Source organism: Syngnathus leptorhynchus, chromosome 2 (genome assembly GCF_054491065.1).
Source record: "Syngnathus leptorhynchus isolate UIUO chromosome 2, UIUO_Slep, whole genome shotgun sequence".
NCBI lineage: Eukaryota > Metazoa > Chordata > Actinopteri > Syngnathiformes > Syngnathidae > Syngnathus > Syngnathus leptorhynchus.
The window spans coordinates 16,260,494-16,332,582 of NC_141196.1; the positions used below are offsets into that span (position 1 = coordinate 16,260,494).

Consider the following 72,089-nt stretch of genomic DNA (forward strand, 5'->3'; position numbering starts at 1 on the left):
GTCTCTTACAAGCTAAGAGAAAGTTCAAACACTGGTAGTAGGCATGTTTCAATGGGAGGGACAGGAGGTAGCAAAGAATTTACAACAGATCATGACAACGAAGGGTCAATTTTTGTGTCTGTACCGGGAAAAGGAAAGCAGAGTTTTGTGACATCCGTAGATAAAACACAAGAGGGTGAAGGAACAAAGGTAAAGTTACCTGAAATTACCATTAGTGACAAACATACAAAGGAATCCAGAAACATTCATGTTCCAAACATCTCCCTGAGTGGAGGTTTTACAGATGCTGAAAGTGAATTGAAAGGTCCTTCTGCAAATACTAACATCAGCATTCAAACAAAAAAGTATCATGTTCACAGCCCAGACGTAACCCTTAGGCAGAACGAAGGGGATTTCAAAATGCCTCAAATAAATATAACATCACATCTACCAGAAGGTTCAAATTTTGATGTGAAAACTCAGGAAATTGAAATTAATCAGACAAGTCCACAAATAAAAGGAAATGTGAATGTGTCAACCCCAAAGATGGATGGGAATGTAAAAATACAAGATGTGGTAATCCAGAGTCCTGAGATAAACACTCAAGAAATAAAGGGCACAAAGATTAGAAAATATGTTCCCAAATCTGACATATCAGGCCCGAGTACTACAATGCCAAATGTGCAATTAAATCTTAAAGGCCCACAAATCAAAGGAGACAAAGATCTGTCATTACAGAGTCTTGAACAAAATATGAAATCCAAAGAGCAGGACCCTGACATTAACATAAACTTGAGAAAGACTGGTATAGATGTCAAGGTTCCCGAGATGGACGTTCAAGGCCCAGATTTCACAGCCCCAAAAATTTCAGGTTCACATATCTCCATTCCAGGTTTGACTCTTAAAGGCTCTAAAGTTAGAGGTACAGATGGAGAAATGAAAGCACCTAAAATTGATATCAAAGACCCAAAAGTTGATATTAAGCTTTCTCCGGGTGGCAAAGGTCCAAAGCTGGAGGCTCCTAATGTTGACATAAACCTCCCCAATGCCAATATTGATGTCAATGTCCCTAAAGTAGATGTCAATCTCTCAAAAACTGATGTACACATCAAGGGTCCAGATCTCGATGTTGAAGTACCAGATGTTGAAATTAGCAGTCCAGGTTGGAACATCAAGGGACCTAAAGTGAAGATGCCAAAAATCTCAGGCACGAATATCAACATGTCAAAATTGGATTTAAATGTAAAAGGTCCTCAGGTCAAAGGTGATGTGAATATTTCAGGACCAAATATTGAAGGAGGGATTGAATTACCGGAAGGAGACATTAAAGGCCCCAAAATTGACATTAAGGGCCCCACGACTGGATTTGACATGCCAAAAATTGGTATGCCGAAATTTGACATTAAAGGTCCCAAACTGGAAGGTTCTGATGTTGACGTAGACCTACCGAAGACCAATATTGACATTAGCGTCCCGAAATGTGATGTCAGTCTACCAAAAACTAATGTAGACATCAAGGGTCAAGATCTCAGTGTTGAAGTACCAGATGTTGATATTGGCAGTCGAGGTTGGAACATCAAGGGACCTAAAGTGAAGACCCCAAAAATCACAGGCCCGAATATAAACGTGCCGAATCTGGATTTACATGTAAAAGGTCCTCAAATGAAGGGTGACATTGATGTTTCACTACCAAATATTGAGGGAAATTTTGAATTGCCAGAAGGCAACATTAAAGGCCCCAAAATTGACATTAAGGGCCCCAAAACTGGATTTGCAATGCCAAAAATCAGTATGCCAGAATTTAGCTTTAAAGGTCCAAAACTGGAGGGTCCTGATGTTGACATCAACCTTCCCAAGGCAAATATTGATGTTAACGTCCCTAACGTTGATGTCAGTCTCCCCAAAGCTGACATTGACATCAAGGGGCCAGATGTAGATGTTGAAGTACCTGACGTGGACATTGGCAGTCCCGGTTGGACGATCAAGGGACCAAAAATGAAGATGCCCAAAATCTCAGGCCCAAATATCAGTATGCCAAATTTGGATTTCAAAATGAAAGGAACAAAAGTCAAAGGTGATGTTGATGTTTCAGTACCAAATATTGAGGGAGATATTAAATTGCCGAAAGGAGACATTAAAGGTCCCAACATTGACATTGAGGGCCCAAAGAATGGATTTGAAATGCCGAAAATCAGCATGCCGGAAATTGACGTAAAAGGCAGAAAATTAGACATTAAGGGCCCTAAAACTGGATTGGAAATGCCAAAAATAAGTATGCCGGAAATTGGTTTTAAAGGTGGGTTGGAGGGTCCTGACGTTGACATCGGCCTTCCCAAGACTAATATTGACATAAAGGTCCCTGATGTCGATGTCAGTCTCCCCAAAACAGACCTAGACATCTCGGGTCCAGATATCGATGTTAAAGTACCAGACGTTGACATTGGCAGTCCAGGTTGGAACATCAAGGGACCTAAAGTAAAGATGCCAAAAATCTCAGGCCCAAATATCAACAAGCCTGAAGTGGATTTAAATCTCAAAGGCCCTAAAGTCAAAGGTGATAGTGATGTTTCAGTACCATATATTGAGGGAGGTATTGAATTGCCTGAAGGAGACATTAAAGGCCCCAAAATTGACATTAAGGGCCACAAAACTGGATTTACAATGCCCAAAGTACAAATGCCAGAATTTGGCTTTAAAGGTCCAAAATTGGAGGGTCCTGATGTTGACATCAACTTTGCGAAGGCCAATATTGATGTCAAAGTTCCTGATGTTGATGTCAGTCTCCCCAAAGCTGATGTCGGAATCAAGGGGCCAGATGTAGGTGTTGAAGTGCCAGATGTGGACATCGACAGTCCTGGTTGGAAGATCAAGGGACCAAAAATGAAGATGCCCAAAATCTCAGGCCCAAACATCAACATGCCAAATTTGGATTTTAAAATGAAAGGACCTAAAGTCAAAGGTGATGTTGATGTTTCAATACCAAATATTGAGGGAGGTATTGAAATGCCGGAAGGAAACATTAAAGGCCCTAAAATTGACATTAAGGGCCCCAAAACTGGATTTACAATGCCCAAAATACAAATGCCAGAATTTGGCTTTAAAGGTCCAAAATTGGAGGGTCCTGACGTTGACATCAACCTTCCCAAGGCCGATATTGATGTTAACGTCCCTAACGTTGATGTCAGTCTCCCCAAAACTGACATAGACATCAAGGGGCCAGATGTAGATATTGAAATACCAGATGTGGACATTGGCAGTCCTGGTTGGAAGATCAAGGGACCAAAAATGAAGATGCCCAAAATCTCAGGCCCAAATATCAACATGCCAAATTTGGATTTTAAAATGAAAGGACCTAAAGTCAAAGGTGATGTTGATGTTTCAGTACCAAATATTGAGGGAGGGATTGATATGCCGGAAGGAGACATTAAAGGCCCTAAAGTTGACATTAAGGGCCCCAAAACTGGATTTACAATGCCCAAAATACAAATGCCAGAATTTGGCATCAAAGGTCCAAAACTGGAGGGTCCTGACATTGACATCAACCTTCCCAAGGCCAATATTGATGTCAGCGTCCCTGATGTTGATATCAGTCTCCCCAAAGCTGACCTAGACATCAAGGGGCCAGATGTAGATGTTGAAGTACCAGATGTGGACATTGGCAGTGCCAGTTGGAAGATCAAGGGACCAAAAATGAAGATGCCCAAAATCTCAGGCCCAAATATCAACATGCCTGAAGTGGATTTCCATCTCAAAGGCCCTAAAGTCAAAGGTGATGTTGATGTTTCAGTACCAAATATTGAGGGAGGTATTGGATTGCCAGAAGGAGACATTAAAGGCCCCAGAATTGACATTAAGGGCCCCAAAACTGGATTTGCAATGCCAAAAATCAGTATGCCAGAATTTGGCTTTAAAGGTCCAAAACTGGACGGTCCTGATGTTGACATCAACCTTCCCAAGGCAAATATTGATGTTAACATCCCTAACGTTGATGTCAGTCTCCCCAAAGCTGACATTGACATCAAGGGGCCAGATGTAGATGTTGAAATACCAGATGTGGACATTGGCAGTCCTGGTTGGAAGATCAAGGGACCAAAAATGAAAATGCCAAAAATCTCAGGCCCAAATATCAATATGCCAAATTTGGATTTCAAAATGAAAGGACCTAAAGTCAAAGGTGATATTGATGTTTCAGTACCAAACATTGAGGCAGGTATTAAATTGCCAGAAGGAGACATTAAAGGCCCCAAAATTGACATTAAGGGCCCCAAAACTGGATTTGCAATGCCAAAAATCAGTATGCCAGAATTTGGCTTTAAAGGTTCAAAATTCGAGGGTCCTGATGTTGACATCAACCTTCCCAAAGCTAATATTGATGTAAAGGTCCCTGATGTTGATGTCAGTCTCCCCAAAACTGACATAGACATCAAGGGGCCAGATGTAGATGTTGAAGTACCAGATGTGGACATTGGCAGTCCCGGTTGGAAGATCAAGGGACCAAAAATGAAGATGCCCAAAATTTCAGGCCCAAATATCAACATGCCAAATTTGGATTTTAAAATGAAAGGACCTAAAGTCAAAGGTGATGTAGATGTTTCAGTACCAAATATCGAGGGAGGTATTGAAATGCCAGAAGGAGACATTAAAGGCCCTAAAGTTGACATTAAGGGCCCCAAAACTGGATTTACAATGCCCAAAATACAAATGCCAGAATTTGGTTTTAAAGGTCCGAAACTGGAGGGTCCTGACATTGACATCAACCTTCCCAAGGCAAATATTGATGTTAACGTCCCTAACGTTGATGTCAGTCTCCCCAAAACTGACATTGACATCAAGGGGCCAGATGTAGATGTTGAAGTACCGGATTTGGACATTGGCAGTCCCGGTTGGAAGATCAAGGGACCAAAAATGAAGATGCCCAAAATCTCAGGTCCAAGTATCAACATGCCTGAAGTGGATTTCCATCTCAAAGGCCCTAAAGTCAAAGGTGATGTTGATGTTTCAGTACCAAACATTGAGGGAGGTATTGAATTGCCAGAAGGAGACATTAAAGGCCCCAGAATTGACATTAAGGGCCCCAAAACTGGATTTGCAATGCCAAAAATCTGTATGCCAGAATTTGGCTTTAAAGGTCCAAAACTGGAGGGTCCTGATGTTGACATCAACCTTCCCAAGGCAAATATTGATGTTAACGTCCCTAACGTTGATGTCAGTCTCCCCAAAGCTGACATTGACATCAAGGGGCCAGATGTAGATGTCGAAGTACCGGATGTGGACATTGGCAGTCCCGGTTGGAAGATCAAGGGACCAAAAATGAAGATTCCAAAAATCTCAGGTCCAAGTATCAACATGCCTGAAGTGGATTTCCATCTCAAAGGCCCTAAAGTCAAAGGTGATGTTGGTTTTTCAGTACCAAACATTGAGGCAGGTATTAAATTGCCAGAAGGAGACATTAAAGGCCCCAAAATTGACATTAAGGGCCCCAAAACTGGATTTGCAATGCCAAAAATCAGTATGCCAGAATTTGGCTTTAAAGGTCCAAAATTCGAGGGTCCTGATGTTGACATCAACCTTCCCAAAGCTAATATTGATGTAAAGGTCCCTGATGTTGATGTCAGTCTCCCCAAAACTGACATAAACATCAAGGGGCCAGATGTAGATGTTGAAGTACCAGATGTGGACATTGGCAGTCCCGCTTGGAAGATCAAGGGACCAAAAATGAAGATGCCCAAAATCTCAGGCCCAAATATCAACATGCCAAATTTGGATTTTAAAATGAAAGGACCTAAAGTCAAAGGTGATGTTGATGTTTCAGTACCAAATATTGAGGGAGGTATTGAATTGCCGGAAGGAGACATTAAAGGCCCTAAAGTTGACATTAAGGGCCCCAAAACTGGATTTACAATGCCCAAAATACAAATGCCAGAATTTGGCTTCAAAGGTGCAAAACTGGAGGGTCCTGACGTTGACATTAACCTTCCCAAGGCCAATATTGATGTCAAGGTCCCTGACGTTGATGTCAGTCTCCCCAAAGCTGACATTGACATCAAGGGGCCAGATGTAGATGTCGAAGTACCGGATGTGGACATTGGGAGTCCCGGTTGGAAGATCAAGGGACCAAAAATGAAGATGCCCAAAATCTCAGGCCCAAATATTCACATGCCTGAAGTGGATTTCCATCTGAAAGGTCCTAAAGTCAAAGGTGATGTTGATATTTCAGTACCAAATATTGAGGGAGGTATTGAATTGCCGGAAGGAGACATTAAAGGCACCAAAATTGACATTAAGAGCCCCAAGACTGGATTTGAAATGCCAAAAATCAGTATGCCCAAATTTGGATTCAAAGGTAACAAGTTTGAGGGTCCTGATGTTGACATCAACCTTCCGAAGGCTAATCTTGAAGTTGAAATACCTGAGGTGGAACTCAAGAGCACAGAAGTTGATGTAAATCTCCCCAAAGCTGATTTGGATATCAAAGATTTAAATGTGGACATCAAAGGACCCGATTTTGAAATGAACAGCCCGAGTGGAAAGATAAAGGGACCAAAATTCAAAATGCCAAACATCACCATGCCTGATGTGGATTTCCATTTGAAAGGCTCCAAACTCAAAGGCGATATCGCAAATGTTGGAGATATTAAGGGTCCAGTAGTGGATATAAAACCCCCGAAAGTAGATGTTAAAGGCCCCAAAACTGGATTTGAAATGCCCAAAATAAAAATGCCAGAATTTGGCTTCAGACGTCCAAAGGTGGAAGGTCCTGACGTTGACATCAACCTTCCGAAGGCCAATATTGATGTCAAGGTCCCTGATGTTGATGTGAAGCTCCCCAAAGCGGACATAGACATCAAGGGTCCAGATTTAGACGTTGAAGTACCAGAAGTTGACATTGGAAGTCCAGGTTGGAAGATCAAGGGACCAAAAATGAAGATGCCAAGGATCTCCATGCCAGATGTGGATTTCCATCTGAAAGGCCCTAAAGTCAAAGGTGATGTTGATGTTTCAGTACCATCTATAAAGGGAGGTATTGAATTGCCAGAAGGAGACATTAAAGGACCCAAAGTTGATATTAAGGGCCCCAAAACTGGATTTGAAATGCCAAAAATTAGTATGCCAGATTTTCGTTTTAAAGGTCCAAATCTGGAGGGTTCTGACGTTGACATCAACCTTCCCAAGGCAAATATTGATGTCAAAGTCCCTGATGTTGATGTCAGTCTCCCCAAAGCTGACGTAGACGTCAAGGGGCTAAACGTAGATGTTGAAGTCCCAGACGTGGACATTGGCAGTCCTGGTTGGAAGATCAAGGGACCAAAAATGAAGATGCCCAATATCTCAGGCCCAAATATCAATTTGCCAAATTTGGATTTCAAAATGAAAGGACCTAAAGTCAAAGGTGATGTTGATGTTTCAGGACCAAATATTGAGGGAGGTATTGAATTGCCGGAAGGAGACATTAAAGGCCCCAAGATTGACGTTAAGGGCGCCAAAACTGGATTTACAATGCCCAAAATACAAATGCCAGAATTTGGCTTTAAAGGTCCGAAATTAGAGGGTCCTGACATAGACATCAACCTTCCCAAGGCCAATGTTGACGTTAACATCCCTAACGTTGATATCAGTCTCCCCAAAACTGACATAGACATCAAGGGGCCCGATGTAGATGTTGAAATACCAGATGTGGACATTGGCAGTCCTGGTTGGAAGATCAAGGGACCAAAAATGAAGATGCCCAAAATCTCAGGCCCAAATATCAACATGCCAAATTTGGATTTTAAAATAAAAGGACCTAAAGTCAAAGGTGATGTTGATGTGTCAGTACCAAATATTGAGGGAGCTATTGAATTGCCAGAAGGAGACATTACTGGCCCCAAAGTTGATATTAAGGGCCCCAAAACTGGATTTGAAATGCCAAAAATAAAAATGCCAGAGTTTGGTTTTAAAGGTCCAAAATTGGAGGGTCCTGACATTGACATCAACATTCCCAAGGGCAATATTGACGTTAATGTCCCTAACGTTGATGTCAGCTTCCCCAAAACTGACATAGACATCAAGGGTCCAGATGTAAATGTTGATGTGCCAGACGTGGACATTGGCAGTCCTGGTTGGAAGATCAAGGGACCAAAAATGAAGATGCCCAAAATCTCAGGCCCAAATATCAACATGCCTGAAGTGGATTTCCATCTCAAAGGCCCGAAAGTCAAAGGTGATATTGATGTTTCAGTCCCAAATATTGAAGGAGATCTTGAATTGCCAGAAGGAGACATTAAAGGCCCCAAAATTGATATTAAGGGGCCGAAAACTGGATTTGAAATGCCAAAAATAAAAATGCCAGAGTTTGGATTTAAAGGTCCAAAATTGGAGGGTCCGGACATTGACATCGACCTTCCCAAGAGCAATATTGACGTTAACGTCCCTAACGTTGATGTCAGTCTCCCAAAAACTGACATAGAAATCAAAGGGCCAGATGTAAATGTTGAAATGCCCGATGTGGACATTGGCAGTCCCAGTTGGAAGATCAAGGGACCAAAAATGAAGATGCCCAAAATCTCAGGCCCGAATATCAACATGCCAAATTTGGATTTTAAAATGAAAGGACCTAAAGTCAAAGGTGATGTTGATGTTTCAGTACCAAATATTGAGGGAGGTATTGAATTGCCAGAAGGAGACATTAAAGGCCCTAAAGTTGACATTAAGGGCCCCAAAACTGGATTTGAAATGCCAAAAATACGAATGCCAGATTTTGGCTTCAAAGGTCCGAAACTGGAGGGTCCTGAAGTTGACATCAACCTTCCCAAGGCAAATATTGATGTTAACGTCCCTAACGTTGATGTCAGTCTCCCCAAAACTGACATAGACATCAAGGGGCCAGATGTAGATGTTGAAGTACCGGATTTGGACATTGGCAGTCCCGGTTGGAAGATCAAGGGACCAAAAATGAAGATGCCCAAAATCTCAGGCCCAAATATCAACATGCCTGAAGTGGATTTCCATCTCAAAGGCCCTAAAGTCAAAGGTGATGTTGATGTTTCAGTACCAAATATTGAGGGAGGTATTGATTTGCCAGAAGGAGACATTAAAGGCCCTAAAGTTGACATTAAGGGCCCCAAAACTGGATTTACAATGCCCAAAATACAAATGCCAGAATTTGGCTTCAAAGGTCCAAAACTGGAGGGTCCTGACGTTGACATTAACCTTCCCAAGGCTAATATTGATGTCAAGGTCCCTGACGTTGATGTCAGTCTCCCCAAAGCTGACGTAGATATCAAGGGGCCAGATGTAAATGTTGAAGTACCAGATGTGGATATTGGCAGTCCCGGTTGGAAGATCAAGGGACCAAAAATGAAGATGCCCAAAATCTCAGGACCAAATATTTCTATGCCTGATGTGGATTTCCACCTTAAAGGTCATAAACTTAAAGGTGACGATGTAACATTACCAAATATTGAGGGAGAAATAAAAACTCCTGGCATTGAAATTAAAGGTCCCAAAGTTGACATAAAGAGTCCTAAGAGTGGTTTTGGATTACCAAGGTTTAAAATGCCAGACTTCGGCTTTAAAACAAAAAAAATGGAAAGCCCTGACATCGACATAAAACCCCCGAAGGCTAATATTGACATCAAGGGGATGGGTATGGAAACTCAAGGGCCTGAAGTGAATGTCAGTCTTCCCAAAACTGATTTGAAAATTAAGGATGTTGGATTGGACATCAAAGGACCACATGTTGATATTGATAGTCCCACTGGCAATATAAAAGGACCGAAGTTCCAGATGCCAAAAATCTCAGGACCAAGCATCTCCATGCCTGATGTAGATTTCCAAATTAAAGGCTCTAAACCTAAAGGTGATATTGAGGTGTCAGTCCCAAATATGAAAGGTGTTAACGTTCCGGAAGCGGGTGTCAAAGGCCCCAAAATTGACATTAAAGGACCCAAGACTGGATTTGAAATGCCAAAAATTACTATGCCAGATTTTCGTTTTAAAGGTCCAAATCTGGAGGGTCCTGACGTTGACATCAACCTTCCCAAGGCCAATATTGATGTCAAAGTCCCTGATGTTGATGTCAGTCTCCCCAAAGCTGACGTAGACGTCAAGGGGCTAAACGTAGATGTTGAAGTCCCAGATGTGGACATTGGCAGTCCTGGTTGGAAGATCAAGGGACCAAAAATGAAGATGCCCAATATCTCAGGCCCAAATATCAATCTGCCAAATTTGGATTTCAAAATGAAAGGACCTAAAGTCAAAGGTGATGTTGATGTTTCAGTACCAAATATTGAGGGAGGTATTGATTTGCCGGAAGGAGACATTAAAGGCCCCAAAATTGACGTTAAGGGCGCCAAAACTGGATTTACAATGCCCAAAATACAAATGCCAGAATTTGGCTTTAAAGGTCCAAAATTGGAGGGTCCTGACGTTGACATTAACCTTCCCAAGGCCAATATTGATGTCAAGGTCCCTGATGTTGATGTCAGTCTCCCCAAAGCTGATGTAGACGTCAAGGCGCTAAACGTAGATGTTGACGTGCCAGATGTGGACATTGGCAGTCCTGGTTGGAAGATCAAGGGACCAAAAATGAAGATGCCCAAAATCTCAGGCCCAAATATCAACATGCCTGAAGTGGATTTCCATCTCAAAGGCCCTAAAGTGAAAGGTGATGTTGATGTTTCAGTACCAAATATTGAGGGAGGTCTTGAATTGCCTGAAGGAAACATTAAAGGCCCCAAAGTTGACATTAAAGGCCCCAAAACTGGATTTGAAATGCCCAAAATACGAATGCCGGACTTTGGCTTTAAAGGTCCCAAACTGGAAGGTCCTGACGTTGACATCAACCTTCCCAAGGGCAATATTGATGTCAGCGTCCCTGATGTTGATGTCAGTCTCCCCAAAGTTGACGTAGACATTAAGGGGCCAGATGTAGATGTTGACGTGCCTGATGTGGACATTGGCAGCCCCGGTTGGAAGATCAAGGGACCAAAAATGAAGATGCCCAAAATCTCAGGCCCAAATATCAACATGCCAAATTTGGATTTTAAAATGAAAGGACCTAAAGTCAAAGGTGATGTTGATGTTTCAGTACCAAATATTGAGGGAAGTCTTGAATTGCCAGAAGGAGACATTAAAGGCCCCAAAGTTGATATTAAAGGCCCCAAAACTGGATTTGAAATGCCCAAAATACGAATGCCAGATTTTGGCTTCAAAGGTCCCAAAGTGGAGGGTCCTGACATTGACATCAACCTTCCCAAGGCCGATATTGATGTCAGCGTCCCTGATGTTGATGTCAGTCTCCCCAAAGTTGACGTAGACATTAAGGGGCCAGATGTAGATCTTGAAGTGCCAGATGTGGACATTGGCAGCCCCGGTTGGAAGATCAAGGGACCAAAAATGAAGATGCCCAAAATCTCAGGCCCAAATATCAACATGCCAAATTTGGATTTTAAAATGAAAGGACCTAAAGTCAAAGGTGATGTTGATGTTTCAGTACCAAATATCGAGGGGGGTCTTGAATTGCCAGAAGGAGACATTAAAGGCCCCAAAGTTGACATTAAGGGCCCCAAAACTGGATTTGAAATGCCCAAAATACGAATGCCAGACTTTGGCTTTAAAGGTCCAAAACTGGAGGGTCCTGACATTGACATCAACCTTCCAAAGGCCGATATTGATGTCAGCGTCCCTGATGTTGATGTCAGTCTCCCCAAAGTTGACGTAGACATTAAGGGGCCAGATGTAGATGTTGACGTGCCTGATATGGACATTGGCAGCCCCGGTTGGAAGATCAAGGGACCAAAAATGAAGATGCCCACAATCTCAGGCCCAAATATCAACATGCCAAATTTGGATTTTAAAATGAAAGGACCTAAAGTCAAAGGTGATGTTGATGTTTCAGTACCAAATATTGAGGGAAGTCTTGAATTGCCAGAAGGAGACATTAAAGGCCCCAAAGTTGATATTAAAGGCCCCAAAACTGGATTTGAAATGCCGAAAATACGAATGCCAGATTTTGGCTTTAAAGGTCCCAAACTGGAAGGTCCTGACGTTGACATCAACCTTCCCAAAGGCAATATTGATGTCAGCGTCCCTGATGTTGATGTCAGTCTCCCCAAAGTTGACGTAGACATTAAGGGGCCAGATGTAGATGTTGAAGTGCCAGATGTGGACATTGGCAGCCCCGGTTGGAAGATCAAGGGACCAAAAATGAAGATGCCCAAAATCTCAGGCCCAAATATCAACATGCCAAATTTGGATTTTAAAATGAAAGGACCTAAAGTCAAAGGTGATGTTGATGTTTCAGTACCAAATATTGAGGGAGGTCTTGAATTGCCGGAAGGAGACATTAAAGGCCCCAAAATTGACATTAAGGGCCCCAAAACTGGATTTGAAATGCCCAAAATACGAATGCCAGACTTTGGCTTTAAAGGTCCAAAACTGGAGGGTCCTGACATTGACATCAACCTTCCCAAGGCCGATATTGATGTCAAGGTCCCTGATGTTGATGTCAGTCTGCCCAAAGCTGATGTCGGAATCAAGGGGCCAGATGTAGATGTTGAATTACCAGATGTCGATATTGGCAGTCCTGGTTGGAAGATCAAGGGACCAAAAATGAAAATGCCCAAAATCTCAGGCCCAAATATCAATATGCCAAATTTGGATTTCAAAATGAAAGGACCTAAAGTCAAAGGTGATATTGATGTTTCGGTACCAAATATTGAGGGAGGTATTGAATTGCCGGAAGGAGAAATTAAAGGCCCCAAAATTGACATTAAGGGCCCCAAAACTGGATTTGGAATGCCCAAAATAAGAATGCCAGAATTTGGCTTTAAAAGTTCCAAACTGGAGGGTCCTGACATTGACATCAACCTTCCCAAGGCCAATATTGATGTCAGCGTCCCTAACGTTGATGCCAGTCTCCCCAAAGTTGACGTAGACATTAAGGGGCCAGATGTAGATGTTGAAGTGCCAGATGTGGATATTGGCAGTCCAGGTTGGAAGATCAAGGGACCAAAAATGAAGATGCCCAAAATCTCAGGCCCAAATATCAACATGCCTGAAGTGGATTTCCATCTCAAAGGCCCTAAAGTCAAAGGCGACGTTGATGTTTCAGTACCAAACATTGAGGGAGGTATTGAATTGCCAGATGGAGACATTAAAGGCCCCAAAATTGACATTAAGGGCCCCAAAACTGGATTTGCAATGCCAAAAATCAGTATGCCAGAATTTGGCTTTAAAGGTCCAAAACTGGAGGGTCCTGACGTTGACATCAACCTTCCCAAGGCCAATATTGATGTCAGTCTCCCTAAAGCCAACGTAGGCATCAAGGGTCCAGATCTCGATGTTGAAGTACCAGATGTTGACATTGGGAGTCCGGGTTGGAAGATTAAGGGACCAAAATTTCAGATGCCAAAAATCTCAGCCCCTAACATTACTATGCCAAATCTAGCTCTCAATGTGAAAGACCCGAAGCTTCAAGGTGATGTTGATGTTTCAATGCCAAATATCGAGGGAGATATTAAAGTACCAGACATTAAAGGAGGCTTGAACGTTGATGTTAAAGGGCCTGGATTTGAGTTACCAAAAATGAAAATACCGCAATTTGGTTTCAAAGGACCAAAGGTTGAAGGTGATGTCCAGGTTCCTGGGATTTATAGTCAAGCTCCACACATTGATGTTGGGCTTCCCAAAGTTGACTTGGATATTAAAGGCATGAAAGTCGATATTGAGGGCCCAGATGTTAACATTGATAGCCCCAGTGCAAAGATCAAGGGGCAGAAATTCAAGATGCCAAAAGTATCAGGACCTAACATCACCATGCCAAGTCTGGATTTATCTTTGAAAGGCCCTGATCTTAAAAGTGATGTAGCGGATCCTCAAGTTGACATAAGCCTCCCCAAATTCCAGGGTGACCTCGAAGGAAACATCCATTTGCCAAAAGCTGAGCTTGATGTGGATGATGTTACTGTTGATGTTCCCGGCTTCAGCACTAAAAAATCTAAATTCAAAATGCCCAAATTTGGTTTCAGGGGCCCAAAGGTAAAGAACCCAGAAATAGATTTGAAACAGACACACGGAAATATCAACATCAAAGGAGGGACTGGTAGTATTGAGGGACTGGATGCAGACATGGATGTAACAGGCCCCAAAATTAAAGGATCCAAATTTAAAATGCCAAAATTTGGTTTTAAGGTCCCTAAGGTGGAAATTCCAGGAGCTGATCTTAATATGAGTAAGGCCAGTGGAGAAATACAATTTCCAGATGTTGACATTGAAGGACCCGAAATAAAAAGTGGAGATGCTGATGTAAAAATCAAAGGAGGAAAGTTCAAAATGCCATCTCTTTCAGGAACAAAATTTTCTCTTCCTGATGTTGATTTTGGTCTTGAAAGTCCAAAGGTCAACGTTAATACAGACATGTCACTTCCGAAGGCTGACATAGATTTAAAAGTACCAAGCGTTGATGTAAAAGGTCCAAACCTTCCCAAGGCTGCTATTGATATCAATGTCCCTAAAGTTGATATTGAGGGGGCGGATATTGATTTGAGTCTACCCAAAGCTGATGTGACAATTAGGGGACCTAGTGTGGATTTTGAAGGACCAGAAGTTGATGTTGACAGTTCCAGAGGGAAGATCAAGGCACCGAAATTCAAGATGCCAAAAATCTCTGGACCAAATGTTACTATTCCCAATTTTGATATGGGTCTGAAAGGCCCTAAACTCAAAGGTGATGTAGATTTGTCAGGACCCAATTTTGAGGCAGATATTGACATCCAAGATGCAAATGTTGAGGGTGGATTTGAAATGCCTAGATTAAAAATGCCACAATTTGGCTTCAAAGGTCCGAATCTGGAGGGCCCTTATGTTGACTTAAACATTCCCAAGGCCAATATTGATGTCAAAGCCCCTGAAGTTGAACTCCAAAACCCAGAAGTAGATGTCAATCTCCCCAAAGCTAATTTCGACATTAAGGGTCCAAAATTCGGTTTGCCAAAAATCACAGGTCCGAATATCAACATGCCAAAGTTCAACCTAAAAGGTCCTAAATTTGAAGGTGATGTAAATGTATCAGTGCCAAATATTGAGGGAGACATCGAAGCACCAAAAATTGGTGTCAAAAGCTCAAATCTTGACATTAAAGGCCCCAAGACTGGATTTGAATTACCAAAAATCAGTATGCCAGAGTTTGGCTTTAAAGATCCATACCTGGAGGGCCCTGACATTGACATCAAACTTCCCAAGGCTAATATTGACATCAAAGTCCCTGAGGTTGATCTCCAAGGGCCAGAGGTTGGAATAAATCTCCCCAAAGCTGGTTTGAACATTAAGGGCCCAACATTGGAAAGTGACGTACCGGATGTAAACATTGAGAGTCCAAGTGGAAAGATCAAGGGACCTAAATTCAAGATACCAAAAATTCCTGGATCAAATATCTCCATGACTGATTTCAATTTGAAAGGTCCAAAGGTCAAAGGCGATTTGTCAGTGGCCAATTTTGAGGCAGAGACTCCAGGAATGGATATCAAAGATCCAAATGTTGACATTAAAGGTTCTATGGGTGGATTTGAAATTCCTAGATTAAAAATGCCACAGTTTGGCTTCACAGGTCCAAAACTGGAGGGCCCAGACATTGATGTCAACCTTCCCAAAGCTAATATTGATATGCAAGCCCCCGAGTTTGGCTTGAAAGGTCATGTTGAAGGACCAGATGTTGACATTAATACCTCCAGTGGTAAGATCAAGGGGCCAAAATTAAAGATGCCCAAAATCTCAGGCCCAAACATCTCCATGCCAAAAGGTAATTTAACTTCTGACCTAAAAGGTGACATTGATATGTCAGCATCAAATTTTGATGGCAAAATCAAGGCACCCCAATTGAATATCAATGATCCAAAAGTCAAGGGTTCAACAGGTGCATTTGAGAGTTCAAACATGAAAGGTGATTTGTCATATCCTGATATAGATGTCAGCATCAAGGGGAAGAGGGGTAAATTTAAACTTCCTAAAGTGACAGGAAAGGCCAAAAAGCCAGATTTTGACACAGAGACACCATCCATTGATGTAACAGCAGGAACATCTGATATTAATGTCCAAAGATCAAAAGTGAAAAAGCCCATTTTTGGTAAACTTCAATTTCCTGACGTAGAACTTGACATCAAATCCCCAAAACACAAAGGTGACGGATCTTTATCTGAGGAATTGAAATCCCCCACTGTAGGGTTTGAGGGTTCTGCTACCAGTCGTTCAAATATCAGTTGCGAAGGCTTGGATGTGAAATTAAAGACTCCCCAGATCAAAATACCAGAAATCGAAATTTCTCCTGCTGGCGGCACATTTAGAGGCCTTCAGTTTCCTGAAGGTACAGTGACATTTCCCAAGCTCAAAGTACCACAATTTGGTTTTAGCCTGCCCCAAATTGAGTGCCAGGAGGGTGACGGAAAGGTTGCGGCAAATGTTGCAGCCAGTGGAGAGCTTCAGTGCTCACAGGATATTGCAGTTTCCAATCCAGAAATAAGGCAAAGTGAAGGAAAGATAAAGGTGAAGGTGCCAAATTTTTTTGGCAAATCGAAAGCAAAGGGCAGGAGTGCAGGGGACCTTCGAGGAACAGATGTAAACCTGAGTACCAGTGGAAAAGGAATGGTCTCTAAAGATTTCAGTGTACACAGTGGAGAAGGAAAATTACAATTTGAGGGTGATGCTGGACTCAGTGTTTCACCCAAAAGCAAGTCAGCGTCACTGGATCTTTTCAAGAAGTCAAGGCATCCATCTTCCTCTTTGAGCGATGAGGGGGGGCTTGCAGTTGTTTCCCCTTCAGGGCACCTAGAAGCAGAGGGCAGTGATATTTCGTTAGATCTAAGCGGACCCAAAGTCAAAGGAAAGAAAGGCAAGTTGAAGTTCGGTACCTTTGGAGGTTTTGGTTCCAAGTCAAAGGGCTCGTATGAAGTGACGTATGGTGAAAGCAGTGAAGCAGGAGTGGAAGGTAGTGCAGGTGTGTCATTGGACACCCCAAAATCAAGATTGTCCTCGTCATCCAGCAATGATAGTGCGTCAAAGGCTGCTCTCAAGTTCCCGAAAATTGAACTGTCTGTATCACCCAAAAATTATTAAATTGACAATGACCTTAACTCGAGCTCCAAAAGACATTCTCTCCATACAGATATATGAGATACAAGACGTATACTATTTTTAAACATCAATTTATTCATTAAGAGAATAAATGCAGCCATCTCATTTTTAAACATACCAGTGATAGGCAGAAACGAGAGGGATACTTAAAGGCCCTATCAAACTGTAAATACAATGTTTTGTGATAAATATTGTTTTCCTGTACATAGTCAAAATTTATTGCGAATATACCATCTCAACAAATTTTCCACTTACCGGTATTATTTTGTCCTGCTTCATTCAATTAAATGTTCTTCATGAATGGTTGTGGTATAATTTTATGCAGGGTCTGTTTTGCTGAACAGCCACAGTTGTTATTTTGAAGGAACGTAGTTTATACAGTTAAACACAAATATAAACAGTTAGCAGTTTTAGTCTGAAGCTTTGATTTTTGTATTATCAGTCATTTGTGCATCTTAAAGCTCAGCCTGCATAACATACTCTACGTTTGGTGATGTTTTATAGATCTTAATTGCACAGATATGTCACTATGTTTAGAAGCTCATATCTTTTCAGCGCACCTTGTCATCCTTGAAAGACTGTCCACATTTGCTCTTCATCTGTTTTTTTTTAAACCTGTTTATTGTACAGTTTGCCTTTACACCCTACATACAACATTAAATGTCATCAATAATAAATATCATTGATGGTGTGTTAAGAAAAACTTTATTCAGAGAAATTTGATCCGATATGTGCAGACAGTGTGAATTTTGTTTTTCCTTTTGTGTGAATTCTGTCTGATAAACTAATTAAAATGTATAGAATGTATGTTGTTGTCTTTCCTGAATTTCTTCCTTTGTTTCTTATGGCTCCATAAGGTTCCCAACTGCTGCAGTGAGTCACTAACAAGGCGTAATTGATGTGTTAACCGCCATGTTGGTGTATAAGTCCAATCTTATGTGATCATGATAAAATGTGTTTCTTACAAAAATTCAAAAAGGATATATCGTTTTTAAAAAATGTGTATACAAAATCCTACCATGCAGTATAAAGTTGTTAATTGTTGCAGCAACTAAAACATTCCAGTGTAAGCAGTCGCAAATAAAACACGATCCTCATATCAACCCTAAAATCGTTTTTAGAGTTGTAAATGGAAGTACTATATTATTATTATTATTGTTATTATTATTATTATTATTATTATTATTATTATTATTATTATTATTATTAATAACCTTACCTCTTCAGTTGATGCCAGTGGACTGACAAACTGTACCTGTTTGTAAAATTTGAACTACATTGTTTGAATTAATTTAATCAAAATGTAAATTATTCGTTTTGGATTAGAAATCGCCAGGACACCTTTCCAAACTGTTTTCATTGGGTCTAAATAACAACGCTCATCCCAGACATTTGAGTGCTATAATTTGGAAATGTGCCCTCCGGTGGCAAAAATGTGGTATCTCTCTATGGTACACAACATTAGGCGCACTTGCGATAACTAATTAGAGCCAATACAAATAATGTATTTGTAATTAATCCAGTGGCATTTAAGTGCAAAACACAACAGCAATTAACAAAAAATCATCATCAAACTAAAAACACAACAGCAATTAAATAATCACAACAGCAAATAAGAAGCAATAAGGGAAAAAAAACCACAATAACTAATCATACACAGAAATATCATCAAACTAAATAAGCAAAAACAATGAAGTAAACACAACAGCACATTAATAAAAGCTACAGCAAATAATCACACGCAAAGATATCTTCCTGCCCTCGGGAGGAATGTGGTGAGATCGCACTCATGACTGATATGAAGAGAGGGACATCTGTAATAATCTGAAGCCCCTGTTGATGATGTACTGCTATCCTTGTCCTATTTTCTGTCTGGAGGTCTGTTTGTATTCTCATTGGGATGACACCAAGACTCAGTCAGACCTGAGCTTCAAGAAGGGCACATAAAATGCACGGGGACCCTAATTAGTAATACCCTACAGTTGTCACTGTCGTTCCCAGTCAAATATTTTTGCACAATGCACTTTGCTACCACTGCTGGCAAGTACGTATTTCCATAGACATTTACAGCACATATACCAGTGGTTTTTAGGGTTTGGTGAGTCGGTCTCAGGTTTCGACAGCGCCTCCACTGAGGAGGTCAAAACAAACCTGATTTATCGTATAAATTCTGATTTGACAGGATGTAATTTGTGAGTTCATGCATTGTGTTGGTTTTGTTCATGCATGGCTCATTTTGTGTGCCAGTAAGAAACATCTATGTCTTGAATTAAAAAAGATGAATGCGCATGTGAAACTGGTGGGGTTCGGTACCTCCAACAAGGTTAAGAACCACTGACATATACAGTAAATAAATGACCCCACCTTGAGTATGTTGTTTCCACAGCTGTAGCTATTGGATGCAGGCAATGTGAAGCGATTTGTGAAGATGCCTCATTCACTTGCTCCTTAGAGATGTAGTCTGTATCATCAAGCCAGAAGTCATTGGATTAATGCCTCAGGTCAGTGTACCAAACACTACTGGAGATATAAACAGAGGCTCAGAGGGGTTGAACCTTTTCCATTGCTGGTCCCTCCCTTAATGACCTCCTGCTAAAGGTTAGGAAAGCAAGCCCCTTCGCTGTCTGTTTCTTGTCTCAAAACACAATTATATTCATTTGCTATCAACTCAGCATGATACTTTGTATTGTTTTATTGTCTTTACATGATTAATTTATTGTTTTAACTATCTTTGTTTTCACGTTAGATCTTTCTGTACAGTACTTTCTATGCTGCGATGGTTGTTTTAGTGTTCAGTGAATAAAGTTAAATTGCGTTTAGCTGCGTGTACAGTGAAAGAAGCATTAGACCTCAAATACAAGACAATCCTTGCATGATTCTTGTGATTCTATGGCCATGCAGAGAAAGGAAGGAACTGCTTCCTTTGAAAGAGGAAAGTGCCCCCCTTTCCTTTGTGGAGAGGCAAGCATTTGTGTGCTGTAAGAGAAGACAGAGAGTGCCGCGCAGTTGTGATGGTATTGCATCTAAAAGTTTGTTTCGAACTTTGAATCCATTTTCAGGTAAGATAATATATTACTCAATAATGATTTCAAAGTTGACAGAACATATGGAGAGCATTTTTGTCATCACTGCTGGGCCAAACATTGTTACTGTGTCTGATTATGTACCTCTACCTTTTCACTGTTTGAAAAAGTGAATTCTAATTATTGGTACTACTATAATGACTAGCCTGTCAACTGTACTATGACCGATACCATCTTCGGTCATAAAAAAAAAAAATCTTAGACCACCTTTGTTTCATTACTTTTCTGTTCACTTTAAATGGTGCAAAGTAGGTGACAATGACAACAAAACTAGCTCATAAGACTTTACTCATCGTTTTCCATAATTTTCTAAATAGCGTTCTTAAATCAATAGCAATGGAGTTTTGGTGCCAATAACATTGACTTTTATGCATTCCATGTTTTATTTTCTGCTTGCTAGTCACATGATACACATTTTGTGGTACCAGGCATTAAAAGAAACAAGACATTGCAGAAAACAAAGTGGTCTAACAATTATTTCCATGACTGTATATGTATTTGTGGGCAATCATTTTGATGTCTTATCTAGAAATATTACATTTACCCCACATACTGGACTGTAAAACATGAACAAATGGTAATGTAGTAATATAATACAGTAATCCCCCTTAATTTTTAAACACTTTCTTGTATCTTTAAACACTCTTTAAACAGCTTTAAAAAGCTTGCTATTCCCTTCTGCTTCGATGACACATGACGCGAGCTGACCGGCTCGTCAGGTTGCCTTGTCGTCCTGCTCTGCCGTCACTCCAGCCCTCCTTGTCCCCTTGCCCATGTTGCATTTGGTTGTCCTACCTCGTTCGTGACAAAAGCAAGTGTAAATCAGAGATGCTGACGATTCTGCTGATGCGAACGAAGTAGAAGAGTGGATACGTACCGCGACTGCAGGAGGCTGAGATAAAGCGTGGCTAGAACCGGTCTTACGACACTAGACTAAATTTATCAGCTGCAAGGATACAGATCAACATGTTCCCATTGGTCTCGTCTCCTCTACCGGCCAATAGTGTGCTGTAAAGTCATATGTTCAGACAAAGCGCCTCTCCAAGTGACGCCACAAAAAGCGCAATGCACCGAATATATCCGCATTATTTGTTTTCATAAAAACCCGCGATGCACCAAGGCCGCAATAGGTGAAGCGCAAAGTAGTAATATGTAAGTAGTAAGTAGTAATTAGATCTCAGATCACTTAAGTAACTATCCGACAAAGCGTATTAGTACTATGTTTTCCCGTGGGAGGATGATAGTGTATGCCAATGGGTTTTAGCACATAAGTGTTACATGTGACATCATGTGTCTTGTGGAGTGCAGCCAGATGGTGTCCTTGACTCCTGTGTGCATTGAAGATGTGACCCAGTGTAATGACTCGCTTCTATATATGAGGTAGTATTTCATTCAAATAGACTTGTGTTGTCAGAATATAATGAGACAAAATAGTTTATTTGTTATGAGTATGACAATGTGAATGCATTTATTGGACACATTGACATTGTACTAAAGGAATAGGGTCATTTCGTTGCATATACAGTTGTGCACATGCATTGTCTCTAGCAATGAGATTACAGTTTGTTGGTTCTGTCCGTCTCATGTAACTTTTCTGCTTATCACAAATAGATTGACAATATACCCTACCCTTTTATTCAAACATGTTTTCTTATCAGAAAGCCTTTTCCTCTGGTTGCAGAAAATACTGCTTACCACAATGTGGTCGAACAAGCTCTTTGTCATCGACTCAACCTTAGCGGAGGTCTGTGCTCTATTCTAGTTATATACTTCAAAACAAGTAATAAAACACATCGGTGATCTGACTGAAATTGCCAAAGTTGCTGACACAATGTGCCTTGACTTTAGTGCAAGCACAATAAAATGTAGTCAAGATGGACAAAGTCATTACTTTGGATACTAAAACCAAGTTAATTACCTTTTTATGGCTGTGATTTAGTTGTTTTTGAAAGATTCCTTAATCCTGATTGTTTATTCTTCTGCCATTAATTACACTTAATGAGCATGGCACCGCATTGCATCACATAATTCATAACTGTAGGAATAATAATAATCAAAAGTACTTATTTTAGCCTGTGTTGTTTTCATGTCATTGGCGTATTTTATTGTAAAACAGTCAAGATCAAAAGGTAAAGAAGGTAAGGTGAGTTCCACTTGCACAGTGAAAAAAAAATAATCTTGTGTCTGGTAAAAGGAAAGAGTAAAAACCCTGCAGGGATTTAACCATACCTGGGATACACACACCCTGCCATGCATTTCAACACTTTCAATTACCAGGACTCACTTGGGAACAGATTGTGTATGTGGTCCCCTTTGGGCTCCAAAATAACATAACACTACACGCCATAAAATCTGTTTTCATGGGTAGATATTGCACTAATTAATAATTTATTGTTTTGACCTTTGACTGCAAAAAATGTGTTTTTACCCCTGGCACAAACACTTTACTGGCTACTATGAAGACTGTATTACACACACTTGTTTAAATTATTCTACTCTGTGAATAATTTACTTAGCATTTCGTTTTTGTTTATACATATTGTATATTTGCAAGGTATTTTTCAGGGGAAAAAAAAACGTTTTATTTTGTGCTGTGACTTTCAACCATGCACAATTTTCATCTTACTGTAGGGTTTTGTGATAGCATTTCTATTTGAAAACATATTAGAACAAAAAAGTATAGCTTTACAGGGACCTTTTTCTTGGTCAAAGTAGTATTAGATCTCCCAAAGATTAATAAATGACAGATTTGGCCTGAAGATTGTAACAATTGGAAGCATCACATTAAATCACCCTCTTTACAGCACAAAACCATTAGGGAGTATAGTTGTGTGGTATCTATAGACTGTAAGCTATGATGCAGAGCTGGGCATTCCGTCCCAGTGACGGAATAGTACATCTGTCTGTCACGGACAGCCAATTTTTAAGTAAACGACGAGAGAAGAAAACATAAAACAAATGGCCGGACTAAGGATGAATGGAAGTGTTTTTTTCGTCTGTCTGGGGTGGCACATTTATCTGTAATTGATCCGTCGATCAACGTGCAATTAGTACATTTACGTTGACCGGAGGAAAGGGGGAGGGGATGTGGCGGAGAGCACGGGCATTGGGTATGCACCAACGTTTCCGTTCATCTTCTTATTTTTGTCATATGAATGGTGTTTTTTTAAGGTTATTTGTAATCAGGAAATAGATGCAATCCACAGACTGTGAACAGAATATGATTTATAGATATTGACAATGTTTGTATAATTACCCCATTAAATTACCTTGGCATGGAGGCTTAATCCGACACCAGTGGACACAGGAGTTGGTTACAAATAACCTTCTCATTGCTAATGCCCACACACTCTTCCCAACATAAGGTGGGAGGCGGCGAAGCGGAGGCGGACGAGAGCGTTCGAGGTGCCAAATTGAAGCCGTTTGAGTACAAGTTTGCCCTTTCATCTCTGCAACTGGAGCCTGTTTTTGTAGTTCACAACAAAAAAGACTGTTTTCATTTTCATGATTTACATTAAGTAACCTGCACATGTACTGAACCTCACCATAAAACAAACATAATGATGTTGATAGGGATGTCAGGGCAGAAAATGTAGAAATAGGCTCTTACACAAGTGAAATGTAGTCAGAGAGCGTTCTCGCTACCTTAATTCTGCATTCAGCGGCGCTCAAGTGTGCAGTTTATTCTCAACACTATTGCCAGTTTAAATTTGACATACTTGAGGCTGTTTTGAGGGCTACATATAAGGCATGGAGCAAACTTTCAACCCAACAACATACATATCTACATATATGTATTTAGCTGGTTAGCATGTCCGCCTCACAGTTCAGAGGGTGCGGGTTCGATTCCATCGCTGGCCCTCCCTGTGTAGAGTTTGCATGTTCGCCCCGTGCCTGCGTGGGTTTTCCCCGGGTACTACGATTTCCTCCCACATCCCAAAAACATGCTTAATAGGCTGATTGAGCACTCCAAATTGTCCCTAGTTGTATTTGTGAGTGTTACTGGTCGTCTCTGTGTGCCCTGCGATTGGCTGGTAACCAGTTCAGGGTGTTCCCCGCCTACTGCCCAATGACAGATGGGATAGGCTCCAGCACGCCCGCGACCCCCGTGGGGATAAGTGGTACAGACAATGGATAGGGATAGATGAATATATTGCCGCACCTAGTAATTATAAGCCGCACCAGCTAAAATTAAGGGAGAATTTTGTTTTGTTCATACAAATATATAAGCCGCACCGAACTATAAACCGGAGGTGTTTTAATGTTTAATTACCATTTGTAAGAGAATGTATACAAAGAAGATTGTCAGGAAAGAGATGGTTCTTTGGAAACGCATACCTTTTATTAACATAACGTTTATTGAAAGAGATGAAGGAGCTCTGCAAACAAACAAACAAACAAACAAACAAACAAACAAACAAACAAACAAACAAACAAACAAACAAACAAACAATGACCATAATATACTTAATGTGCAGGGAACACTAGCAACATACAACTAATAATAAATAAAATCGGAGTTGGCAATGCAATACAAGCTACACGTATAGCTCCAGAGAAGGCATGACCGGGAAATAAATACTGAAAAGAGTGATGCAACAAGATGTTATCAACAATAGCCCAGTGCCCTTTAGTGGCCAGAGGAAATCGCTACAGTACATGAGCAGCTCTATTTTCTTCATTAGGAGCCAAATCAACTGCTATTAACTTAAAAGTGGCATCATATGCATTTCTTTTGTCCCCCATAATATGGGTTTGAGTATAAAAGCTAGCTTTCTCCAGTAATGTCTGTCTTGCTCTTGTTCTGTCTCTTGTTCATGTCAATTGTGCGACACTCTGTCTGACGGACGGACATGCGATCAACGCACAAATCATCTCCCCAGTGACCGTGTGTCAGGTCACATCCCTCCACCTGGCAAAGCGGTGCCGCACAACAGTGGTCCACAACATTTTTGCTAATGAGTGTATAAGTGTATTGGACATCACAAAATTCACAAAAAATCCATAGATACGTCACACTGGACAACGAGCCGCAGGGTTCAAAACTTGTGCAAAAAGTAGCCGTTTGTTTTCATGAATATCTTGGTCCTCCATCTTACCTTTATATGCCCCCATTGAAGTGGTTCATTCACAAGAATGGTTGATTCTTGAAATGTAAATGAGTGCTCTGAAGCTTTGACAGGCAGCTCACTGACCTTGAGTGTTCATCAATATATTTATTTATTTATTTATTTTTGCTGTTCTCAAAGGGGGCTTCCAAGACAGTGGAGGTGAATATTTATCTGCATGGTTACATTCATGGAGAAAACCCACAACCTTGCTTTCTCCACAGCGACGCCACTGACACTCCCTCATGAGACTCTGGTTGATGTGAGGGTCACAGCAGATGTGCACAGATGTATGATGCATTTAGTTTTTTTGTGCCGTGTATACACTACACACATGAACAAAACGGGTGCACTTCTGTTACAGAAAAGCCTTTCAATGGTCACTGAAATAAGAAAACTGGCTAAGGTATATATATATATATAAAAAACTGTATATAACACTTATGTGTATATATATATATATGTAATTGCGAGGGTGTGTGTGCGTGCGTGTGTGTCGAACAGACATGCAGAGAGAGAGAAGGGGAGAGAAAGGGGGTAGAGAGAGAAATATGGGTGGTAAAGGGGAGGGCGTATGGATCATGCATGTGCATTAACTCCGCTCCAGCGGCACAGCAGCAACAGCAGCAGCAGCAGCAGCAGCAGCAGCAGCACAGGAGGCAACGAGAGAGAGGAAGGCATAGGCGGAGAGTTGGAGGGAGGCTGCTTAGAATAAAAGCTGCAGAGGACCGCTCCACATCACTAAAAGAACAATAGAGGTGTAAGAGAGGAGGGAGGTGGGGGGTGGCCATCAGTGGAGTGAGACAATAACGGAGTAGAAGAGGCATCCTGTAGTCAGTGAGGACTGGAACCGAGGCTCCTGTCTTGTCTGCTCTCCATGTTTTTGGGCACTCACCGTACCATTGCCCTCATCTCCAAAGCCAGGGGAGAATGTCGGGGAAGAAGGAATTTGATGTGAAGCAGATCCTCAGGCTCCGCTGGCGCTGGTTCAGCCACTCGTCCCAAGGTTCGGCAGGAAGCGGTGGTGTCGGCGGGATAGGTTACATTCAGCAGGATGGCACCGACCACAGGGGGACCCCAGTCCAGGGCCGGCTCAAGAGCCATTCCCGGGAAAGGGGTGGAGGACTTAAGAAGTCTAGCAGCCCGGCCCACAGTATCCTGGCGCCGACGCCGGGACCCACTCCCATCAGTGTCAGAGCAGGTCAGCATTCATGGCAGCAACAACAGCAACCCACCGTGCCGGGGCTTCAGGTCAACGAGGACACGTCCAAGAGCGCTTCCTCACCCAGCACCACCAGGAAGGAGGACCCTAACATGGGCAAAGAAGATGTAAAGAGCAGCAAGGAAGAACCTGCGGAGATGGAGGCCAGAGAGAGGTACCACTGTTGACCTCACAGCCCATGTGTTCATGTGGTGCAACTTGAGTCACTTGCATACGCTCACTCCACCTGCACTATCTAATGCATTTTGGTTAAAAAGCGCAGTTGAAAAAAATTGACATTGCTGAGATTCAGAAACATGTTTCTTATTGTGGTTGTTGCGTGGAGCGGTGTAGATAGAAGTGCACTGTCTTACAATGACAGCTCATTCTAATATTTTCTCTCTCTACAACCACGGTCAAACACAAATGTAAGCACTATAGTAATTCTAGAATCCTGTTTGTTTGGAGTCACAGGTTCAAGATCTGGTGTGGAAAGAAAAATATGGAAATTAGACTGGTTGCTGGAGGGCGGCCAGTTTACTTTGTGAGACCCCCCTTGAGTAATGCAGCCTCTTCATTTGACATCCCTCCACAAGCTACCTTACGTATGGTAAAATATTGTACTGTAAACGAAAATGCTTTTCAGAACTATGTTGATCAAGTCGAAGCATTAATGTATCTAAAAAGGGCCTTTGGGTAACTTTGATCAACTGAAAAGTGTATGCTGTGCATGTTAGCTTAGCTTTGAAGTGTCTGGCAAAGTACGTCTAATGAATAAGGCAAGGAGACGCCACTGACCTCGGGACTCACTTTCATGCTCCACAGCTTGTTGGACAGGGTAAATCATTGACATATTATTTTAATTATTCAGTAGACATAAAACCTCAAGTTCATTCCCTTTTGAGCCCAGATTTGCTATCTTCCAATTTGTCATGTCTTTACACCGATGGTGTCCGACTTTCGTGGGGTTAATGTGTTAGGCGAGAAAAAGGCGTGACATCACTTAACAGTCAGTGGGCCTTTTAAACAGAAAGCACCGCTATCACATGAATTACCCGGATGCCCATTAAAGTTACCTGACAAGGCAAATGCCATCACAGCAAGTAGCTGCAGCTCATGGTTTGATTTATCATAATGGAAAGTGTTTTCCAAACCATGGTTCCAAATGTCCACATGTTCATATTAGTCTTTTATTTTTTTAAATAATTTTATGTTGTATGAGAGTTTGGCTGTTAAACTATCAAATCTCTTTGTCTGCTTGCGTGCTTTCTGGCTGCATGCTAAAAGGCAAGCAGCTTCATTTCAAAGATGAAATAATTAATTTTGGCTGTAACTTTCTGAGGGCCTGGCACTATGTTTGCTTCATGTACCTGGTGAGGATTAAAAATTTGACGGCAGTTGCTTTATTTTATAAAAGGGTCAAACTGTATCCATACTACGTATCAAGCGGGGGTTCACTGAAAGTCAGGGATAACAGGATGGACTGGGAATTATTCCAAATTAGCATGCAGTTTTGGAATCAGTTCAACATTCTGCTCTTCATAATTGGCAGATATCCATATTTGGTGTGTGTGTGTGTGTGTGTGGGGGGGGGCTATGTGTGAAGAGTGCATGCATAAGAGATGTGTCCACAGTGGGGGGAAAATGTGTGCTACTCACTTGCTCTCAGGGGGACCGTGAGTTCATGTTGGTCATGTAAAATACAGCAGCACCATCATATTTGACAACGATGGTGAAATATTAAAAGGGCTGCACTCCATGGGATCATAAAACATGCCCTTGGCCTTCTTGCACGGTTTTAGTGACATGCATTTATGGACTTCATAACGGAGCAAAGTAATCTGATATATACAGTCAATTTAATGAGAACACTTTCCTCTGCACACATTAAATTGCTAAACGTCAACACTGATTTTTCACTATTATGAGTTCGACGTAAACTAGAACGACCCTCAGCAGTGTGCAGACCTTTTCCAATGCCCCAAATGTCCACATCTGGATGAAAATTTAAGTTCTTGTAGATATACTTTCTTGTAGAAATGAATGATTGACTGAATGAACAATGAAAACCTTTATCTTGATCTGTTCTGTATTAAATGCCATATGTTCTATGAAAAGTGTTTTAGCTGTAATCTTACATCCACGGATGACGAATTTGATGAACATATATCAGGCTCTTTCAGTCTGTTATTTTACATAACACTGCAAACAAATAAAAGCCCTAACAAACGAATTGGGCTCTGACAGAAAACAGCATTGGTAGTTTATTGTTAACCTACAATGCTGATGAATGAATAAAAATATATAAACAAACAAACAAAAATCAGGAACGAGAGAAAGAGACTAAAGCTTGTTCTCGGGCCAGACACTAATGTAGGAGGAGCTGGTTGTGTGCAATAGACAGGTAGTTTCCAGACAAGCTAACAGTTAGTCTGACTCCCTCACTTTTTTCTTCTAATGCATTGTATTATTTTTTACTTCATCTTCTACCATCCCTACAACTACCACTCTGGCTTTCTGAATGCTCTGTGGCACCTTGCTACCTCTTCCAGGTGAGTCATTCATGATACTATGGTATACATTTGGTTTAGGGAAGGTGACGGAAGTTGATGGAGTCCATTGTGTGTGCATGTGGTTTGCTGTGTTTTTCCCCCCTGTCAAGTGTTGTGTGTAATCATGTTTTAAACATTGGTAGAGATGTTAAAATTGGTACATGCACTTAACAGTGCCATGAAAAAAATGCCCTTTTATAAATGTAATCTTTTGCATACTTTCCCCACGTTAATGTTTAAGATGATCAAAAATAAATCTAACAATCATCCCAATATAGCCTAAATAAATATAAAATGGTTCTTAAAATGTGATTTGATTTATTAGGAAAAAAAAATATTCAAAGCTATCTGACACTATGTGGGAAAAAAAGTACCTGCCTCCTTGCTGAATCAATAATTTACTGTGGTTAATCACATTTTTAGTTCCTATCACTGACAGCGAGCCTAATATTAGTATGCCTAAACAGCCAAACATGATGGTGGTAGTGTGATGGTCTCGGAGTGCTTTGCTACTTCAAGCTGTAAATAATGTATTGTGATTGATGGCACCATAAATTCTGCTTTTTACCAAGAATTCATACTTTTTTCACACATCTGTAACTGGATGTCAATTGCTCAGTCCATAGAGATTAAGCATCACCCACTTAGATGGAGCACCAAATCAGAACACTGACAAGCATTTCTCAAAAAAGTCTCGTGTTAATAAAATAAGAACAAATGCAACCCCTCAACAATTTAAAGTTACACAGGAATAGCGGGAACTGACATCTGAATGGAGCGTCCGTGAGGAGAGTTACGAGGCTAAGTAGGCCAGTGACTGTGTGACACAAGGAGAGCAAGGCAGATGTCACTGAGATGTGCACATTCATTTACTACACCAGCCTGATGCCCCTATTACGTCTCGCATCATAAATCCCTGACACATAATTTGTCACAATTCCTCAGGTTAAATCGACAAATGACTTACATCAGATGTGGAAAAAGTAAAATAGCATTCACCGCCTCTCTCTTCTTGGAAAGTATCACATTAGTGTTAAGATTTTATTCTTCACATATTGTCCAGCCATAGTTTAATGCACTGTTCTTCAAACCGAGGGGCACACAAGTTGTGATTGTGAATCACCTATTTCATTCTATTCATGCTCTATTAGGTACATAATGACTTTGAATAATCATAAGCCTGTTGTCCTGCGGTATATGTATGCTCAATCAAACTTGGGGAGAACAGTAAGTCACAACCAATCTCCCTTTCTCCCACCCTTGTGTCAAATGCAGCTACATATATACATTATTTTTTCCGTCCTCATCCAAACAGGCTCCATAGATGGCACAGACTATATAGCCCATATTAACCTAAAATGAATAAATATATATACAGTATATATAGTATATACATATAATACATCGAAAAAAATATATATATGTGTGTATACACACACACAAATAAAACCCTTACCTCTTGCACATAAACACTAAGAGAGGTTGGAGTCAGCAGTTGTTCGTTTGAATGATATCTCAATTCCCTCTCCGGCGCTTTGGAGAAGAAATACCACCACCATGTCAAAAGCAGTAAGTCAGATATTTGGAGGCCTAATAATACCGCACGCATCACCATGTGTGGCACATGCTACAGAGGTGTCCTCTCAGACATGACATGTTTGTGGATGCATTCAGTATCACATTCTGCAAAATAACCCCCCCCCCCCACCCCTCCCACACACACACATACGTACATATACGAGAGATGATATGCTGGTCACATTCCCTTTTTTCCGTACAAATCAACATCTGCTCTTTTTCCAACCTTGCACATTGAGCTAATTCATAGAAAATAATCCCTTACACAGCCTTTCTTTTACTTTTTGCTGCCATTAGGAAACACCATGACTGTTCTGTAGTATCCCGAGGCACTCATTTCCAGCCATTTGCATTAAAAATCACTGTCATAGATAACTGTAATAAACTGTAAAAATAAATAAATACATATATTGAAGACTTGTAATTTATGGATGCCATCTAATTTATTGCACATATTTAAGCAAGACGCTTATAATAATTTTTTAGATGCTGGTTTGTAACTAAAATATCCCCAATGATTAACATCTACCTAAAGACATACATTTCTCATGATGGCAAAGCACATTAGGAACAGGCAGCATAGTATGCAATTATAGTTATTCCCCACTAAAAGTAATACAACAGCAATGTCAATTCCTTTGTTTTTGTTGTCTACTGAAGACATTTGGGTTTCAGATCAAACGATAAAAATGGGACAAAAGTTCAGAATTTCAGCTTTTAGTTCATGGACTTTACTCTTTAGCAACATGTTGATATGTTAAACGACTCAGGACAGGGAATCTTTTGTTTTAAACCACCACAAGTGAGCAAAATAATTGGAATGGATATTATTAAATTAATAACATTTAATATTTGGTGGGATAATCCTCTCTTGCAATAACTGCATTAAGCCTGCAACCCATCGACTTGACCAGATCGTCACTGTTTATTTGGAATTCATTTCCAGGCCTTTACTGCAGCCTCTTTGAGTTTGTGTTTGTTTCTGTGCGTTTCTCCCGTCAGTGTCCTCTTCAGGAGTTAAAATGCATGCTCTTGGGTTAAGGTTCACTTAGTCACTTGGCCAGTTTAAGACATTCCACTTTCCCCCTGATAAAGGATTTTGTTGTATAGGCAGTGTGTTGTGGGTCATTGTTTTGTGGCATGATAAGGACTGTGCGGACAAGCGTTACAGAATGAATAGATATTTTTCATGTGAGAATGGTTTAAAACTTCCAGTGCAATTATAACCACTGAAAAATCAAGAAATTACAGACAGAAAAGACCACTTTTGTCGTTGCAGCCTCCCAGTTTGGATCTGTATGTATGTATGTATGTATGTATGTATGTATGTATGTATGTATGTATGTATGTATGTATGTATGTATTGTTTTTTTCTCACTCACCCAACTCCACATGCACCCAACTCCAACATGCATGACTGCTAGTGCACCGAGTTGGAAGGAGCTCATGAAATATATACAGTATAAAACTACATGAGGCTTTTGTAAGCTCAAACCAATCTGCCTAGCCCTCGGTGGCAAATAATCATGGCTTGACTTTGCTGCCTGGAAAGCAGCTGATGCTTCACTGAGATCCCCAGTAACATGACTGACTCAAATTTCTTTACCCAGCAGGTCTTATCTGGAGAACAGTCAGACTGATGCAGCATAGGAAGGACATATGATGTGGTTATTTAAATCTGCTCTCGACAGATTAGATATTACTGTGCGTTATCTGCTGAAAAAGCTTTAAACAGACATCATGCCAAATGCATAAAGGCTAAGAAGAGGTTTGATATAAAGTCAAGAGATAAGATCAAAAGGTCGTTAAAAGCCATATAAACCAGTTCCAGGATAACTTTTTTTTTTGCCTTAGCGTAGACTAAACTCCATTACTGAGGGGGGTTTCTAATAATGCCCCCCCGAGCGAAACAAGGTAACCACATCAATGTAAAAACGTATATATTACATAAATGTTCATATTTTATCCCGCATTCTAAAAGTGGAAAATGGTGGTGATTGTTCATGAAAAATATTTTCTCTTAGATTATTTGCTTGTATCAGCTTTTTTGGCTGTAAAATAAAGCAGTGCTGTCAAATGTTTTGGACTTTTGAAACATTTTGCCTAATTAGACAACTTTACAGTGCTGCAAACAAATCATGGCTTTTCTTGGAGACCACAAAAGACCTCTCCGGGCCCCGATAGCATTTGTGACTGAGTGAATTGGTTTGTTATATGCGATGCATTGCAGTGAGCCACAGTCATTTCCCTGAGTCGGGTGTAGTGATGCTTTAGTGCCTTAATAAAATTGGGCTGTATACCTTTGATGATTCCACCCACTCCTGCAAGGGAAATATACACCTCTGAGAAATTTACCGTCCTCTGGAATGCGATGCCAAAGCAATTAGTGTCGGAGAGATGAGCATGCATGAAAAATCCTTTTTAGCAGGCCTTAGAGCCGATACAAAGGGAATGCTTTTATGGCTCTATTGTTGTTCCGACTTGTTTGGTGTTTCTATCCAAGATGAAGCAGTCGTTAGGGTATTATCATGACAGCCCTATGTATTGTGCTTTGCACTTCACCATAACATATCGACAATAAAGACTGACCTGGAGAGACATTTGAGCAATGTTAAAAAGCTCAGCAAAGAAATTTGCACGACTTTAAAAAACAATTCAGAGACAAAAGTCAAACACTAGGCTTAACTTTACAATTGGGTGTTGATCACAATGTTTAATTGACCACCCTCTCCATTCTCCTTGCATAATCAATTTTTGTATGTCAATACTTTGTGCTGCCAACCAAAATGGGAGTCATTGGTCATTCATTGGAACAAATCTGTAACTTGTCTAAATTATGTTGGTCTTATGGCAGCATAATAAGGTTCAATCAGACAAATCAAGTGAACAAGCTGTATAGAAATAAGGTTCAATATGGTATTAACTATTTAAAGTGCTACTGACCAGCTTTTAGTGGACAAAGGACTTGGCCTGTGACTGGTGTTGGTTGGGTTGTGCATTTCAAACCAACTAATTGTATATATTGTTTTTAATTAAAAAAATTACATTTTTAAATGCGTGGCCAGTTAGCATGCCGCCTCACAGTTCTGAAGTGCAGGGTTTGATCTGGCCTTGCTGTGTGGGGTGTGCATGTTCTTTGTCTGGATATTATTAGACTGATTATGTTACAATACCTCAGGGTTAAAATGTTACTACAGTTAGTAATGTTTTCTGATGGCAATGGTTACCCTCTGTAAGTTAAATAGCCACCATTTTGGCTTTCTCCAGCATTATCAGTCTTCACACAGCAGAAGCGTGTTCCTGATGACAGTAAAAATCCTTATGTGACATGATGCGGTTCTTTTTGTGCAAGGAAATAAACAAGCCCAAATGTCAGAATGGACCAGTTCTGTGAAGGGCACCAAGGGATCGGGTTGCATTGTTCGGCACGCATCAGAAGGATTACTGGTGAAACAGCGTGTAATCTCGCAGCCCGCGGAGACGCCGATGTGCTTTCTCACAATGCAGCGATGAACAGGCGTCTACGTTTGTTGAGTTCTCACTGTGATTGGCACACATTTGTGTGAACACAGATAAACACGGGCTGTTCTAAAAGGAAGGCTGTGGATTGTGGTGCTGTTTGTCCCACTGGACTGGGCTACTTAGTTACCCACTTATTCACAGAGTTTAGCCAACAACAGTTTTGATTTCAGCTTGGAAAGATGCAAAAGCACCACAAAGGACAGCTGATTTATGAGTGCCACATGTCCAAATAAGCCCTATTGTTCCCCTCCGCCATCATTCCTATGCTTGCCTATTTGTGTCTTGGATAGCAGAGGAGAACTCAATATTTGAAACTGACATTCAGCTCAGTGGATAGCACAGAAGACTCACGGATAACATGTCTGCTGAGGTTTTGATTTGGGTTTGAATCTCATCTTGGGCCTTCCAGTGTGAAGTTTACATTTACTATAGAGTCCAGGAACTTGAGCATGTTGGGTTGATTGATGATTCCAAATGATCATGAGTGTGAATAAGAAAGGAATCGGTTGTTTCGTCTATATAGTAAAAGCTCTGCGATTAGACGGCGATCAGATCAAGGTGGCCTGAAGTCATCTGGGACAAGCTCAAGATCATCGTTGAGACAAGCACTATAGAAAATCACATCCATGTGATTTAAAGTGGAATTCTTTTTCTAACAATAGAGAGCTATTGTAACTTTAATAAGGGAACAAAAGGACTGAAAGAACACTAATGAGGATCAAACTCAGATCATTCTCATCTTGTCTTCTCCAGGTTGGCTCTGAGTACCTTCACCAGAATGAATACCAACTCCACTGACGAATTCTTCCAGGCCACAAATCACGCTGAGCAGACCTTCCGCAAGATGGAGAACTACCTGCAGCATAAGCAACTCTGTGATGTGCTCCTAATAGCAGGCAATCACAAGATACCAGCTCACAGGTCGGCGCTCCTCCCGGCTTTGATGTACTATTCTGTTACATTTGATGTGAAATGCACAAACTTCATTAAGATTTCCAGTGTGACTGCACGGCTTTGCTCTGGTCTTACCGGCCTGCCTTGTTGAGGACTAATCAAATAATCCTTAGGAGACAGTTGAGCCAATAGATGAGCAAACACATTGTTCACCAGTGCGCAAATAAAACCCACTGCTGTGATCTAATTACACCTCTGCCCTTTCACATTGACGTGTTATATTTGAGACGCAGACGTACACTGGGATCGAAAGCACAGGCGTGTCAGTGTCAATATGTGGACATCATGCCCTTAGGTGACTGGCTGAATGCACCACAATTTGAAACTTATGATGAATTATTGTGCTACTTTATGTATTTTGAATGCCGTATAGTATTGGCTGTCCATTTGTGCATACCGCTTCCACAAGTCTCCTCTGCACATCTAAAACCAACTAGTTGCCGTCTTATTCACTTTTGCATATTGTTCAGGTTTTTAGTTTTTAATTTATCATAGTAAACTAACATCATTTCAAAACCACATAGTACATGGTATAATAGTACTCCAACGTGTGCTTCAATGCATAAGCAATATTCACCCTTACAATACATGCCTGCTGAGCTGCTGCTTTTGAGCCTTACTTGAATTTTCTTTGCACCAGGCTGGTTCTGAGCGCCGTCTCCGACTACTTTGCTGCAATGTTCACAAGCGATGTGAGGGAGGCCAAACAAGAGGAGATCAAGATGGAGGGGGTGGATCCGGATGCCCTCACCTCCCTAGTTCAATTTGCCTACACTGGTGAGTGCTCATGAAGACATTCACAAGCTCTTGCACATCACTATGAGATCCCTGGAACGTGACAGTGATTAAAATGGATCTCTCACTGAGTTGAATGACTGGCCATCCCCATTACTTCATGTTACTTTACGAGCACAATTCTTCTTGCGTATGTAACTAAGCATACTTTTTGACTGTATTTTAAGTATTTAAAATTAAAAACAGAATATTATTATGATAATTTGTTCAACTTATAGGATGGGGTTTAAAAAACAGTTTGGCGTTTATTACGTCAATGAATATTATCACCCAGGAAAAGGAATTACGCTCATTTTTATCTATTCCGTGGTTGCATGGCAGAAATTACGAGTGAACTATATCGCCATTACAGTTTTTTGCCGGCGCAGCTACATTTAGTTGTCACATAAAAAATATAGCTTGCACACTCTGACATTGCAGGTGTCCTTGAGTTGAAAGAGGAGACCATTGAGAGTTTATTGGCGGCAGCTTGCCTCTTGCAGCTCTCACAAGTCATCCAGGTTTGCTGCAACTTCCTGATGAAGCAGCTCCATCCCTCCAACTGCCTGGGTATACGCTCCTTTGCCGACGCGCAGGGCTGCATGGACCTTCTTAACGTGGCTCACAACTACACTATGGTAGGGAAACACGGAAAAATACAAAAATGAAATGCATAGGCCCTCAACTCAAAATGCTTTATATATATTGCAAAATACGCATTGCCTTTGCCGTACCAATGCTAAAAATAATGCTCAGTTTTGATTGACAGGTTGTGATAAGTAGAATGTTTACTATTGTGATGAGAGTTTGCAGAGGTGTGTCTAATAATGCACACCCCCATAGCGTGTTAGAAGCAGCTCTCAGTATGAAATAGTGCAGTACTAAACCATTTTAAATTACAACTACAACAAGAAACATTGTAAAATGAATACCTTTCGAGACCGTGGCCAATTTCAATAAACATAATTTATATACAGCTGAAATGCAAATGTTGTCTTCCTCTCCATTTCTTTCTGGTCTGTGGTTCAAAATGAAGAGACATACATGCACAATTGTCTACAATAATTCAGTGTATTTATTCATGCTATTTATTTATACTATTTATTATTCAGTACATTATTTCATTGTATTCTGAAGCTTGACCAAGGACTAAGACTACAAATTAGCCAATGCTAGAGATATTTATGCATCACATTTCTCCATTTTTAAAATAGCATTTTGATTTTAATTTATTATTCATTTTAATACCATGAAATTTAAGAGTCAATCACATACATTTAGCAAGCACATTTCTTTTTCAAATCTCTCAAAGCTGATGGTATATTGATTGTACACTCTGCTTATGTCTCACTCTCAGCCTTCTCACTCAGGATCTTCATCTGTCTGTCTGTCCTGCTCTGTGTCCAACTAGTGTCGCCCAAGTCCTCTGGCTCTCTGTGTGGTGCTCTCAACTTGCTTCTTCCAGCTCTCGCAACATCATCATCTCATCTGGCTCTGTCTGATTGTTATTCATCTTTATGGTGCAGAAATGTAGTCCTATACCTATTTTCTCTTCATTTTTACCTTTAGACAAAAATCAATGGAGAGATATTCACAACATTTGAGTCTATAAATCAATGTTCTTTAGGCTACTATTGCTGGTTTGCTTTTTGTGACACCAAATATTGACGAGTGTACGGTATGAAAGAATTGGGTATTCCATTCTTAATCACAAATACTGGAATTGATCTAAAAAAGCAGGTGTGGTAAATAAAAATCTAAATGGAGCATTTTAAACACCACAAGTTTTACTTTACATTATTTCAGTCACAGTAATAATAAAATGTCAATTTGTTGTTGCATATGAGGCGATGACGAGTGAGCGTTTCATGAGACCCTCTGCATTGCTTGAGTGAATCGTACATCCTGTGCTTCAATACAATTGTCGAAAATTGTGCATGCATGCATAAGGTCAACATAGCAAAATAAAATGTATAATTATAATGACATTTCGAAATGCTTATGAAAACATGCAATTTATACTCTTAAAATTATGGTGAACTCAAGTAATGGCTCTTTTTATAAATGGAATGTAATCCAATCAATTTTCCATTTTTACGGCATATTTATTAGGTACATGATACATAGTAACATAGACATGGAACCACACCTCTTTTCCACCTAACAGTCCTTCCCAGTGAGAGTTAGTAGTTGACACTCTATTTTCTTCCCCACTGTAATTCTGCCACAGTCTCCATTTGACAGCTCAGTGTCAAGCAGCTCCTTTGGCATCCTTGCAGGTTGGCCATGGAGACTGAGAGGCTAAGGACAAATATCAAGGTGAGGAAACATCAGAGGCAAAGACAGGCCAAATTGGTTGAATGCATTGGGGCAAAAATAGTTGCAGCTGACAGGTGATTTAGCTAGACTCTCATAAATCATAAATAGGGGTGAAATCAGATTTAAATAAAACTGCATGTACAACGGATATTATCCAAACGAGGTATGATAAGAATATATTAATGTATAAAAAACACAAAGAAGTTTGTCTAGTACACTAAACAGCATTCCTGTACTATATACGTACATCCAATCTTAAAAACATAGAAAATAATGTGCCAACATTCCCCAATGACTAATTAGATGAATAAAATTAATAAATTTACTTCATAGTAGATTAAGTAGAATATGTCTTATATTATAAGATACATGTCTTATATTATATAACAGCGGTTTCATACAGTACGTGGACTCTGCAACAAGGAGGCAATAAAAGTGTACCTCTGGTATGCTAAATTGCAACATAACCTGAGGTCTTGTATGTTTTCATTAAAATAAGTGCATTTTATTCATGCGTTATTGAATTTTATTTTAATAATTGAGATTTATGTTTTATATACAGCACTTTATTACAACTGGGAATGTTGCTAAAGTGCACTAGACGTTGAGTTGGGATATTTGATAAATTACCGTATATTGTTTTCAGTCTTCTCCCCAAAATACTACTATCAATTCCATAGTCTTTTCATAACAATTATTTTTTTAAATAAATGTCATGGAATGCGCCCGCGACCCCCGTGGGGACAAGCGTTACAGAAGATGGATGGATGGATGGATGGATGGATGGATGGATGGATGGATGGATGGATGGATGGATGGATGGATGAATCTTCCATTGCATCCATTCCATGGCATTGCATGTCATGCAATGCTGCAAATTCCTTTGGAGTTGAGCACACATCCGCTTTATCTCCATCCCCTATTTTGAGACTAGTTGCATTCAAATAACCTTTCATAACCTGTAAAGAAATGAAGATGTCTCATTTATGTTTATTATCTATTTTATGTGAAGAGAAATGGTTGACATTCACATATGAATAGAAATGAAAGGTTTGATGCCTTCAGTTGATCTAATTTATTTCAGCAGCTGCCAGTAAGAGATACCGTGTAGCTGCACATTGATTAGTGCAACCAGCTCAACCTGGAAATGGAATTCCTGTTACATTTTAGAAAGAAATATTTGCATTGGATTAAGATTCATACACATGCTTGTCAGATAAGGTCTTGGCTGGCCATGCAGGAGTGACACAGCTGGGTATTCGTTATCTCCTAAAGGACATCTGCTCAGCCTGTTTACAAAGCTGGCTTCCGGGATCAGGAGGTTAATCTAATCATCAAACTGCACAGGATGGCTGAACTTCCTGTTCAATTGCTTCGGTAATGAGCAGAAAAAAAGTAGGAAGTCTGTATGCTACTTTAGCAGTGAGGATAGTTTTGTTTTAATAAGCTTGTTTTTTCCTGACCGATAAAGTTTGTATCTCATTTTAGAAATGTTCTTTTAATTGTGTCTTAATTCATGCACCTTAACTTTATTATAATCTAAAAGGCGATTTACTCAAGAGCAGACATTTATCGGCATGTCGAAGATATAAAATACATGACAATAATTAAACAGTTTGTGAGTGGTCTGACCAATTGGAGTGATGACCACTTTTAAACTCCGCCGATAAAAATGCTATTAAAACAGTAAATAAAACAGTGGAATAGCACTATGGTGTAACAAGTCACACTTATAAGCCTTATTTACATGAATACAAAGAATAGTAAGTGATACAAATTGGGTTATCAAAACTAAAAATTACTTTGCAGGCTGTGCCAGATGAGATAAAGGCAATGCAGTGTTGCTCTCACTTCATTTAGGCATCCTAAATCAGTGTCCAAGTAGAAAAGAAACACCAAAATACATGTCATTCATGAAATCTAAACTCATCAATTAATTTCTCACCTTAGAATTTGCTGTTGTTACCACTTTTAATGTCTTCATAAACAGCGTGATTGGAGGCGGTAATTTGATTCCTACAAATCATGGCTTGCTAGCCTCATGACTGACTACAGCTTGGCCCGGTGAGGTTGCTCTGATTCTCACCTCTCAATTGTGCTCTGAGGAGCTCTCTGTTTGTAAAAAAAATGGGTTTCTATTGTAATGGTGTGGATGCTATTTGCAAAACAAAGTGAATATATATTCTTCTTAGCAACAATTATTTGTTTTATTTCTGAATTAGTCTGGAACAATATGATTTTTAAAGAAGCACTCCAAATATTTCCAAATGTTTGAAGGCAGAAATTCATATATTGGAAAACGTATCTAATACAGGGGAAAAAAAGAAAGCCTAGCTCTGTGTCAATGGTGAATGGTGATGTTATTACATTAGTTGGTCGTTTAAATACTTTAATTGTTCTCTTGAGTGTAACTAGACAATTTCCTAAGCACTCTGATATCAGTTAAGGTATGCAAAATTGGCATGAAACTTATTATATTTACATGTAACTTATGCCTCTTGATTGAGAAGCAAGTCACCCACTCTTTCTTCTTTTCATCTAAGGATATATTACAAGTAATGATTAGTGCACTGGCTATGTTTTATCTTTTGTCCAAAGCAGAAGATATTAAACAGTTAAAGCAAACAAATATTTTTGTATTATTTCATTCCTTCACCCAATGAAAATAGACTAGAATCAACAATTGTGTTGAAACGCAGTATTGATAATGAAATTGAAATAGTTAAATTCCAAATCCTCAATTCTATCCCTAAACATGAAATTGATTGTTAAATAATCAGTCTTGGAGTAACTGAGGCACCCACTTAACTGCAAATATCATAGGCACAGTTGATTGAATTCTTTCAAATTGGTAAGAAGAACAACATTGACACGAGTCAAAGCCTACATCTGAAAGCAATCCCCTGTAGTTAGCATAATTAGGCTCGGGACAATTAAGCATCTTCTTTGGTGTACCCCCCCTCACACTTCTGTTTACTATATATCAAAATGACTGATATGGTAAAAAGTCAAATGGTGATACAGTATCCATTGCGTTTACACAGTAATGTCTACGGTGCAGTCAACCAGCTAAATGGAAAAACAACATGAGTTCTAATTCAATTGACTTGTCATAGAAAGTAAAGCTGATTTCTCCATTCCTCTTTTGCAGGGCTTTAATAGATGCATATCCTCTCTCGCTACTCTTGTTTTACCCACCAGTGAGTTTGCAAGCCAATGAAATCACATCCTTTAAAATCATTATGAAACAAACACTGTTTAGCTTTCAATCGTCTTGTCAGCCTGGTAATTAGAACCTACTGCTCCTAAAGCAACGTCAAAGAGTCTCCCCATCAAGTGTAACCACATCTGATCAATGCACATCCTTCTTTTCATTAAAGCTTGTGGTATAGAGCTCTCAGATCCTGCTCTTGTAATGGAGCCGAGCGAAACACTGTAATCTGGACGTTAATGATCAATACTGGGCTTGTTTTAGATAATTGTTAAGCAACCACTAAGGCATCTTAACAATGAATACTTTGTTTCCAAAGAAAATATGTTCAGTTCTCCCGGTTGGACTTAGGCATGGTGCTAAGATAATACAGGGGCGTTTTATATCACATCATCTCTAATGGAAGTGCCCTGCGATAGTGCCCTTGAAAAGGTTGCCGCACAGTGTTGTAACATGGCCCTGGCTGCAGGCCAGTAAAATGAAGATCAATCTTTAGGAGGGCAATACCGAAGAGCTTCCACATCAAAAGTTGCAGCGCCGTGATGATAATGCAGGGCTTTTCTGTTGCTCGTTAAAATAGCTTATAAAAAGACTTAATGGTGTCATGTATGATCAGCGGCAAAAATGCTTTGTAAGCTGATGAAGGTTTTCAAGGGAGATTTTTTTCAGTTGGGCCTGCTTGGTGCCTCCATCATTTTATTTAATAAGTGACAGTTATATCTATGCCTTTGGAATTTGAAGCAACGGAGCATAAGTCATCGCTGTTATCGGCTATGAGAAGACTGTGGAAGCCTGAACTCTCCTCTCTGTGCTTTCATACCTTAGCTCTCCTTGCTACAGTAATAAAAATGGACACACAGACCCATGCATCAGGCGAAGTTCTGGTCTAATGACTGATGATTATCTGTCTCTGGCATCTCTAAAACCAGGAAAACTTTCTGGAGGTCATTCAGAACCAGGAGTTTCTTCTGCTACCCACAACTGAGATAGTTAAGCTGCTGTCCAGTGATGACATCAACGTGCCTGATGAGGAGACCATCTTCCAGGCCTTGATGATGTGGGTGAGATACGACGTCCAGCATCGACAACAGGATCTCGGAGTCCTTCTGTCTTTCATTCGCCTGCCTCTTCTTCCTGCACAGGTGACACATCATGTCTTCTTACTTGAAGTTATATGATTATGGCGGCTGTTCATAGATTTATGAAACGTCACATTGGTCTAGCGAGTTCAGGCACTGTGTTCTGCATTGACTATGTCCGGGTGGCGACTATACGTATCGAGCCACCTGAAGTTCAGGGACACTGGCCTGATTGGGTCAGTTTATTTCCTAAATAAACAGGAATAAATCAACATGTTCTTGCTTTTTAAATATTTAATTTTCAATGTTTTCAGTTGTGGCCACTTAAACTGATCAGTTGTCATTGATCTTTTTAACCTCACTGTGCACATTATTTTGGGCATCAGATTAAATCCTTTAGATGGACTTTCTGCCACCAAATTGTGACTTCTGCTGCACATCGAGATTAATAAATGTTTTGTCCGATTTAGTGCACTTGTGTGTGTTTTTTTTTTAAATGCAGCTCATTGCTGATCTGGAAAACAACAAGATGTTCTCTGATGATCTGGAATGCCAAAAACTGTTGATGGAGGCCATGAAGTATCATCTTCTCCCTGAGCGCCGTCCCATGTTTCAGAGCCCAAGAACCAAACCCAGAAAGTCCACAGTGGGGGCACTTTATGCCGTTGGTGGGATGGATGCTACCAAGGGTACAGTATGACCCATTTACACCAGATATTATTATTATCATTATTATTATAAGAGTACAATATGACCCATTTACACCAGATATCTACAGACAGCAAAGCAGTCGATCTCCAATGAGATTTGTGTCTTTTAGGTTCAACCACCATTGAGAAGTATGACCTGCGCACCAACACTTGGGTCCCACTTGGAGTTATGAACGGACGCCGGCTGCAGTTTGGTGTAGCTGTTATAGAAAATAAGCTGTATGTAGTTGGTGGAAGAGATGGGCTCAAGACCTCCAACATGGTGGAGTGTTATAATCCAGTCAACAAAGTGTGGTCAACCATGCCCCCCATGTCAACACACCGACATGGACTTGGTGAGTGGATGTCCGTCTGGTTGGGTCTGGTTGGTTGGTGTTTTACAACCGTTATTGGTCTAAGAGACCCATTTTGCATTAGAAAAAAAGTATGAAATGAAATCAATGAACTTGTCTCAATTGACTCGTCTGTGATTTCCCCAAAACAATTTGAAATGTGGGCTCACCAGACCACTTGTGGTCACACTTGTCCACTTTGTGGCAGTCCGTTTTAGATGAGACTTTAAGGAACCCAATCATGTCACTCCCCTGTTTTCAATTTACCTGTTCAATGTTCCAAAAAATAATTTTAGTTGAATTTAGTTTCATAATTATATTATATTATTATTATAATATTTAGCATTCATTAATTATTTATTAGATCGATCGATCGATCGATAGATAGATAGATCGATCGATCGATCGATCGATCGATCGATCGATCGATCGATAGATAGATAGATAGATAGATAGATAGATAGATAGATAGATAGATAGATAGATAGATAGATAGATAGATAGATAGATAGATAGATAGATAGATAGATAGATAGATAGATAGATTTTTGTTTAGTCAACAAAGTTTGATAGCGATACAGGACACTTTCTGGATGTATGCTCCAACCGGTACCTGCTAACATGCTGTGAATTTGAAATTAAACATATCTTTAGAGATACACCTTTGATATATTCTATTTGCCCGATCAAAGCAATGTGGGCAGTGCTGTCCCGGATCTTCCTCAATCCTCCCTGCCCGACAAATCTCATATCAGAAGCGTTTTGATTCATGGTTGAAAGAGGTCTGGGTAACAGAACATCGAGATCTTGTCAAAGCTTCGTGGGGCCTGGGGTTTCAGTAAACCCGAGCGAGAGCACACTTTACACATCACCTAGGTGTTTCTTTGATGTTTTGTTCAGCCCAAATATCTGCCTGCTCTGATTGTGCCATGCTTATTTCCAGTGGAAATATATTTGCGCTGTACGTTTCCCAGTGTCCCCACAGCTTACAGGGGAAGACAAGCAAAAACAATTCATCTTAATTTCTCAAACCACATTAAAAGAGAGCTTCACCCTTCAGAATTGCTTCTTGACGACAGTGTTGGTTTAATTCAGCCCTCTCTTAGTGCAGCATTGTCCTTTGGTTCCTCCCACAAAATCATTAAACTTTCACCACTGAACTATAACTTAGAAATATGTTGTGCGCTATTGTAAAACAGGCTTCCGCTGTGATTTGAGACCAAAGAAAAACAAGGCGGTTTCATTATCTTCCTGTTGGAAAAGGTTTGCCCAGTTGCAGCTCACAATTTATGTGTTGTTCTGTGATTTATGGTTGACTTAAGATGCCAAGCAAGCGTCACTGCAGATAGGTGCCACTACTAAATAAAATGTTATGATTATATTTGTAATAGTAGTAGCAATTGAAGAATTTGTAGTGTTGAGGTAGAAATAAAACTATAGCATTTCTAATAAATAATTGTAACAGCACTGATTGTGATAGAATCAGCAATTACAGAAATAATAACATTGGTATTGTCGCAGTAGTAATAGCAGTATGGTAACTATGTATAGATGCAGTGATAAATATATACATTGAATAACAATTGCCCCAGTAGCTTGCTATTGCAGTGGAAGTTTTGGAAGTATGAGGTACATGCATGTTATCATGCACAGCTCTCGGTTTATTAGGCAACAGCATCTGCCCTGCAATATGTGCAGGTATTGCTGTGCTGGAGGGCCCCATGTATGCTGTAGGCGGTCATGATGGTTGGAGCTATCTCAACACAGTGGAGCGTTGGGACCCGCAGGCCCGACAATGGAACTATGTTGCCAGTATGTCGACACCACGGAGCACCATGGGAGTCACCGCACTCAATGGGAAGTACGTTGTTTGGCCTTTTCTGACCCTTGCCGACAGCCTGTGCAGGGCAAAATGCTGATTTATGCAATATGTAAGGAAAAACTTCCTGACCATCTGCTGCTTTGTTTCGAGTCTTGGGACAAAATTGATGGAAATGTGAGGTGGGAAAAAAACAACTGGGAGATGTATGTGTGTGTGTGGGGGGGGGGGGGGGCTAAAACCCCCCAAAACATACCACATTCAGAGGACTCGAACAGTACTTCTAAATTATTAATACGTAGTGCCGCTTAAGAAGCTACTACTTGGTTACAAGAGCTGAAATACATATCGTGTCCTTACAAAGACAATGATTTTAATCTAATTCCTACATTACATTCATTGTGAAATAATAAACTCTCTGATAGTGTCAAATAAAACGATGCATTATTATAAGTAAATTACCAATTAACTGAGTGAGTGAGTACCTGAGTGAGTGCCTGAGTGAGTGCCTGAGTGAGTGAGTGAGTGTGTGACTGAGTGAGTGAGTGAGTGAGTGAGTGAGTGAGTGAGTGAGTGAGTGAGTGAGTGAGTGAGTGAGTGAGTGAGTGAGGCTGATTTTCTTCAGGTGGCTTTTTATATCCACTGTATGTAGGTCCGAGTAACGTTTTTCTATGTAGCACTCAGAGGCCCCTGAAAGTGCTTCACGTAAAGTGACTGTTGTATGTTCTGCATGTGTTGTGTAAGCAGAAAGCCTCATTTGTGATGCTCTAGCCAGATTACCAAAATCTAATCGGTCAATAACAATCATTATCAGAAATTAAACCGTCACAAAAGTAAACAAGGACTGTACCACAGGGGTTGACTGCGCTGGTTTAGATTGTAGTATACTTTCAAGAATGCGAGTATGCAGTAGTTGCACAATTTTATGTGAAATACTGGAAATGATGAAGCGGTATACACATGAGATGCGTGACTTTAACGACACTTTTAATCCAAATCAGTACGTTGTCTGATAATTCAGCCCCAGTATGTGAAAAGGACTGTAACAATAAACTCTCATTTGACTTTAAATATATTGGTAATGAAACCACCCCCCGCCCCCAAAAAGACAGAAAAAAAACAAGGATTCTATGCTAAGATGTTGTGTTGGAGCAAATGCAGAGGTATTTTGAAATGTAGGTAAAAAAATACAACAAGGAAACCTTTTTCCAAGTCTCTATTGTCTTGCTGTTGGGCCTGTGGGCTCCCGGCTCTGAAAGCACTCGTGATGATTCTGGCTGGAAACATAGCCGACAAACTCTGCTTCTCAGCAGTGGGACAGTAGACTTGAAACATTACGCTACTTTCCTTAATATCAGTGGTGGGACTTGCATTTGGTACCGGGGCCCTCAGTGGGGTCTTACCCAATTTAGAATTATAGAAGCCATCAATACAATCCAAAATTACCATTCAATTGGACACAAATGTGTCTCGTCGATTATTTGGACCAGTTCAAAATCAAAATTGATCCATTGATGTATTTTTTGTATTGATGTATATTTATACAGAAGGTCAACCAGTCGTTTCTGAATTGTGGTTTACTTTATTAAACAATCCATAGTGAGTTTTTTTTTTATCTTGCACTCGTCAAATACTCTTAAAATAATTTGTAACCAGATAAATACCAGTATGAAAAGGTTTATTTCCATAAACCTGTTCCATTGTTTACATTTTCAAATGAACACTTCTACAACAATCCTAAAAAATCACAATGCCCTATCACTGGTAGGCTATTTTTGTAACAACCCGCGGGCTATTCATGCGAACCTTGAGGACTACCTGGTGGTGATCTCCAATTTCGAGAAAGTTTGTTAGTTTTTACTTTTGAAGAAATGCTTATTTGTTTGAGTTTTTATTAGCTTTAGAATTAGTTTTAATATGTTATATACATGGAATATACATGGAATATTTGTTGTGTGCAAGATAAAATAAATAAATCAAACTAGAATTTTCAAATATCTGTTTGATCCTCTTTCTATGCAGATGTACTACAGCAGCACCAAAATAAATAGATTCAAAATGACAAAGACAACCAAAGTACAATTTAATTCTGATTATAATTAGTTTTGTAAACAAAAGGCGCTGTTGATTTTTTTTTTTTAAATCTCTTTCAGTAACTGAGATCATTACACATTTGTGCTTTTACATTCCCAGATTGTTTGCAGTGGGTGGCCGGGATGGCAGCTCATGTCTGAGATCTATGGAATGCTTCGACCCTCACACTAACAAGTGGAGCATGTGCGCCCCGATGGCCAAGAGGCGAGGGGGAGTGGGTGTGGCCACCTACAATAACTTCCTCTATGCTGTAGGCGGACACGACGCCCCGGCCTCCAACCACTGTTCCCGACTCTCGGACTGTGTTGAGAGGTGGGAGAACTTATTTTCCTCCGGAGAACATGTACAGAGAAATGTTACACAAACAAAATTTGGTTTGGCGCGAGGAATTCACTCATGGGTGTGGACACTTATGACTTTCTTTCACTAGAACAAAAGATGATTTGTTTCCCCAGACTGAGGTCATGGTTTCCATCAGTTCGTATATTTCCTGGTGTGTAGCACCACCTAGTGGTTTTTATGGATATGTAAGTGAATTTATACCAGTAGTAGTAATTGCTTGCTCAGCCCCTCTTATGAAAATCTGCAAATTATTTACGATATCTGATCATATTCATATATCCAATATTATTAATATAATGGTAATAATGCATTAAAATAGTGATTAAATATGAATTATATTACCCGCTTTTGGGGTCTATCCAAGTAGGAGTTGTATGGTTTATATGAAATGAAGTGTTGACAGACTCAAAGTAAATTTTCAGTTTTGTTTGAGTGGCAAATGGCAGCTATACATTTTTTTTTAAATAATTATCCATTTGGCTTGCTCAAACGCAAAGATTTTAGGCATGTATGCATTTATTCTTTGTCAATTTTTAAATGTAATGACTTTGCACTTTGAAAATCCATTCATCATCTTGATTATTAATTATAATGGAATGCTTGAGTGATCTCCGCAGATTGAGAAAGTAATTGAAAGCTGAGGTTTTTCCAGTAACTGTTTTATGGATCGAACATTTGCAGCGTGACTCACTTTAACTAATTCTTAAAATAAGTACTGTAATGCATGTATATGTAAAATGAGATTTTACAGTGCTAACACGCAGCACAAGATATACAACAAAGCAAACTGCATTGCTCCAATTCACAAGTTAAAATCATTAAATGTAGTTCAAGTCATAAATCAATGACACATCACATGGGATGACTTTAGACCGCCCAAAACCAACCGTCAATATGATGCGCCCATATTTAATTTGACTCTTTTTGGACCCATCGTCTGCCAGCTGCTATTTCCAAGAGTTTCACTTTTTCAAGAGCGAAAAGACCCATGAGTGAATCCTACGGCCTCTGTGATTAAGAGAAAAGCGAAAAACAAATTATGCATTTGTTTTGCTGTTTGCCGATTAGGGCAAAGGGATGAATTAAAATTTAGATAATGCTTTCCAGTCACTGATGGTGTAGCAATATAGTCCCCTGGTTTGGGTGCAGACAGCGCAGATTCAATTTGCACTTCGTAAATGTGTGTGAGTGGTTGATTGTCTCGATGTGTACCTACCAAGTGACTGGTGACCAGTCCAGGGTGCTCAGCTCACTGAAACCCTTGACACGATAAAAAGTATTCCGTTGTTGCAGTAGATACACAAAAATAAAGTATCTTGCTGATATTCTTGAAAAGAAACAGTTTACTATTAAACAGAGTGTATTGTACTTACACAATCGATTTGTATGAAACAAATGTAAATAGTGAACTAAACATAGTTAAATCCTCTGAGTCACAGTATTATGCACAGGTTGAATATTCATTGAGTTATTCTTTTGCAGTCCAAAAGAGGGAACCCACATGATACTTGTTCCACACTTTGAGAATCACTGCAAAGAAGCTTGAGCTATTAAAAAGAGGATACATTTGAAAACATTACAATTTTGTACACTTAATTCCCAGAATTTTGGGAACTGCGTTCAGTATATTTCACAACGCTTAGAACGCAATTTAAAAAAACAAAACATTTGTCTCGTTACAGGTTTGACCCCAAGACAGACACGTGGACAACTGTGTCCTCTCTCAGTGTTCCTCGAGATGCAGTGGGCGTCTGCCTGCTGGGTGACAGGCTGTACGCTGTGGGTGGATATGATGGGCAAGCCTACCTTAACACTGTTGAGTCATACGATGCGCAGAACAATGACTGGACCGAGGTACTATGCTGAACGATACGAATTTACATTGTAGCCATAACAAGCTCGGTATCAATAATTCTGAAATTATAAAGAAAAGTAGAAAATGCACATAGTCCTTATCAATGCAAATTGAATGACTATTTGTTGTAAGCTTGTTTTTAATTATCGACTGTGTTTTTCCAATCTTGTTTTCATCTCGCTCGAGGCATAGTGGAACTATTTGAATTCCTGAAATGAGAAACTGCATGTTAACCTATTTTTTTGTTCTGCAGGAGGTCCCTCTAAACATTGGCAGGGCAGGTGCTTGTGTGGTGGTGGTGAAACTGCCTTGAGCGCTTTTTGTCCCACGCCCGCTTGATATAAACAAATGAAGAAGAGCGGACCACCAAAACAACAAAGACACGTCCTCTGAGAGACACTTGTTTTTATCCTTACTGCTTTCCAGATTTTTGAGAAAATAAAAAACGTGACCAAGTCTACCCCCACCCCCCCGTCCATCATCGCGCACGTGTGGGCCCACTCGGGAGGACCCGCTCCCAAACTGGAATGTGCATTCTTGACATTCTCAACAGATCAACAATTTTCATATTTTTGGCCAAGCTGTAAAAGCTTGCCAAGAAGTTGATGTATTGCTTTGTTATTCTGGTTTTACAAAAAAGGAAAGAAAGCTCTGTGTAAGACGACATTTTGGTCACATCATCTGAACTACAGATTTATACGTGAACATTTTCTTATGGTTGTCGTCTCGACTAAATATTTTTGGGTTACTTTTTTCCCTTTACAGCAATTCAAGCAAACACGTCACTGTGAATAATAAAAACAAGAAAGGTATTAGTTTTTTTTGGTGGCTAATGTATTAAAATATGTTGCTTCCTGTCAAGCCTGTAGCATTACAGAACATCAGTCATCTGCTTGCCCTTCAAACTCTGGCGGATTGAATAAAAGTTTACACAATTGTGAATTACACAAAATATATCATAATGATATTTCACATTGCTACAATTGTGTTGATAATTCCCGTTTAAAGCTGTGTGCTCAGATTACTGCAGTTATTTATTTCTTTTGTGCGCACAAGGCGAAAGTATTTAATCACAATATCAAGTTTATTGTGTTCTGTACGAGACATCTAGGATCACATATGGTTAGTGCTTATTGTCCAAGTTTATGATACACTATCCAAGGCCTGACCTCCAAAACTGGGATGTTTTTATTACTGTATTTTATATATCCCACTCACGAGAATAAAAAAAGTAAGAATTTCTATTATTATAGTATGCTTCCTAGAGCAAATGTTACTTTCTATGTTTTTAATAATTTTGTACAGCAAGTTAGCATCTGAATACAATCATTTAAGTTCACTACATGTTCAAATCCATGTTTCAAGGTGGATGTGGAAAGATTATTGCGGGAACAAATGAAACATATTTACCCAAACGGCATCAGAAGCTATTATGTCAGTTTTGTTCCTGGTGCAGCAATTTATAAACCAAGTATGGGTGTCTCATCAAGACACTGAGAACCAACTCCTCTTGGTTACCTCTTCTCCCTCACTCATTAATTACCTTCCAAATTTTACCTTTATGTTCCAAAGTGGGCGGCTCGGTGGGCCACTGGGTAGCACGTCCGCCTCACAGTTAGGAGGGTTCGGGTTCGATTCCACCTCCAGCCCTCCCTGTGTGGAGTTTGCATGTTCTCCTCGTGTCCGCGTGGGTTTTCTCCGGGCACTCCGGTTTCTTCCCACATCCCAAAAACATGCTTGGTAAGCCGATTGAAGACTCTAAATTGTCCCTAGGTATGAGTGCGAGAGCATAACACACATCTTATTGTGTTCGTCTCTGTGTGCCCTGCGATTGGCTGGCAACCGGTTCAGGGTGTCCGATGACGTCTGGGATAGACTCCAGCACGCCCGCCACGCCCGCCACGCCCGTGGGGACAAAGCGGACGTCCCGGTCCTCGAACAATTCGGTATTCGAACAAAAAAAGTCGAGCATTTTTTCGCTTCGGATGTCGGCCGAAATTCGATTGTCGAACCTCGCGAGATGAGCCGAGAGGATCCGCATGCCAACTGACTCCGTTCGTTATTACATTCTCACTACTCTGAGGATTGCATCAACTCTAATCATGCCTCCAAATGAAGCAAGTGGGAGCAGTAAAGCCATCCTAAAACACAAAGGACGCTCCTAAAGGAATGCGACAGTGAGCGCCCGGCCGGCACGCTGCGGTTGCGCGATCAGACAAATTAAGCTCCCTGCGCACTGAGGTCCACTTACATTTTGGAAAGTCCATTAGGACTTTAAAAATATTTTCTAAATTTTAGCCACCGCTCTGTCACAATAATGCGACCAGTGCGGTACAGTTGCGCAGTCGGCGGCGCGCTACGGTTGCGCGTTCGGCGCGGTGCGCTGCAGTTGCGCGATCGGACAAAAATGCGCAAATGAAAAAAATGACGTTTTTTTTTTTTTTTTTGCTTAAAACGGATTAAAAATGTTTCCCATTATTTGTTATGGAAAACATGATTCGGAATTCGAATGATTCACTTCTCGAACAGCCTTCTGGAACGGATTGTGTTCTAAAACCGAGGCTCCACTGTGTATATATATATATATATATATATATATATATGCACACCACACACGCACGCGTACACGCACACAATGTGATATTTGGTTTTATCATTACTATGAGGGGGAGAATCACAGTCACACGCACATATGGACGTGCGCACGCACGGGCACACAGTCGCACACCACCCCCCAAGGCAATGTACCGCCCCAGCTGTAACGCATTATGAAGTGTGATGATTAAAAAGTGCATGCATTAAACTCGAATGTCCCGTGAGGGTTTTGCCTTGCAACATTTACAATGGAGGAGCATTAGACTACGATCACTCATAATTGAGCACGCTTCTGCACGGTGACATTGCCATATTGTAAACGATCAAGAGAGGGTGCTGTTGTACCGCAGACAGCGTCACGCTTGCCCACGAAGCTCACCGCGAATATTACCATCAAGTGACATTAAGAAAGCCAAGGACGAATACTTGAGCTAATCACCCCGCAAAAATATTAAAATGATGAAATGACAGGAAATGGGAAGCAGAGGTGTCTTCTCTTGCTTCTTTCAAACGTACATCTTGCTCAGTTTTAAGGAGAAGCCTACAAGCAAAACGACTCTAGAGATGATTTGTCAATTTTTAAAGGGATGGTGATATCACAGACTTTGAAACAGTCGTGTGTAATTGCTTGACAAAAGCAGACAGATCGTGCTATTTTGGAGCTCTGTTCCCAGACTTTTTTTTCTTATATATAACTCTTTTGTCTGCCTCTCAGTTTATTTATTTTGTGTGACAGTGAGCTACAGGGATGAAACGAGGTGTGACAAATAGGCAACAAGACACCACGAGTCGGAAGCTGTTTTATATCAATAGCTAGTCTTGCAAGAGTATTTATTTATACAACATATTTTTGGAGCTTGGAAGAAATTAAAAATGAAATATTCCTGTAGTGCAGAATTAGCCAGCCAGCTAATAGTGGGAGATTTGCTAAAGTGGACCTTGTGTTTTGTCTATTTGAATAATTAATGAGGAAAATAAACTGAGTATGAGTTTCCTTTAATGACCTACTGTGCAAAGCAAAGTCAAACGGTTCATTTCGGGGCGGTGGTTGAATAAGAAACAAACTGGAATGGAAAATAGAAATAATTTCTTCCAGGGTCATCTTGGAACCGTTGTTCGCTGTAGAGGCAATGCTTTAGGTACGATTTTAACTGTTTAACAAATGTAAAAAGAAGTTAAAGGGGGAGTCGTTCATCCTGTTCCTCCAAACAACATTTTTTTCTGGTCCCTCTTGTTAAAACTTTCAGTTGGTTTCTCCCTGACACTAGTACATTAGGAAAATGATATGTGGGGAAAAAAATCAACTGCTTGGCTTCATGTTTCCCCTTCCATTTGATTAGCAAGAAACCAAGGCATCAGAGTGACCGTATACTTCTCCGTCCTACAGTCGCTTATGTGGTGTCTTGTTTTTTTTCCAGTAAAGAACAAGGGTTATGTTTACATGCTGTTTTTTCTTCGGGGTTAGAAAATTCATATAAACAGACATCACATCTTCGAATATATCAGAGAACAGGTCCATTAGGGAATAAGAATGCATAACATAAAGCTATTCCGTGCAAGGTTAAAAAAGAATGAAAATGCATTGAAAATAAAATGTAAGACTGAGGGATTGACGATTACAGTTTGGTTCGGTTTGAAGAAATGATGGACTGACAATGATGGATGGGTGCCCAGGCCGTTGACAAATGATGGTACAACTCAAAATGTTGTACATTGCCCACCTGTGAAAACTACCAGTCAGAGACAGAAGAAAGGCATGCCTGACTATTGCTGCATTCATACTTCAGGGCGTGATGTCCAATTAGGATTTATTTTGTTTCTGTTAAATCCGATCTTTTGATGTTCTCATTCACATCCCGAAACAACTTTGAATGTGAACGGAACACGTTTGTGATGTGACATGCATGCGTACAAAAGACAAGATTGAGTGACACACACAAAAAAAATGACAGAAGTATAAATGTTCCTTCATGTAGGGGCTCATCCCTAATCGACAGAGGCACAAGGAAGTAAAAATATTAGAAATATTTGGGGGAAATGAGGTGACACCTTTTGATATTCTCGTTTTTCATGGAGATGTCTACTAAAAATTGACTTCATTGTCGCGTATAAAAAATGCTGAATTACAACTGTCACCACAATTGTCAAAAGTAATATTCAATTAAAGTCAAATATGAAGTCAACACTGTTACTCAAAACAACCTTGCAGACTCACGATACATTTTAAGTAGTCTGTCTCCTAAGCAGTCTGCCCTACCCGCATTTGGGCTTTGATGATGTGTAGCTATGAGTGTTCATACTGCAGATGCATCTCATACATACCCAATTCATATCCACATACGAACAAGGGCCGCGGGTCTGATTTGAATTGCGCTTCGGTGTGAACATAGTCTATGTCATTCATTGACTGCCACCCTCACGTTGATCTGTTATGTAGGGTTGCAGAAGCTTTACAGAAGCTGTGGTGGAATAGCCATCACTCATTTGCCAACTACAGGCGTATAACTAGCAAACAAAAGCAGAGCAAAGGGACCTCAGGCTAGTGGGAGTATTCAAATGCCATGTACAAATTGCAACACATTTGCTTGTCAGATACAATTACCTCCTTTTGGCTTTTAATTGACTAATTGTGAATTCCGCACATTTCAGTGTGTATATCAAATGGATTGATGAATTTTACTTTCGGGGTGGGTAAAATATTGTTATTAATTTGAATTGTGTCACTCAGGGGGTCTTGAAACACTTTACAATGACCGTTCATCTGTTCAGCTTCCTCTACCAAATCTAAAAGCTACAAAAACAGGACTGTGGGGAAGAAGGGTTTATATGTCACAAAAAATAAACTGCATGTAGGGGATCATCTTCACCGCAGGGACAAAAGACAAGGTAGATCCTTGTACAAGTTCTTCAAGAAATTGTCAAGCTAAAAGAAATCAGTGTCATGCAAGCCTAAGTAAGCCCAATAACACAGCACTTTTGACGTGCAGCACTGGAGCCATGTCAAAAAAGATACAGTATGCTTGCCTCTTTCTTTTTGGCTGTTGGCAAATAGATTTTTTACTATCCCCGCGATTTGTGTGTGTTTGGAAGGGCAATGTGACTGCATTCTTAGATTTTTTCTACACTGACATTCGAAATGCATGCTCCTGTTTTGCTATCTACACTGATATGGGTTCAAGAGCTACAAAAGCAACTCTAGTCTTTAAGCCACACTAGCGGCGATAAAGTAGATAGCAGAGCTTTCATGAGTCCACATACAAAGAACGACAGTTGCTTCTCTTGGCTGATCAAAGGCGGCAGACGAGTTCTGTCGAACTTTCCTCCCGCCATCCTTCCCCCTTGGAAGCCTGCCTCTATCTAATGATAGTTGAATTCATTGTCATCTCATTATCTTTGAAGAGGGGAGCGATCCCTCCCGTACGAGTGGGCACCATGTCTCTTGCCATCAGACGGGCCGTGGGATTGCTGAAGCGCGTTCTCATCTTATTAAATTGAGTGAGCGATATCAGACACGTCCCATCTGCCCAACGCTTTCACGCACATGCCGTCATGCTTGAGTCACACGGGCCGATACGGAGATGCTGCACACAGCCCATCTGCAACAAGGGGAGGCTGGGACCATGAGGAGGCTGGGACTCTAAATCACTGCATTTGTGTTTCTCTCACTCTCAGTGAAAGGAAACCTTTGAACAGCGGGTGGTCTAAAGAGCTCTTGACATGCATCAATAGTGTTGCAACACATGAGTCAAATGTGAAGAGTGGTTGGTTCTTGATTGTACCAATGGACGTAGGAATGCGGGTACGCCTGCATCCCCCCATCACAGAGATCCTCTCGAGCAAGCCACTCGCCATGTGTCGTTGTTCGCTTGCTTTGCTCATTGCTAAATGGGGTAAATACAGAGCTCATATTCAAAGTAACGCATGTTTTGTTGTCAATAAGTCTCACTTGCAGCTGGATAATAATAATTTGTCCTTATTTGATATTACCTCAGATTTCTCCAAGCAAAAGTACAATTTTCCTCCGATGCCACCTTATCACAATATCACAGTACAGACAGAACAGCATTTTAAGACCTCTTTTGACAAATAGCAATAAAAATTGATCTTGACTTGTCAATCAATTATGGACTGTTGTGTCAAAACACTGTATGAAATGTCCCGTAAAAATGCAGTTTGATTCCAAGGAGCGATGAGAGAGGGGGCAGATGCCTCACATCATCTCAACCGATCACTGTTTGGACTACATTGTAAACAGGCTTTTCAAGTCAAGTCAAGTCAAGTTTATTTGTATAGCCCTAAATCACAAGCAGTCTCAAAGGGCTTCACATAGACAATCAATTGCCAATTATTCTCAAAGCATCCCCTGATCTTGGGCTCCCAAAAGGCCAAGGAAAAACTCAAAAACCCCTACCAGGGGAAAAATGAGAAACCTTGAGAAGGGACCACAGATGGAAGGATCCCCCTTTCAGGATCACCAGGCTGCAATGGATGCAAAGAGGGCACATAAAATACATAATATGGAAATCAAAAAGTGGATGTCCAGGCCAAAGCGAAGAGCTGTCGGAGGTGCCTTCGATTGTCCTGGCAGTGTCCTCTAGGAGGGTATTCCGCAGCAGTTCCGTCATGCTGAATTGGTCCACGAGAATCTAGATAGCCGTCGTCAGCTTGGGTGTCACCTAACCACCTCCCCAGCCGGGAGATTTTGATTGAAATCGGGCCGTTATGTAAAATGTAAATAAAAACTAAAAAGAATGATTTGAAAATCCTTTTCAACTTATATTCAACGAAATTGACTACACAGAGGATATATTTAGTGGTCAAACTGTTCTCAGTCTGCAAATGGTTGAGTGTTGTTGTAAGGTTTAGAGGTGATGTAACACATTTGTAGATAAAATCCTGTCCAAGCTTCATTGAAATGTGCTGAAATGTTTGTATGAATATTGGACTGTGGGAGGAAGCTGGAATACTTGGATAGAAGACACACGAGCATGAGAGAACATGCAATTGAGACTGCGATTCCAACCGTCTTTCTGTAAGACGACGATCCAAACCACTACTGTTCATTGCTTTAGTCTTTCAATACATTGAATGCTGATGTTAATTATGGTGAAATGAATGTTAACGTGTATTCGTGACAAAGAAAGGTTGGAGGTCTTGGTGTGGTTTTGAATAGCAAACCTATGCACGACGGACCTCGCTCATCGGGCTTAAAGGCTTCTTCTCTTTCCTCCTTACAAGTGAAAACAAGAAAAAAAATCCCTTCCTGCGTTTTTTCCAATTTGCAAATTCTCCCTGAGGGTAAAGAAACTGCACAGACAGCGAACATTACAGAATCTGATGCAATTTCACCGCAAACGCAGAACCTCAACATGACTCACTCACACTATAAACACATCCGCTGCTTTCCTTTTATCGTTTTTAATTTGCATTCTCCACAACATTAAGAAAAAACTAAGTGAAGTGTTTTAATGTTGTTACTTGTGTTGCGATTTCAATTCACACAATTAGCACCCAGACTCAAAAGCAAGTGCTTCAAGAAAAAAGCCAGCTTGGTCCCAGGATGTCACGAGCCAATTGCCTAAACATCTTGTGGTGGACACAGTACAGTGAAACCACTCCATTCATCTACATGACACACGTCAGATCAAAATGAATCCAGTCATGGTTTTACCAGCTTTGAATTCATGCATGAGGAAGCCTGTCAGTGGTGAGACGACAAGGATGTGGATTGTAGCTCTCTCTGTGTTTGTCAAGATTTTACATCCTATCTCCACGGCTACTGGTTTGAAGCCAGTCATCTGCTTTCTCACAGCTTGCTGCCAACATGCTTGAGAATCCAGGTTCAACATTTGTGGAGCTCTCAGAGGAACGAATGCAATTAGGGTGCTTTTGTGGCTGTAACAGATCCCTTTGCATGAATCCAAAAATGTGTATTTTAATGGGCCTGAACGTACTTTCATGACTTGTCTATCACTAGTTTCTTTTTTTTCAATGGCAATCATTTTATGTAGCAGTTCTGCTTCCTTGAAAGACTTGGCAATCCAAGAAAAGTGCACTTTTCAAGGCAGTTTGGACATCATATGGACCAATAAGAAAATAGAAACCTGCACACAGAAAAGGCCCAACTGGACTAAAGGGCTACATTTTCTGTATTTTCCTCATTTCTCTTCTCAAAATGACTTTCTATTCTCCAGTATTAAGATAACATCATGTCCACCTACACTACCGTTCAAACGTTTAGGGTCACCCAGACAATTCAGTGTTTTCCATGAAATCTAACGTAATTGAACAAGGGTTTTCTAATAACCCATTAGCCTTCTAACACAATTAGCAAACACAACGGACCATTAGAACACTGGAGGGACGGTTGCTGGAAATGGGCCTTTATACACCTACATATGTAGATATTGCATTAAAAAACAGATGTTTGCAGCGAGAATAATCATTTACCACATCAACAATATATAGAGTGTATTCCTTATTAGTTTAATGTTATCATCAATGAAAAATATCCTTTTTATTTATAAGAACATTTTTAAGTGACCCCAAAACCTTTGAACGGTAGTGTATTGTTAATATAAGCCTTACCCTTGAAAGGCACTCAATAAACATTCAGTGCCTCTATTTTTCAGATTTACCTTTTCAAGAAAGGGTGAAAAATACTTTTGTGTTACAATTGTACTGGCTGTATGCTTATCATCCTGTGTCATCCTTCTCAGCACATTACTGCTGTCCCTGCAATACACGTGTATGGATTGCCTGCAGGACTTAACTGTTTCTTTTGTCAAGCACGACTGCTTTCCCCCCCACACCCACCCTACCCTGCTATTGTTGAAGATGAACGGCCGTCGATAATCAAAGGTGTGGACCATTACCTTCAGCTGTAAGGAAAGTTAGGTGCCATGCTTTTCAGCACAAAGAAGAACACTGCGCTGTCTGCATTTCAGGCAGAATTAAAGAAATGTTGCTAAAGTATATGTTGACTGCGGCATGTGCATTAGGCTACCTCTATTGTGAGTTGTCTGATGGATGGTTACATTATTGCTCACTCAAAAGTAAAACAATTTGTAACATATGTACAATAGAGAAAATTAGTCCAATCAATCAACTTGAACCTCTTGAACATTAACACTTTTGCTGTTGCCTTACAAAAAAAGCAGTCATCAACTCAGTATAAAGAACAACAATATTTTTATTATTCCAAGCCCAATGAATTGCAATTAGAAAACAAAACAAAACAAAACAACACTTTGACAACTGAAAGCGACCTGTGAAGGCAATAAAAATTCAGTGATCATGGAATTGCCCTTAAGCATACCGTATCTGGGCATTACTATGATATATTGTTATGTATTAACAGACTATAAGTTTTACCTTGACTTACAAGTTTAATATTTTCCGTGACTGCTCGTGACTCAGTTTACTTGTTTTTTGAATAGTGAGCTGCGTGCAGGATAAAGCACGTACCTCAAATTTTAAAATGCAACACAAAGCAAAAGATTCACTTGGCAACAGCTCAATGCTTAGAAAAGTCACCCGAAGGTACTCTCAATCGTTGAAGCTCCTCTGCATAGTCCTGTATTTTTTCAGTCTTTGAATTTCAAGTATCGAAAGGGTTTCTTAGATTTTCAAAGCAATTTCAAGAAAATAGGGGTGACTCGGGTCAATTGGGCACAGGGGTAAGTTGACCCACCCTTTGTTGCTAAGAATCCATTAACGAAATTGCATGTAACCAAAGGTTTATGGGGACCACTCGGTTTCATTGAATCTGTGAAGGTATGAGCCACATGGGGGAAGTGGTTATACATACTTTTTATTGCACCCAAAATTATATGTATATTTAGGCTGTACAGCAACATTACCGACATAAGCTCCAACATAGACGGCATCATTGTTGCATTCTCACCAATACTGTACGTCACCTGTTCGGCAGGGGTACAAATAGATCTATGGACAAGATGTATAAATGTGATTCATATCCAGGGATAAATAGATGAAAGGGAGGAGTATAGTGGAGCGAGGAGGGAGGAAAGGGATGGATGATGAGGATGAAAGGTTCCATTTGTATGATCTTAATGTTTACCATTGATGTTCATGTTAACAGGGGAACCAAGAAATATCCTCTTTTACAAGTATGCAGCTTTTGTATTTCAAGGAACAATGTTTTACAAGGTCTCAGCTTTCATGTTTTCTTTAGGCCACACGAAACATTTTCATGTCGTTAAAAAAAAGCCAGCTATTTTACGGATTACCGTATAATTGTGTTGGAAAAATAAAAACATATTTAAGGAAATGACTGATTTAACAGACTTGAAACAGACTTGCATTGTTATGGAATAGCTTAATCTTGGAAGGCAGGAAGGAACGGATATCTGGAGGGAAAAGAAAAGGTTAGAGGTGATTGGATCGGACATTGAGAACCGGGAATCTAGTGGAACCAGAACCGTTATTCAAGTTTTCCCAGAATCTTTCCGATTTTGGAATGTAGAATTAATTTGTTTAATTTTGATTCCTAGTTAACCGCGTGGAAGACGCACAAACAAAAACAGATTGATAGAAAATGTGTGTTACTTTTCAGGCTTAGAATGGTTAAGGTTAAAGGCAATGGTGTGCCATCATGGCATTCAAATACTTCTGTGCTGGCCTAAAAATTATCAAAAGCACTGACCTGCATTCCAAACTTGTGTAAAAAGTGTGTAAAATGTTGTATACATTTATTTCCAACTGTCTTTTGCCTTCATTTAATAGCATTTGTCTTGGGTGCGCAGCTTAGTCATTTGTGGGTTGTCATTATGTATTCTAATTATTGTTTTGTGTCCAATCAGATATCAGCTTCTTCGTTGCTAATCGTGGTAAACATCACAAGGCCTTCAGACACAGGGTTGCTGGTGCTGTACAATTGAAACAAAACAATAGACTTTTTTTAAGAATATGAGCCAATCCGATTTGACTGTACTGGCCCTTCGACAACACGTCGGGGTTGATTGTCATCATTTCTGTTCTCTGATCCGGTGCTGCTCAAGTGGCGTTGTGTGAAGCTGGAAGCAGACGGCTGGCTGTAAATACATGACTGTATATTAATTTTAAAGGCAGTCTTTTGAAAAACTCCACAGAGGTAGCAGCAACCCGCTAAAATTTAAGCTCTCCATCATGAACAATTTTAACAGTTTTGTCAGGCCACTTGAACTGTTTGTGTTGTGTCAGTAAAATGTCTTTTTGTGAAATTACACACCAACGCTTAACAGTGGAAGCCAGTGAGGTGACAGCAAAAAGTAAGTGAATGTTTAAGCAGTACATTCACAACTCTATGAGATCACTTAGTCTCAGAGGTCTAATAGAGGGATTAATCAATTTGTCTTTGTGATTAGTGGAAAGTCATTTTTGAGATGTGTTAGAATAGCCGAGGGGGGAATTCCGGGGCGGGCAGGTTATAAAGTATCTAATACCAACAAATTGTGACTAACACATCTGCAAGTAACTAATTTTATGGTACAGAGGCAAATACAAATGACATTTTATTTAGAAACTAATATTACATATTGTCGTTAAATTCAATAAAATTCTAAATAGGTTTACACCAGTCCTGCATTTAAATAATCAAGTAATGTTCCCTATGATAGATGGAATCTCGGGGGCGCCGTTACTTGCAACTTGGTTGAATAGAAGGACCCTGGGCTAAAGCCAAACTGGGGCAGGGTTTTTACTTTCTGGACCGGGATTTCACATTTCTGCACTTCAGTTGGTGATTCAGTGATCAATGATTCGGTCTGGACAGGGGGCTAGGAGACGACCAAACTGAAAGTTGGCATCTGGATTCTTCAATTGACTGGGACAAGATCTGAGGTGGACCGCCTCCTCGCAGGTGCTGCCATGATGAACGAACGAACGAAGGTGTTTTGCGACAACGCTTCATTTGGTTGAATGGACGACTTATGTGTTAAATATTGCCCAATCTGCATACATTGGAGAATGGTCATCCTGGAAGGGGGATCCACCTACCATCTGCGGTCCCTTCTCAAGTTTGTTCAATTTTACACCAGTTTGGATTTCTTTTACTTTTTCCTTACCCTTCGGCAGGTAAGGATCGGGGAATGTTGCTTATATGTGTCAACTGTGGCCATATGAAGCTCTTTGAGACATTTCTATGATTAAGGGCTATCTAGTAAATATATTTGATTTGATTTATTGCTTTGTCCATCTAAAGATAAACCGAAACAAACTCGTGGAACAGTAGACCTTTCTGGTGTGAATCCACCCTAAAAAACTACTTTTACAATGAACATTGAAACAACGTCAGAATCGAAGGAAAGTCTCAACAGACCAGTGGGACCTCAGCAGAAATAAGAAAATTCCTTTCCATTATGTCAGGAGTTATCATTTTTCATATATTTTAAAATTGCTTCAAATCCTTCAAGAGAGAGAAAATGAAAGAAAAAAAGGTTTGTTGAGCTACTTTGGAGTAACCTCTCCCTTGACAGTGCAGATATGACACAAGTGCAATGAATTGACAGCTACGTGACAAGAAAGTCTAAGTTCTAAAGTATTACAATATGTAAGTGTAGTGAAGTGTTATTGCAGAAATCCTACTGCCACAGCATTTTTGCTGTAGGCAAGCCTATAATTACCTACAGATTAGATCAGAGCAGAGACACACCAGGGTTGATTTAATAAATTTTTTGAACATTTTTCTTCTTGCTTAACCCCGGGCAATCGGAATCACACAGACAAAAACCCACACTGCGTTTTGCCACAAGGATTGCCCACGGTAGACGGAATCCGTACCTTTCTCTTCCTCCTATAGCCTGGTGCTAGAATCTGAGGACCCGTGTATGCAGATAACAACTTCAAAAGATTAATTCTTGTCTTACTACAAAGTGTCTGCAAGAAAACCCGTGTCTTTTGTTACACAGCCTTTAGCTTGGGAAAAAAAGGCTTGCCTTCAAATTCATCCTGAGGCTCATGCCTGATACCCCAGTTGGACTTGCTGCAGCATTGAATTATTTAGGTGGAATCTGCGTTTTACCAAGGGATGGAGTTTGGAGGAAGAATACATCTATGTTTATGAGTGACTGAAGCCCCAATATTGATCGAGTTGACCTGTTTCTGCAGCGTATCATATTAGGGGAAGCATTGGTGGGGATGGAGTAGAGTAAAACAGCCAGTGCATACAAAACCGAGCCATGAATGTCACCCTGTTTATTGTCTTCATTGTATCGTCCGACCGGAGTGCGGCATGGCTACAGTGTCTCGCAGAGCACGAACCTTTGACTGCGCTTTGCAGCACGCCTCGAGATTTTCCACAGATTTGCCAGGAAGATGCAACGCTGTGAAAGGTGCTGCCTCTTACACTCTCATGTGTGGCATGTTAAGCAATGGTAATCTGCTGCAGTGTAGAGAATAAATTTCACCGCATAACCAAGCGTCGCCATGACATCGTATTGTACCTGTATGGAATAAGATATCAGTGAACTGAGGCGGAGGGGGGCTGCCCTCTGCAGAACAAATACGCATTACTGGTGCCGACACACACACAAAAAAAAAAACACAAAAAGGAGAATATTTGATGACCACTCGCTACTTGTTCACATTTTGTTTTAGAGAGGTTGGGAAAATGTGCATGAGTCCTCATCTGGTCAACAAGGGATTGATCAGTGCATAGCAAACATCAAGCTGGCTGTAATGACAAATCTGAAGGACTGTGCTGTCTTCCCAGTTCCCCCAAAGCTTAACAGTGTGCTGCGCAGACTGATGCAATGCTTAAACACTGGATAACTTGAGTGCACCAGCACAAGCCGCTTTTGTCAGGGCAGAGAAAAGAAAGAAGGGGCGAGTCAGACAGAAGGACTCAAAGGGCCTGATTACCGCATATCATCTCGAATAAAACTTGTACCGTGCAAATCTCCAGTGAGATCCCAACACTGCGCCAGCGTGATAACAGAGCCGAAAAGCTTTCTCTGTCAGAGCTTGCAATGGAACGTGATCTTCGAAACATTCACTGCAGTTAGTTGACAAGCAGAAAGCCATTATGGGAGGACCCCGTGGCAAAGCATAATCCCCAACTACCAAATGTTATTATTTGCAAAGAAGAGACCCGCCAAATTTTTGCTTCGCTAAATGGGAGGGTTTGCCATATTTCTCCTCTGCATTTTTCATCAGGTTGCTTTTTTGTGTGTTCACTTTTCCCGCATACGGGCTGAAAGATCGTTTGCAGTAGGAAGCGAGGTAACCTTTTATAAAACACTTCTTTGCATTGATATTACTGATTACAAGGGACAGTTTTTACATGAGACAGCAATCTTCCAAATGTAAAGACAAATTAGATCTAGAGAAACCATTAATGAGATTTTTACCCTTTTGCACTAATCCATTTGTATGAACCCTTCCGTAAATGGGATTGGCACCCTTTGGCATGTACTAATTATTCTGAATATTTAGATGCACATTTATTCACTCAAAGTGTCGCTTCTGTCAGGGATTTCCATGCAAATGGTAGCGTTGTGAGAGTATACCATTAACATTGAAGAAGACATGACTTAAATAATGAATTACATTTCAGGCTGATCCATTTTGATAATCACGCATATTATTTTGATATCCATGAAGTAATTTAAATACCATTACAGTGCCTGAAACATGATACCAATTTTATGAATTGATCCATGGGCAGACTTTAAAAGCATTTGCTCACATGTGAAATGCTTTACAATTCGGAGACTTGGCAGCCTTTAGTTACCCACCAACGCGCATGATGTTTATTTGGCAAAATTGTAATTATTTAAAAATGAATCAATAGTGAAATGAGATCAGATTACTTAAAGCTCTCACGGGAATAATTCCTTTGCGGTATCTTTATTATAGCATTACGTAGGAATCCGTTTTATAGAGAATGTGTCATAAGTCTGCCAGGATTTAGATGTCGATGAAATGTTTGCCCTTCGTGGTGTTTTGAAACAGAACATATGTCACTCTCCTTAATAAGTTCCACATTAGACTGAAAAGAATATTCATTTGGAAGAAAACAGCCCCAGTGTCGTGTTAATGTGAAGTACCATACAAGCGCTGCCTGCTATCCAACGGACATGGTTGATTTTCTATTTCAATTCTGATCACAAGGCAATTGGTTGCGGCCCACACAAACCCTCTTTCGCTATGCAAGGCACTCTAATACTCTCAGCCCTTGTGGACAAAAGGCATAACGGCGAGCCATGGGCATTTCATTTCATGCTCTGCCTCCTCAACTCCAGATGTTCACCTCCAAAACATCTCTAGATACAGGTAGGGGGCTTAATGACCTGCAAATTGCCCCAGGCTCAGGTAGTGAAATGCAAGCCCCATATAATTTTAATTGAGAAATTTGGATGAAAATCAAATGGTAATGTGCTGTATGCATGGGAAGTTTTGAAGTCACTGTGAGATTTGTGTGCAGCATGGTCTAAGGTATGGCAGCCCTTCTCCTCATGAGACACTCTCATATTCATAGTGGATTGCTCTGTGTAATAAATGCTTTGGTCATGTAATAGCATCTGGTAAATGAAGCAGAGACATAGGCCCCTTTGAATGCACAATGGTACCATACATTTACAATTCAATCTGACAGGGTGCCTATTAGAAGCCATAAAGTTGCTCAACTGTTGTTAAGACACCTTCAATAACCCTCCTTGCACACACACATAGGCGCGCACGCGCAAGCACACGCACGCACGCACGCACGCACGCACGCATGCACCCACCCACGCATGCACGCACACACACACACACACACACACACACACACACACACACACGCACGCACGCACGCACACACGCATGCACCCACCCACGCATGCACGCACACACACACACACACACACACACACACACACACACACACACACACACACACACACACACGCACGCACGCACACACACACCTACATTGATGTGCTTAACATTGCAGTTTATGTATTTCAATTTATTTTACATGCTTGTTCTACTTCACCTGTCACCTGTATTTGTGGTGGCTAATAGCTTAAGAGGAGTGACTAAACAAGCTTTTTGCCTGCAGAAAGACATTGCTGTATATTAAGGGAACCTACTTACTGTAAGTGTATTTCAATTGTTGCTATGCTGATCTTACAAACATCGCAATGAAGCGACACCCTTAAAACTGCTGTGTTAAAAAATTGGACCAACCCAGAAAGTTGAGTAAACATCTTTTTTTTTTTTTTGAGAAGCTGCTAATTTCTGTGGTTAAATTTCAACCAAGCACAGTATTACTGTTTTACCTTAAAATGACCCACCATCTAGTGTGGATGGATGAATGGGTTACATAGTTTTTCTTCTTTCACTGTTGTGAATATTAATACTGTCAAGAGTGATGGTTTTGAATCAGGCCCAAATGTCTATTAGATGGTGGCTCATTTTAACACCTACGTACAAACCATCCATCCAGCCGTTTTTTTTTTTTTTAAAACCACTTGTCCTTCTTGTCAATGGTCAACTGGAGCCTACCCCACTGGACTTCAGATGAGAATAGTTGCACACACCAGATTTGTCGGCAGCCAATAACAGGGCACACACTGTGTAAACAGGCAACCTACACAAATACAGGAAGACAATGCTAACTCCACACAATTTCGAATTATGTGACAGATGTGCCAAACAGTAACTTACTGTGGTGCCGCTGCAAACCATGTACATACGGGTTTGTTGGAGAATCTAAAACACAGAGTCAAGTGCACATGCACGCACCTATCCTGCAAATGCATGCATGAAGCCCTTTGGGAAGCCTTCCAACAGGCACCAGCCGATGGCGCCATGGCCAGCTGCTCCTTCCCCACCTCCGCTCAGCTGTCCAAGCCCAGAGCAGCCTTTGAACAGCCTATTACCCGGACATAACACCAGGGGAAAGCAATCAACTCCAGAGGTACAGGTCTTTCATACCAGATGGTTTGGGAGATGAATCGAGCCATTACATTATTGCAGGATAATTCCTTAGATGAAGCTAATTAAAAAGAAAAAATAAGTACTATCCTCCTCATTAGTACCTTCTTTGTAACCAGAAAAGACATTCTCCGGATACACTTGCACTATTTAAAATGAGCATAGGTAACATTGGGTCAACGTTCTGCAGAAGTCCGAATTTGTATCCAATTCAAGAAATCACAGATATAATGTGTCACTTGAGACAAATACATTTGATCCAACTTGTTGAAACAAATGTTATAAATTTCGACCCGAGCTAAATAAGGCACTCTTAGTTAGGTACTCTTGAGATTTTTCAGTACAAAGCACTTGAACCTCATGTACCTTCCAAGCTTGTGTCAATTCTCATTCAATGGCTAGACTTCATAATCTCTACAATTTGACAATTTCTAATTTTGAGCAATTGCAATCAGGTAGCGATTATCAAAGTAAAATCTTGAAAACAAACTTATTTTTGGACATTTTGTGTTGGATCTCACACAGAATTGAGTTGACACTATGATACTGAAAGGTCACTCTGGATGTTGACATACAATTAGTTGAAAATTGTGAACTTAACAGCAAGAAACTCCTACAGTTGATGCAGGTTGAGGTAAAATATTATTTTGTATGTGATGTTTGTGACAAATCATCACACATCACATCATCATGGATAACTTTTATTGAAAAAGTATCAAGCAAAATTTGAATTCTTCCAGAGCCTATGGACTGTTTTGAGTTAGCGCAATTTATATAATAAAAAAAAAAATATTGTCAAGTTTTACAAACTAACTTTTAGGCTATTTCTTTAGACAAAAAGTGCATCCAAGTATGTTTCATACCTGCACTGGTTTAAGCAGAAGTAGCAGCAGCAAGAAGCTCCACCGCAATGTGCGTCGTAGCTATATTTTAAGGATTCAGGTAAACTCTCAAACAGTGCTTATTGCACTCTTATCCACTTTTGTCTTAATGAAAAGCATGTCCTGAATCTGTCAAGGAAGATTAGGTGAATATCATTACTATTGTCCTTTTGCCAATGTGGAATCACTGTATCCACAGGGATTACCGTTCAAGCTGCCTGAGTCAGTTTTAATGCTTCACTGAGAGAATGTTGAGCTAAGTACCTCGTATAGACCACCTGTGTAGGAGAATTCCAATCAAATAGAAATATTAGTCATTTGTAGTCAAATACAGTTGCAAGAAGAAGAAAAGACCATGTGAACCCTTTAGAATTACCTGGATTTCTGCACAAATTGCTCATAAATGTGATCTGATCTTCAGCTTTGTCACAACAGAAAATTCTGCTCAAACTATAACCACACAAACAATGTTTTAATTGTTTGATATGGCAAACAATGTAAAAATTCACAGTGCAGGTTGAAAAGATGTATTATTACTTGACGAACTTCATGAGCTAGTCTGAATCAGGCATCAGCCAATCTAAACTTCAATTAAAGTGACAAGATTGAACGTATTAGGTAAAGCTGGCCTCCCCGAATGCCATTGCCTGATGTGAATCAAGCCTCACGGAACAGAGCTTTCAGGATAATGAGGGCCCTCTTTTGGTTGACAGGTAAAGGCATAAGAAGTGTACATCTTCATTTTGGTGGTGGGCAAGTCTAGTCTCGTGTTTGGGACCACGCTGCGACTCACTGGGTGTTCTGGCACACAAAGCTGCCGTGCTCCCAATTCACTGACAATTTGGTCAGAGAAAGTAGACTGGACTAACTCCCTTTCTGTGCTGGAGCAAGTCTGGTTTAGCTTTTTCAATTCGATCATCTATGCTGCGTGTTGTGAGGCGTTCAGGCGGACCAAGAATATTTTTCATTACATTTTTCCCGCACATTTGCCAATTTGGTGTAAAAAAGCAGACAAAATCGTACATTACATTGAGGTGCAGGTGGCATAATGCAATTTTGGTGTGTTTGAGGCACAGGCAGACAGATTAGACGTTCTGCGGTTGTGTGTGGTGGATGCCATCCCCCTGAATCATTGTAGAAATAAATATATTGGAAGAATTAGAATAATTTCCTCTTCACTGTTTTGCCGGTCTGATCAGCAACCACATTAAACAGTTGGTTGGAGTTGTTGCTAGAGAAGGGTCAAACAGTTATTGAAAACGTTAACAAAAAGTTCACATGCGCTAACAGAAAGTTCACATGCTTTTTTCATGTTACACTGTTGACACGTTATACATTTCTCATTCATCTTTTGACGTCAATGTTTTCAGTATACGGCAATAATAAAGGAATTGGCTGCACTTCATTTCAAAAGCTGTGTGTTGGTAAAAAAAAAAAATCCTTTTCTCAGCAAACGCAAATATGCCAGTTACAAATTGTACTGAATTCCTGTACAAATTTTTTATGTGGTTTACATATCACATTGTGTACGAATACGGATAACCTTTGAACCTAGCATTCAATATTTGGTGCCTCCTACTTTCAGTTATGGTTTAAATACATTTGCACTTGACAAAGCTTCCCCCCAGTTGTAATCATTAGCTGTCACACAAGGTGCAGTATGAGTATGATAACTGCAACATACATACATACATACATACATACTGTCTCCTCAAACCAAAACAACATGCAGTAGGTCTTTATCCCCATGACGACCATATGATCCACAGTGGCCTTTCGTCGTGTGTAAAGACTTTGATTACATTCTTGTTAGAGAAGCAAAAAAGAAAGTCCTTGGACCACAGGCTGGCTGTCATGGTAACAGTAATAAATGTGTCCTAGGATGAACAGTGGTCTGCCATTCCAGTTTCTTTGTGACTCATTCAAGTAAAATGTTACCTTTGTGTTATCACAAAGCTGAGTCGTTAATTTAGTTAGGTCTGTTTTACAAACACAACATACAAAACTCAAGCTTTTCCAATTCAAATGGTCTCAATGATTTTGCTCTATAGAGTTCCGGTTGGAATTCAGACTGCCTGCCTCACTTGTGGAGTTCATATGTTTCAGTTTTATATTTTGTCACAGTGCTCAATCGCTTAATTATTTATAAAGGACATTGGGTGCTTGCTAAAACGGACCTGAATCTGGCTCTGTGCCTGTGAGCACATTCTTGACACAGCTTCCTTGTAATGTCATACACTGTATATCAAGTCACAATAGTTAATGCTTTCGAATGGAGCATGACATCAAAATATGTAATTTGTCATTTACACGCACGCACACAAACAAACACACACACACACTATCGGTTCCATTAGTGGTTCTATAGCTGTCATTTCTTCCATATTTTTAAGAACTCTGACATCATCCATGGCGATGTTTTGAACTCTAGATTTTAGTTTTCGTCTTGTTTCCTGTGTAGTTTGGGTCTAAAAGTAAAAGAAACATCAATCAAAATGGTAATACCACTCTCAGAATGACAGTAATTCAAGCCCAGCTATTCAGTCAAGATCAGCAACAATGGCCAATCATGCAAATTGCATCTGGAAAACACTTGTTTCACTCAATAACCCACACAACATACGCACATCAGCGTAAAATAAACACATACCGGGTAAACACAATTTCCATAGTTGTCATCAACACTGTTTTTATCCGACAGACGACGTGCAACTGTAGGAGTGACATAAAATCATGAGTAATCCATGAAATAGTCATGTACTGCTGTGAGGTGTAATTTCCATTCAGGATGTGATTGCATGCACTTGCTACATGATTTCAAACAATTGTTTGTTGTTTTTCATGACTGGTTCCTGATCACCAAGTAGCTATGGTTTGGATAAAAATGTTTTCTATTATGCCTCTCACCTCTTAAGTATTTTGCATACAAAAAAAAACCGGACAAAAACACAGTCTTCAGCCACACAAATGAGACAATGTCCGAAGCCTTTTTCTTCCTAAGAGATTAAAAAAACAACCACATAAACTTTAAATAGTACATATGCAAAGCTCTGAACATAGTGTAAGTGCAACCTTGAAATGCTAATATTTTCAAGTCTCAAGAGTTTCTCTGACAGATACTCTGAAGTATAGTTTGATGTTTATGTAAATCATATCTTGCTGACAGATGTAATGCCGTCTTCTCAAGTGCAAACAAAGAAGCAGAGGCAAAGAGGGAGTAAGCAAAAAAGCATGCCTATTGTTTCGACAGCTTGTGTCCCCAGCATCTGGCATCGGGCAGGAACAGCTTGTCAAGATTAATGAAATGTTGCTTTTATTGATCTACTGCATGTAGCATATAAATACATACTTTACAACAAAAAAATAATGTCTGCAGTCACTTATATGATACCCTGCAGTGAGTGCGGCTTTAGTTTGTAAAGTTTCTCAAGCATTTTTTGGGGCATCCAACTAAAATGACAATTCTGTCAACTGACACACAATTTTCAAATAAATGTCTCGCACCCGTTTTAGCGAATAGATGATCTTAATGCCTGCCATATTCCGGGGCTTTAAATTCCATCCATCCATCCATCCATCCATTTTCTGAACCGTTTAGTCCCCACGGGGGTCGCGGGCGTGCTGGAGCCTATCCCAGCCGTCATCGGGCAGTAGGCGGGGGACACCCTGAACTGGTTGCCAGCCAATCGCAGGGCGCACAGAGACGAACAACCATCCGCACTCACACCTAAGGGCAATTTGGAGTCGCCAAGCATGTTTTTTGGGATGTGGGAGGAAACTGGAGTGCCTGAAGAAAACCCACACGGACACGGGGAGAACATGCAAACTCCACACAGGGAGGGCCGAAGGTGGAATCGAACCCGCACCCTCCTAACTGTGAGGCGGACGTGCTACCCAGCCGCCCTAAATTCCATTCAATGAGGTGAAATTCAAGACCATGTGAATGACTTTCAGTGTGACTTGTTAACGGGAGTGGGGACACGATGACAAGATCATGGCAATGACTGCTCCCTCACTTTCCTCCCCATTTAATTTTCCAATTCACTTCCTCCACATAGTTAGAAGTGAGTTTT

The 72,089-nt window shown here is 40.3% G+C and overlaps 2 protein-coding genes across 2 annotated transcripts in view; both read left to right on the forward strand.

Annotated features, from left to right (window-relative positions):
- The window catches only part of ahnak (AHNAK nucleoprotein), a 29,705-nt gene extending 11,813 nt beyond the window's left edge, over positions 1-17,892 (forward strand). The window contains exon 6 of the mRNA XM_085905665.1: positions 1-17,892. This exon is cut by the window's left edge and continues 330 nt beyond it. Coding sequence (XP_085761791.1) covers positions 1-17,067 — 17,067 coding nt within the window. The 3' untranslated portion in view covers positions 17,068-17,892.
- Positions 17,893-26,082: 8,190 nt separating this feature from the next.
- On the forward strand, positions 26,083-50,758 carry klhl4 (kelch-like family member 4). Its single transcript, XM_085905666.1, has 11 exons — positions 26,083-26,652; positions 34,883-35,050; positions 35,724-35,860; positions 36,299-36,495; positions 42,317-42,529; positions 42,969-43,155; positions 43,287-43,511; positions 45,207-45,369; positions 47,521-47,733; positions 49,446-49,617; positions 49,872-50,758. The coding sequence occupies exons 1-11, from the start codon at positions 26,207-26,209 to the stop codon at positions 49,929-49,931; spliced, it is 2,181 nt and encodes a 726-aa protein (XP_085761792.1). The 5' UTR covers positions 26,083-26,206; the 3' UTR covers positions 49,932-50,758.
- The last annotated feature ends 21,331 nt before the right edge of the window (positions 50,759-72,089 follow it).

What these genes read in the sequence shown, in the direction of transcription:
- klhl4 (XM_085905666.1), top strand. Translation starts at nt 26,207, where the DNA reads ATGTCGGGGAAGAAGGAATTTGATGTGAAGCAGATCCTCAGGCTCCGC. An exon ending in TGGGATGGATGCTACCAAGG is followed by an intron (nt 43,156 to 43,286) that starts GTACAGTATGAC and finishes TGTGTCTTTTAG; the next exon opens with GTTCAACCACCATTGAGAAG. An exon ending in CTCTCGGACTGTGTTGAGAG is followed by an intron (nt 47,734 to 49,445) that starts GTGGGAGAACTT and finishes GTCTCGTTACAG; the next exon opens with GTTTGACCCCAAGACAGACA.